Here is a 59,361-nt window from a genome sequence, read left to right on the forward strand (position 1 = left end):
GCCCGTAATTTACTTTTGTCCTCATTTAGATCGTAAGATGTTCGTTGAAGGGCTCACCATTTTAGTGGCCCGTGAATCTGACTCCCATTTTTGATTGTATGGATGTTTGTTATCGCCTTTTCTCGTATATCATCGTCGACTTAAATCGCGTTATCCAATAACGGAATTAAATAAGTCGAATAACGAGAATTGACTTGAGAATACATATATTTCGTACATGAAGCGAATGAAACATAGCAAAGCAAAAATGACACGTATGGAAGATGGCTGGGAAGCCAACTCCACTTCAAGCCGGGCATTACTCAATATTTATAGGCAGACAAAATAAACTACAGACATGTGATGAGTCATGGGACATGAAGTGTCCACACATATACGCTCATATGAAAACAGTCAAGGCTAATAAGCAAATAATTAACAAGGTCAAAACATGACTCAAGTAGAATGAATAGAATGGAATGTCCGGAAACTAGAATAAGATATATTATGGGCTAAAACTAATGGCTAACACTACAATAGTAACTCACTGATGACAATGAAGGATGTGTCGCTCAATTTCGTGGATTAGTTGAAATCAGACATTAACACCGTTGGATGACGGCTAGTTCAGTGTTTGAGTTGTTAATCGCTCGTGTGCGAAACTGATAGGTCCTGGGTTCGAATCACGCGACGTGGGATCATGAATGCGCACTGCTGAGGAGTCTCATACTAGAACGAAACAGCCTTCCAGTGATTACAGGTTTTCCATGATGGTCTAGCTTATACTGACTCATGATTTCAACTATTCAAATTACTAAAATCTCCACAAAACCCTTCTGATAAATATAAATAATCAATATTTATGATTTTTAGAACTTTTTTATATATAATAGTAGAAATCTATGCCAAATTTCATCTTTATAATTGCTGTAGAACATCCAAGCAACAAAAACGTACCATTAGAGTGAATATAGTTGGTTGGTATATAAATAATAATTATAACTTAATTTTTATATACGTTTGAAAGGTAATAATTGTTCATACCTTCATTCATAGAATGAACAAATTGACATATGTGAATTCTAATTACTTATACGACTAAAGACAAGCTCAATTAACTCTATTTACAATGATACTTTATATGAAACAAAATGATTATTTTGTTTATGTTCAAAGTCAGAAAGAGGGTTTTGGGGATATTATAGTAATTCCAATAGTTGAATTCATGAACTAATTGAAGCTAGACCATCATGGAAAACCTGGAAGCACTGGACGGCCGTTTCGTCCTATTGTGGAACTCCTCAGCAGCGCACATCCATGATCCCTCATAGTAAGAATCGAACCCAGGACCTATCAGTTTCGCGCGCGAACACTTAACCTCCAGACCACTGAGCCAGCATCTAACGATGTTCACCATTGTCCTCAGTAAGTAACTATCTCACAACAAACTTTGCTGAACTCCACTGGTCACGGCTTTTCACGAGAACTCTAGGTAATACCTCTTGGAGATCATCAGCATATGATGATTATGATCAGAAAAAAATTGTGGATATCGTAGTGATTTAATAGCCAAATTCTTGAGTCAATTGAAGCTAGATCATCATAAAAACCTGAAAGCACTGGACGGATGTTCAAAACGATATAATCAAAATACGCATGCGCACAGTATGCACATATGCCAATAACAGACTGATCAATTGCAGTCTTAAACCTCAATGGGAAGATACAAGCCAAACAATACCAAGGGACTTCAAACATGAATCTGTTTAGCTATTACAAGTTAAAAATAAAAAATAAACTTATCGATAAGTCTTTGTTTTTTTTCCTTTTTGTTAAATAATCATTTATTAATTCATTTTCCTTGTGTAACGTAGCCACATTTGTGTTTTAAAATGTTAACGATAATTGGATTATCACTAATGAGGCCAAAAATGTATTGCCGAACGTTGAAATTAGGTTTTTGCCACCACGTGTTAGTAAACGTTTATAAAACATTGACGATCGAACACAAAGAATCGTTGAAAATCTCCATCTCAGATGAACCAGGTTTCACAAACAAAGGGAAGGGTTGTTTTCACTCATGAGTGAAGTATAACTGTATTTTTGTTGGAAATAACACCTTCAAATGAGCTCGAACCAATGTCAGTGAATGCTACAGTTAGATGCTTCACAACTGAGCTACTGAGTACATTAGCTGCTTAATTTCATGTTACATAGTCCTCACTGATGTTAGGATAATATGAATCAATTTTAATCATACGACTACAGATACTTACTTACTTATCCCTCGTAGAGGAGCATAGGCTGCTCACCAGCACTACGCATCCAACTCTATCCTAGGCAATCCATTCCAGTTCTTTCCAGTTGCTATTCATCCTTTTAATATGTGCTTTCAATTCTCGACACAGTGTCTTGTTTGGCTGTCCTCTTTTTTCGTTTCCCTTCATGATTCCAAGTTAATACTTGCCTCATGATGCAGTTCAACGATTTGCGTGTGCAGCTTTTCTAAGGTTACTGCTGGTCCCAAGCCTAGATAAAGAAGAAGGGTTGAACGCAGAATTATCAGCTCCATTCCATAGAAAACAATCTTGCTAAAAAACGAGAAGATTCGCTAATCAGACTAGAGATACTAAGCAATAAAATATGTTTTTTAAAACTTCTTAATACACCATCTTTAAAAATTATAATTGACTACTTAACAATTTTCAAGTGAATATGTTATCTTCATTTCTCATCGAACTATAATTGAAAAACTATTCAATTGTAATTTATCATACAGAACAATTTAATTCAGTTATTATTTGATATTCATTTGTAAAAAAAAAAACGAATCATGATATGATTTTCAACTAAAAAGCTTATGATATTTATCATTTCAGATTGGTAACTTTGTATTAGCATATGAAGTTATTAATTTATGTTCTCTAACTGTTTATTCGCAGATTGTTAAAAGTAAGTAGTATAGAAAGAGTATAGCCCGTACTGTGATGTGAGCTACTTATATCCACATAAGTAGTATGTAATGATAGTTCAGTGGAGTGTTCTGGCGGGGTGGTGTTGGATGTAGCGGGTGCTGTCGACGGAGAAGAGCAGTGAGATGTGCTACTACTGGGCGGACATCGGATATAGATGGCTCAGCAGGTCATCGGAGCGCAGGCATTGAACGTCCCAACTACCGGATGGATATCGGGTGTTGATGCCCCGGCAGGTCGACGGAGCTACGGAGGTCAGCGCGTCTCAAACTCGACATTTTGATGGAGAGAGTGGTATAGACTGCAGAAAAGAGAAAAGTGGAATGGTGAGCAGAACCATGGCATGAACGCCTGCTTTAAAGGGGGGAATGAGTGTATTGTGAGCTACTTATATCGGCACAAGTAGTATTTTACGCTGGTAAGGAATAGAATGTATTTTAGTAAGAAGATCGAGAAGGAAAGAACGGAACAGAAGGCAATTGGTATGAAAATGCAGGAATAATGAAATCTGACACGATGGACTGATATTGGTAAAAGGAACAGTCAAGTTTGAGTTAATTGATTGACATTTTGCAAATGAAGTACTTACTGCATGACTCTTAGATTTTACTAAGAAATTTCGTAACTTCGTGTTCTCATTCATTCGAGTGCCCCCACTCATGTTCTTCTTTACTGCAGTAATAAGAAGCAAAGACCAGTTTTTCTTCTTGTTTGAGACTAGTTAGTTGGATGTACCTGAATCACAATGTAAATGTTTACACGGGGACTCAAAACCAGTACCTTACGTTTCCCATGACAATGCGTTAATCATTGAGGTATTGAGTTCAGATGGCCAAGCAATTATGAACATCAACATTTGGATGCCAATACATCCAGCTGACCAGTAATGAAGCGAACGAAATGAACATCCTAGATTTTAAAGTCAGATACAATCATTTTATCCTATGTAACTTGTATTGAAGCGATCCTCATAGTATGTTTATTTGCCAACAAACATAGATCAAAAAATTAACCATTGTGAATATTCGCAAAACCATGACTAGAGTTATATTATTTCTCCTTCTCTTAACGATAACCTGCTACACAGTGGTATATCTATAACAATTTGTATAAACAATAGGAGTTTGTTAATTACTAGAGTTCTTGTGAAGTCACAATTGATTGATCACTGGGTGGCGATCAATGTCATGTGTGTCAAGTCCTTATTTAGTGCAGATCGAATGCTATCGACCATGTTGGAATGTGGCCACTAGTCTAGGTGACTCGACACTGCGTGCACTATATATTGAGATTAGATGGTGGTTGGAGGTAGTCGACAGGAAAACCTTGACCCGGGTTATGCTATCGACCATAACTCAGTGGTAATATCTCTGACTGTGAAGCTGGTTGACACGGGATCGAATCCGTCAGGGAGCACCAGTTCCCTCAAGATTACAGGTACATCTTGCTGACGAGTGCCAAGTAGCACGAAACCTGGGTCCAGAGTTTCCTGTCGACTACCTCAAACCACCATCTAGTTATTGTGAAGTATTCATTTCAAAAATCAAATTACATGTATCATTTAAATCTATTTTAAATACATTTTATACGAGCTTCTTATGAATCTGAAATGAATATTTTCATACTAGTTAAATTCTTTGTTTAGAGAATCTAAAGCCAATCAGAAGTAGCCTAATGAGAATATCAAGAGATGACAATCAGAAGTGACCTAAAGGACAAGTTCATTTTATTGACTAAGAAATGGATCAATTTCTTAAGGATTAGAATAGTATATATATATGAATGAGTATTTGTCAGTTTTATTCAGTAGTTCAATACACTTTCTCAATCATTCTTGTGTTGTCGCTCAACCAGTCAGTTGTGCGGGGGGGGGAGAGGTTAGCGCATAACAAACCGTATAGCAGTATCAGATTTTGGACATAGTCGGTCACGACATTATACTTGTGAAAATCTCATTGAACTACAAGGTATCGATCTCCAGCCTGGTACAAGCTTGTTCACAGAAACACTGTGTACTAACCGAATGTTCAATCATGTTAAAATAATGAATTTAGAATTTGTTTAACTGTTAATATGAGTTATTTGATGTGAAATATAATGCACCTTGTTGTAATCGGATAAGATTTAAATGTGACAAAATCTATATAAAACGTTTTAGTTCTTATAAAGGAAAATGACAGCCGAACATCTACTTAAATAGACAAACAGAAATAATACCAGTAGATGAGGTGGAATACAATTAGCTGAACCATAGTAGTGATTCATTAATAACAAAACACTAATCTATTAATAGAATACCATGTTTTTTTGGACAACAATAACGTGCAGTTTCGATATGCTTGGAACAACCGAACTATTTATTCATAATAACACGAATATACATTTATTTATTTATTCCCATTCAATTTATGCTCTGGTAAGTTTGATTTCTGACTATCTATCTGATTCACTAATTTTATTTCCAACCATATCTTAGGTACATATATGGTCAATGGTTTTGTTCATACTACATCTACATACACATACATTGCTTCTCTTACTACGATATCGGTGAGACAATAATTTATGGACTACCTTTGAGCAACACGAAAATGACCTTCAGAATGTCCCCATAATTACTAGAACTAATGACAGTTATAAACCTGTGTGAAGAATAAAGATTATGATTTACAATTGATAGTTAAGTTTAGGAATTAGATTTAGAGTAAACATCACGAACTGACATGAGCAAAAATGTCAAAACGCTATTTAGCCAATTGGATAGATGAATTTCATATGATAATCTAAGACCTGTTTCTTCCATAAATTAATAGTCTTGTTACAATTTCTACTAAATTTTATACTAAATAAATCGAATTCGCTTTTTTTACAGATTCCAAATTTAACATTTTAATATGACTCAATAATTGACTAATACATGTTAGATAATTCTGATGCTTAATCATTATCGCAAGAGCGGCATATATACAACTGAAGAACATCTGAAATTCAAAACAACTGTCAACCAACACCAAGGTCAGGATTTTCATTACAAACATCAAGACAGTTCTATCGTATGGGGCGGAAACTTGGAGAACTACGAAAGCAATCATCTAGAAGATACAGGTGTTTATTAACAGTTGTCTACGCAAAATACTTCGGATCAGTTGGCCAGACACTACTAGCAACAACCTATTGTGGGAGAAAACAAACCAGATCCCAGCGGAGGAAGAAATCAGGAAGAAGCGCTGGAAGTGGATAGGACACACATTGAGGAAAGCACCCAACTGCGTCACAAGACAAGCCGTCACATGGAATCCTCAAGGCCAAAAGAGGAGAAGAGGAAGACCAAAGAACACATTACGCCGGGAAATGGAAATAGACATGAGAAAAATGAACAAGAATTGGATGGGACTAGAAAAGAAGGCCCAGGACAGAGTGGGTTGGAGAATGCTGGTCAGAGGCCTATGCTCCATTGGGAGTAACAGGCGTAAGTAAGTAAGTAAGTTAATCATTATCCTGAATAATATGAATCGGATAGAACAATAAACTTGAGCTATCAGTATAAAATCTTTTATTTTTAATTTGAAGTTTCATTTAGTAACCTAGACATTATTGATCTGTTTAGAACGATTAAACATCGCTTCATACTGTCTAATTGAAAGGTAATTTTTTTGGTTAGAAAATTAGTTTATAGTTGACTGGTCTATTCTTTCATCATCTATTTGGCTCAAGTATAAGTTTTCACTCATAACACTGTAATGATAATAATTCTTTGGAATTAAAAAAATAAAAACTTAAATGGTGGAGAAGATTTGTAGCTCAGGTGGATGATGTTGATGGAGTTTTGTTCTCTGAGATGGATGGTTTGGTCGTGAAGCTTTCATCGTTCTTCTGAACGACATCATCAGCACAAACTTCAGATAGAAGTGACGTGTTCGAATTTCTCCATACGCGTTTCACAGCTTGGTCTGTACATCTCGACGTTGATTGGTTCTTATTGACCTTAAATTTGTCATTGACAATGACAAAAAAAAACTTAAATCTTAGATTTGATTTGTACCGGCACTGTATTGTGAACTCATGAGAACAACTAAATGAGATAAACATTCTTGTATAAATACGAAGTATTCAGTAATTCATTAAGATTATTATCAGTCATTGACTGAAATGATTTAAATAACCAATTTATATATTTTGTTTGATTTAATATAGTTAAAGTTCGATTCTTATGGTTCACTAGTCAATAAGATGAACCACTTAATAAAACAAAAGAAATAAGCGTATGTTTAAATAAAAACTGCAAAACTAAAGCTACTTATCTAACTGCATAAATAGTATATTTAATGTAAACAAGAATAGAATATTTATTATTATGTAACAATATTTGAATAATGTAATAAGAAGACGAAAATTATCAGAGCTATATATCACAACACCAACGATCGAAGAAATCCGAATGGACATCAGACAAATCAAGAACGGGAAAGCACCAAAACCTGACAATATACCAGCTGAAGCACTGAAGTTAGACACCGAAGTAACTACAAACATGCTTCATCTTCAATTCAAGAAAACTTAGGAGGAGGAACAAATGTGGATGGACTGGAAAGAAGGACACCTCGTCAAGATTCCAAAGAAAGGAGATCTGAGCAAATGCGAAAACTACAGAGGCATCACACTACTGTCAATACCAGGGAAAGTCTTCAACGGAGTGTTGTTAAACCGGATGAAAGATGTAGTAGACGCCCAACTTCGAGATCAACAAGCTGGATTCCGTAAGGATCGGTCGTGCACAGACAAAATTGTGACACTACGGATCACCGTCGAGCAGTCAGTTGAGTGAAACTCGTCACTGTACATCAACTTCATTGATTATGAAAAGGCGTTTAACAGTGTAAATAGGAGAACATTATGGAAACATCTTCGACACTACGGAGTTCGTGAGGTGATTGTCAACAATATCCGGAACTCATACGACATATTACAGTGCAAAGTAGTGCATGGAGGACAGCTGACAGATGCATTCCAAGTAAGGACCGGAGTCAGACGTGGCTGTCTACTCTCCCCCTTTCTCCTTCTTCTGGTGGTCGACTGGATTATGAATACAATGGACAGCTCAGAACCAATTAGATGATTTAGACTTCGCAGATAACCTAGCCCTCCTATCCCATACACACCAACAAATGCGGATAAAGACAGTCAGTGAAGCAGCAGTCTCTGCATCAGTAGGCCTTAACATACACAAGGTGAAAACCAAGGTCCTCGAATACAACACGGAGAACAGCAATCCAATCACACTTGATGGCGAAACTCTGGAATATGTAGAATCCTTCACATACCTGGGAAGCATTATTGATGAACAAGAAGGATCAGATGCCGACGTAAAGGCGAGAATTGGCAAAGCAAGTGACGCATTCCTTCAATTGAAGGACATATGGAACTCAAAACAACAGTCAACCAATATCAGAGTCACAATCTTCAATGAGAACGTCAATACAGTACTACTGTATGGAGCTGAAACATCGAGAACAACTACAACCATCATGAAGAAGGTACAAGTGTTTATAAATAGCTGTCTATGCAAGATACTCAACATCCATCGGGCGGATACCATCAGCAACAGCCTACTGTTGGAAAGGACAAACCAGCTTCCAGCTAAGGGGGGACTTAGGAAAAGACGATGGAAATGGATAGGACATATATCACGCAAATCATGAAACTGCATCACGAGACAAGCCCTATCTTGTAATGCTGAAGGGAAGTGTAAAAGTGGAAGTCCAAAGAACACATTACGTCGAGAAATAGAAGTAGATATGGAAAGGATGAATAAGAACTGGAAAGAGTTGGAAATGATTGTCGAGGACAGGGTTGGATGGAGAATTCTGGTGAGCGGCGCATGCTCCTTCACGAGGAGTAACAGTCGTAAGTAAGTAAAAAGTATTTGAGGAGGAAGGAGTAATCGTGATTTACAAATTAGGATGACTAAACCTGTACATAAATGGTTACAAGAAACAAATAAAATCCAATGATCCATCAAGAGTAAGTGATAAGCATCTATCGAACTCTGTTCACATTATGTAGTTAACAAAAACTCAGGTGACGGGAACCAAATTAATGTTTAATGAAAAATTACAGAACGGCTTCATAAAATATGAGAACTATATATTAAATATATTGTTTAAACATCTTTCCATTGTCCTTTACATACCTCATGATTATTTTACTTTTGTTGTTATTACAATTACTCTCTTTTTACATTTCTTTTTCTATTCAATTCGATCTTCTCAGTCTTCTGCAGCTAGACATTCCACTTCTGATTGATGTTACTTACTACTAATACCTGTCAACATAAGTGGCGTACGCCACAATATTAGTTTATCATCCAGTGTGACGAAATTTACACTGTTTTACGTATTACATTTGTCTAGTTAACCTTTTATTCTTTCATATATAAATGTTCCCAACAAGTATATGTGTAATTTCATTGCCAATAGTTGAAACCATGAATTAATTGAAAATAGGTCGCCATAGAAAACCTGGAAGCACTGGACGGCTGTCTAGTCCTACTGTGGGACTCCTCAGCAATGCGCATCCATGATCCCACCTAGTGAGACTCGAACCCAGGACCTATCAGTCTCGCGCGCGAGCGCTTAACCATTCGACCACTGAACTAGCCGGCATCCAACGGTGTTAATGTCTAACTTCAACTAATCCAAGAAATTGCGCCACCACACACCATTGTTTAAAATATATTCAGCTAATATATCACATAGTTCTGAAAATCTTTGTATTCTTCTTCGAAATTCATCAAAGGGGACTACTATCACTTATATAACAATAATTTCTTTTCAAGAATATTCAATCAGCCAAAAAGTCATTCACATCAAAATAATAAATTAATTCGATGGAAGATAAATGTGATGTAAATACAATTATAATTAATAAACTACTGATATGGAAATACGTATATTAGAATGTGTGAGATGGCGGTCAAAGGTATGTATACTCTAAGTATATATATATTCCTATTCTCCAGAGAATTGAATTATGTAAATATCTAGGATAAATGTAGTCTGTTTTCAGTTGTTATTAGATCTTGATCAAGTCTGTAGGTTGTTCAAATAAGATAGAAAAGTCAAAATAGGCGAGATTCTAATTTATGGACGACCTTTGACCATGACGATTATTAGCCAATCAGAAGACAGTTAGTATAAACTAAAAATATATTATAAAAAACTAAAGAATTAAAGTGGATATTCTTCTTTTACATGATTCGAAAACTTATTAAGGTTTGATAGAGGTTCAGAGTTTCTGAAATCATAGTGCATACGATATAGAAACTTATCCATATGGCTCCGTAATATTCGACCTCTAAAGCCGTGATACGGTCTTAAAAACTCCTTCAGTCTGGACCACATGGCTCCAATATTATTAGTATGAACGTCGGTTGTGGCGCTTGTGCACTGCGACATGATGCACATACCCAAGTCTATGTAGGCATCTATACACTCTCCAATCATCTGTATATATCGCAGGCCCCGGCTTCACGTATTCCTTTTTAATTGGTATTATTGTACTTGCTTTCTGGTTTCTGACCCTCTGAAAATGTCCCTTTTGCGTTGATTGATCATAAATTCCAAGTACCTGACAGGTATATTTACGGAAGTGCTACTTATCCAGTCTTCCTTAATATTGCGTCTTCTGTTATATTTCCGCTTCCGTACTACTGTTTCATCTATTTCAACAATATTCCCAACTCTTCCGTACGACTCGTGTAAGCGTGTCATTTTAATTGCACATATATCCCAGCAATACTCATACCACTGCACAGCTGCAGTCTCAGTAACATCTTCAAATGTTGCAGCCAGTGTTACTGGTGCTTTTACTATCGAATTTACGATATTTATCATGATTTGTCTCAGTCTTAATCGCGATCGAGCGAAGAAAGTACCCGTTCGAGCAGACTTCTTTATCCAACATAAAGAACACCAAAAGACAATGTCGTCACGATAGTCTGAACACGGTACTGCAGTCGTTTGATTACCGCAGTCACAAATAAAGGAACTTCTTAGTAGTCCCATCTGTTGAGGTCGTTCAGTAGTCATGTCTTCTCTAAAATCCGCTGTAAACCAATCGTACGTGAGCATCAGGTACTGAAATTGACTCCGTGACCTTGAAATCCCTCAAACGCTTCTGATTCGTTCGTCCATAAATTAGAGTCTCACATGTTTCGCTGAAAAAAAAAGAAAAACTAATGCTCACTATCAATATTATGAATAATCAGATTCAGAAATAAAATTCAACTTATTTTAATGATAAAATTATCATTAGAATAATAAACTTAAATCTGTGACTGAGATTTGAACTTTCAGATCAGAATTTTGAGATCGTATTATGTTTTCAGGATTAGAATGAAGAGTTTATGAGTTCAGATTTGATATTGAACTTTATAATCAATCTATATTTACTCTATATATCTTAATTTTAAATCATAATAATCAACTTCTCCATTAGTTCTAGTATAATTAATCATTCAATTTATCATTATTCAACTACTAATCAATGATTGTAATCTCCATATAAGTATCTTTATTAATTCTAATGATGTATATCGTTATATTCTTTATTACTGTTAGCTATATCTGTCCCATTTTCACTTTCTAACTAACTTTGCTTATTACCAGTCCTTCACTACATGTCTTTTTTTGGCAAACACGAAAACGATGTTAATAATAAAGTGATGATAATAAAATGTTCAATAAACATCTAATTTTAGTACAACTGTTGATATTCTTGGATGATACAATGATAGACTGTGCTTTCTGAAAAATCATTTAATGTCGAAATGACTGCTACAGATACACAGTTCGAAAATCTATCTAATCAGACTGCTAATAAGTTTAACTTTATTTTTGAAAAAAATGTATGTATACATGATTCCAAGAAATTATTTGAGTATTTGAAATGTTGAGGTATCCAAAGAGTCGGAATTCTGATTACTTTCAAATATATTTTGAGTAATGGAAACGAGAATGAAACAATTGGTTTACCATGAATTTAGAGCATTTTAGAGATAGTAGAATTGATCTACTAAAATGTTACAAAACATAGTTTTATAACCTCATTTTAAGTAGTAATGGGAGACAGTGAGTAACGTTTAGTAGTAATATGCCCCCAAATGCCCTGGTACGGTCGAGGGTAGGGAGAATCAGCTTCCCCTTTCGAAATTATCTCACATGGCCATGCGTATACAGCCACTGTCAGAGCAGTCCTATTTACTGCCTTCTCGCAACAGTGGTGTTGTTTACGAAATCGAGGGGACAAAAGGCGAATTTCAGGAGCTCTGATTAGGTTGGTGGACACAGAGGATCCACCTAGGGAAGTTGGAAAACCCTCATCCCAATTCAGTGGTGCACATGGGCTCTAGGATCCAGGGGAAACAAATGACGTATGAACCAGTTATTGGTCACCGGCTACCATAGGACTGCATCTCCTAACGTTTCTCCACTGCTTTGTGGATTAGACCTTCAGGTCAAAAGCCCCGAGTGTGCCCCCCTAAGAAAACCACCTGCTTCGGTTTAGGCACAGGGCAGTATCAAAGCCGTCACACAAATCAATGATAACTGCCACTGGCCTCATTGTTATTTTGTGGCTCATATGTATTTGGTGCCCCCTTGTACCAATGTTTATGCGTTCAAATAAATAACGCAGTACTAACCATATGATTTGCAAGTAATAAATGTGCGAATTACATATTGCAGATTTCTGTACATCTGTAAGGGAAAGACATAACATAGCAACTTTGCATATTACTTAAAAATCAAATGTTATACAACTCTGGAAAATTGTTATTTACCCATCGATTTTCATTCTTTTAATGTATTACCAGTATGAATTATTATGCCACTAGTCACTGCTACGTTGATGATCAGATGTTATAGAGTATATAGTGACTGAGAATATTTATAATAATCAATACCTTCGTCAACAGTTAATCACATTTAATGTGTTAATTCACATATTACTAATATAGGGTTGTGGAGATTGTTGATTTTAGATTGATATCATGCATAGATGGATGTTGAACCATCATTGAACACCTGAAAGCACTGAATGGCCGTTTCGTCCTGACATGCGACTCCTTACCAGTGTGCATGTACACTCCCGCACACGGTACTCGAACCCAGGATCTTCAGTCTCGCCCGTGAATACTTAACCTGTAGACCACTGAGCCAGCATTCAACGATGTCAATGTCTTACTCCAGAGGTTAAGTGTTAATGGGCAGCAACAAAGGTCCTGGGTTCGAGTATCGTGTGTGGAATCGTGGATGCGCACTGGTAAGGAGTCCCATACTAAGACGAATCGGCCGTTCAGTGCTTCTAGTTTCTCAATGGTGATCTATCATTAATTCATTCGTAATATCAATCTAAATTCGCGTACTATTGAGTTATAAACCAATTATATGTAGAGCGAGTATTTTAATGAAATTTTAAGAAGATAAAGTGGCGTTATTTGAGACATTTTCATCCTCTGTTATCTTGAATCTTAAAAAATAAGAATCCAACTATATATTGATGAGAAGCTATACTTTCAAATGAAGTCCAGGATACCATTGCTAGCCACCATCCATCTTTGCTTATGATGCATGCGACTTTGTACAACATCGAGACAATCCGCATAAAATGCACGTATACTAGTAAGAAACTGATCAAATGCAGTACTAAACATCAATGGGAATATTTATACAACTAATGTAAAAATGAATTCCATTTAATTATAAAAATCAAATGGCTAGTTCAAAAGAGGTAGAAGTGAAAAGACATGATCAACTGAGTTCAAATATGTAGGAAGTAAAGCAGTCACCCATTAGTGTCATTTGAAGATTGTTGCATAATATGGCGAACTGATGAAACATACTACTGTGATATCTATTACTAGAACTGTGGTGTATGCTACTCATGTCGACAGATAAATTTGTAAATGAGGTAATCAATGTATGGTTTTCACATTTTACAAAAGGACTCTGTAATTTTGCATTAAACAATAAATTAGTTCTCCCTACGTGGGTTCGCCGCCATTATACTTGGTGTTACTGCCAACCGGGAGACAAAGAGGGCACAGTTCTGTGGACGCCTTTGCAAAGCCTGGAAAGTAGGTGCTAATCTGGTACGGGAAGGTAAAGTCAAGTGGAGTAATCTGGTAGAACAGCTCTAGCTCTAGCGGTTGCTGTCGACATACCGAAGCAATGAGACATGCGGCTGCTAGGCAGACATCGGATTTAGATGGTCCTGGGCGTCGATACTTCTACGGAGGTCAGTGCAACGATCAACCCGGGGAGCGTGCCACACACTGTGGTAAGGAATAAAGTGGCACGACGAACAGAATAACTGTAAGAACGACTATTTAAAGAGGAGACGAGTGTGTTGTATGCTACTTATGTCAAGAGACAATAAACTTGTTTCCCTATCTGGGCTATTTGACAAGAGTCACTTAGTGATTCTAACTGTTAAATTTTCTTCAATTTGAACATCTAAGTTACAACAATTCACACACACACACACACTCTCAATACAATAATCCAATTGTTCATGTTTATATTTCAAAAAAGAATTTTTAATCCAAACCAAATAATTCATTCGTTTACTTTAAAGAAATACAATTTAAGTTGAATTATATCAAGAAAAATGAAAAGAAAAAAAGAAAAAGAAGAAAAAACAAGTCAAAATGGTTGTTTATATTTCATAGTTTCTATGCCAAATGGATTAGATTTTTATACACTAGAGATGAATTTTCAATATTCTAACAGGTTATGAAGTTATTTTTCTAAAAAAAAAGAAAAAGAGAAAAAAAATAAAGTAGAAACAGATAAACAAACATTGGAAAGTTTTTTGTGAAGCAGATCTAATTTTTATCTAATAAATTAAAATGGTAACGTAGATTGAAGTAAATAAGTTGGAAATTCAAAACATCAAAATTAAATCTTATGATTATGTTATGAATAAATAAGGAAATAGATTAAGATTTTTTTAAAAAGTAGTGTGTGCCACTGATGTTGACTGATATAAGTAGTATGTTGAGATTAGATGGTGGTTGGAGGTAGTCGACAGGAAACTCTGAACCCGGCTTTCGTGCTACTTGGCAATCGTTAGCAAGGTGTACCTGTAATCTTGAGGGAACTGATGCTCCCTGACGGATTCGATCCAGTGTCAACCAGCTTCACAGTCAGAGACATTACCACTGAGCTATCAGGGCCGCGAATGACCTCTTGTAAGACTGAGATGTAATCACAATTGATTGATCACTGGGTGGTGATCAATGTCATGTGTGTCAAGTCCTTATTTAGTGCAGATCGAATGCTATCGACCATGTTGGAATGTGGCCACTAGTCTAGGTGATTCGACATTGCGGGTCCAGGGTTTCCTGTCGACTACCTCCAACCACCATCTAATCCCAATATATAGTGCCCGCAATGTCGAGTCACCTAGACTAGTGGCCACATTCCAACATGGTCGATAGCATTCGATCTGCACTAAATAAGGACTTGACACACATGACATTGATCATCACCCAGTGATCAATCAATTGTGATAAGTAGTATGTATCATGAATCAAAAGTAGAGTGTCGTGTTGGAAGAAGGTTAAGAAGATCAAAGGAAAGAGAGCGAGAACAGAGAGTAATGGATGTGATAACGAAGATATAATCAAGTCTGAGTCGACTGATTGAAATCTTGCAAATGACGTATTTACTGCATGGTTCTCAGATTTTACTAAGATGTTCTGTAATTGTGTGTTCAACACACATTTGATTGTCTCCACTTGTGTTCTCGTTCAGTAAATTTGGTGTCGCTGCTAACCAGGAGGGAGAAAGGGTGCTATTCTGCGGATGGCAATACATGTCTGTAATTGAGATGCTAGTTGATGTGATATGTGCTACTTTTAATGACATAAGTAATATATGACGCTAGTTTGAAATAGAATGTCTGACAGCAGAAGGTTAAGAAGATTTAGGAGGAACGAACGGGAACAGAAAGCAATTGGTATGGAAATGCAGGAACAATGGAGTGTGAGACGATTCACTGATATTTGCAAAAGGAACAGTAAAGTTTGTGACAATTGATTGACATTTTGCAAATTGAGTATTCACTGTACAGTTCTCAGATTTTGCTAAGGAATTCTGTAATACATTCGATTATGTCCACTTGTGTTCTCGTTCACTACGATTGTTGTGTATTTATACAGCATTCAATGATAATTCATGTATGGTTTAAACTAAACACTTGTAAACAGACTGAAAATCACTGGCATTTGTTTATTTTCCGTACTATAAAACAGTGTTTATTAAATAGAATATAGGTTTTTTTTGCTTTTAGTTATTTATAAGTAGTACGTATGTATTATTGCAAAAGTATCTAAATTGAAATTTACATCTTGGATAAGAAAATGACGTCATTACATGTTTAAGAATTGTTTTAGTTCATAGGAGATATTAACATTGATAATAAGCTTCCGAAGGAACTCGGCTTTCACCGTGAGGCGTCATATTTTTTCTCAATGAAGACCTTCTAACTCCCAAGGCAGAGTTTAAATAGTTCGAATTATTTTTTCTGGTTAGCGCTTTTTTAGCGAGTTAGATTTCTACGGGATTGGGTCCCTAACCTCATACCCAACCCTTCTCCTTTACCCAGGCTTGGGACCGGCAGTAACTCTAGAAGAGCTACAGGCGGAGTTGGTAAAACATTCCTAACAGATAATTCATTCATTGGATTCTTTTGAAAATCATTTCAGTTTGTAATAAGATCTTTTCTCAGTTCTGCATACTTTATGCATAGATCAGTTAAATTAATATGATGGAGAAGATTTGTATCTCAGGTGAATGATTTTGATGGAGTTTTACTCTCTGATCTGGTTATGTTGATCGTGGAGCTTTCATCGTCATCAGAAGAACAATGAAAGCTCCACGACTAAAACATCCAGCTCAGAGAACAAAACTTCATCAAAAATTGAATTAATATTTATCGAAAGAATAAATTACTGAAATTCTGATGACTGATAAACATAAAGTTACAAGTGGACTAATCAGCTACTTACTTAGTAGGAAGACGATCATTAAGTTGAAATGTAAACACTAAATTATCCAGAAAATCGATATGTTTCATATTCATTACATATTAATAATAATAACAATTATGTTCTTCCTAAAATAAATAACAATTATAGAAAGCCTATCAAACTATAGACAAGATTAGATTAGATTGATTAAATAATTATCTGAACATTGACAATAATCCACTTGGTATTGTTTTACTTGAATCTTCCCATTGATGTTTAGGGTTCAAGTCCCAGAGTGAACATCAACTCTGAGGTGCAGGCACATCCAGCTGACGAGTCCCAAATAGGACAAAACGCGCGTCCTGGATTCCACTGCTAGCCACTATCCATTTTTGCTTATTGATAATAATCTTTATAAAATTTCATAAAATACTATTCCATTACAGTTAGTTTTATTTTATTCTTTCCCAATCATCTATTCTATTCTGAATTTCTGTCGTAAAACAATGAAAACATTAAAATTCAATTGTATTTTTTTATACTTAATGAAGATAACGTGATGTTATTCGAAGCGAACATTACTGGGTTCGAGTTCCAGAGTGAACATCAACTCTGAAATACAAGCACATCTAGCTGACAAATCCCAAAATAGAACAAAACGTGCATTCTGGATTCCAATGCTAGCCATTATCCATCTTTGCTTATAATATGATACATAGTTGTGAGTAAATGTTGCAGAGAAAGTTTATTCATATTAATTGGCTTCTATAAGATAGTTATCTTGTTGTCGTTATAGGGATTTGTGGAGATTGTAGTATTTTAACAATTGAATTCACCAGTCGATCTACCATTGAAAACTTCAAAGCACAAAACGACCGTTTCGTCGTAGTACAGAACACCTTAGTAATACACATCCACAATCTTGTCTGTTAAACACTACATAAGTTGAAGTTTTGATATATTTTTTTTTCATTAACGCTGGAATTATTTAGTGTATTTTTGTTTTCAATGTTAAGCATCTACAAATAGTGAATCGTTTACTTTGAGATAACTTTCATGTATGCAAACTATTCTCAATTAATCCTTTTAGCACTAGTCAGTCATTTATGTATTGAAAGTTTGTTCAATTCCTAGAATAGAGAAAATAAATTTCAACATATCAAAAAAATACTCTCCTATACCTTGACTATATGAACATTGGATAATTAATTATAAAAGTAAGAAAACAAGTGTAACAGGAAACTTTTATATACGATTATATCTAACATCAAAGAGTTTGCAGTGTCGGTTATTATATACCTTATTCTAGGTTTCGGACAGACCATTTCATTCATTCTACTTGAGTCACATTCTAATCTTGTTATTTATTCGCTTATCAATCTTGACTGTTTTCATATGAGCGCGTAGGTGTGTGTACATTTCTTATCACATGTCTGTAAGCTATTTTTGTGTGACTATAAATATTGATTAACGCTTGGGAGTTAGCTTACCCGCGATCTCTAGTGCGCATCGTTTCTCTTCTCTCTATTCCATTCACTTTATATACAAAATATATGTATTCAAAAATCCATTCTCGCTATTTGACTTATCTAAATCCGTTATTGACTAACGTGATTTAAGTCGATGATTATAATACGAGGATATAAACGAGGATAGGCGACATATATATTTCAACAACAATCATCATTACAATCACCTTGGAGTCAGATCTCGGGCCAATAAAGTGGAGAGCCCTTTTGACAACATCGTTCGATCTAAATGACGACAAAATAAAGGGTCCCACAAGTTCACGAATAAATGTACGTAAATAATTGGATCACAACACAACAAATGTCAAAATAGGATATATAAAATACAATCACAATAAATTTTCAATCGAAGAAGAAATAATATTAGTTTACAGATTAGACAAAAAACCACATAGATGGAACCACTAGATCATACTAACATTATGGGCAAGACTATAATTTATGAATGAACCAATCAGATATAAGATAACAAGTTTTAGATTTTCACGTGAAATTCATTCACTTATTTGGTTAAATAGAGTTTTGTTATTATAACTAATGTCAGTTCGTGATGAAAACCTTAAATCTAATTCCTAACCTTAACCATCAAATGTAAATCATAATTCTAATTCATCACACTGGTTTATAACCCTCATTTTAGCCCTAGTTATTAGGTAAGTGCTCTCAAGGTCACCATAGTGTCACTCAAAGCTCATCTATAAATTACACTCTCACCACATTATGTTATGAATTATGCTATTTCATGTTCTAAAATGCATCATACATAAATTTTCATTTCTTACTTATTCTTCACTTTATAACATAACGATTCAATGCTAACTTAGTGATCCAAGAGTTAAAGGTTAATTTTCATTACAGACTATTCATCATGTATTAAATAGAATTAAATAACGTCTATTTTGAATAACAGTAAATGTCTAAATGAATGACAAGTTCATTATGAAAAACAAAACAATCAAAAGAAATCTCCTTTTACAAGACAATAGAACCAAATAAGAATGAAATAAGATGTTATGGATCGAGGTCTATAGGACAAGCTGTGAACCACATATGGAGAAATTCAAACACTTCACTTCTATCTGAAGTTTGTGCTGATGATGTCGTTCAGAAGAACGATGAAAGCTTCACGACCAAACCATCCAGCTCAGAGAACAAAACTCCATCAAAATCAGAAAGACAGTATATTAATGAAACTTTAAATAATACATTTTGTTACATCACATTAGTGTTCTTTGATTTAACTCCACTGGTCAATGTTATATTTGAAGAGATTACGAGTTCACCAAATCTGAGGACGGAACTAAAGTTGAGCAGAAATCATAATGAGTAGATCAATCTAATTTCGACATTTCATCCCGTTATATCACCTCCCCTTTCTTTTTGAAAACTCGAAGTTTAGATTCTAACTTTAAATTTTCTGACTTTCTCCTCCCCACTAAATAATATTGGGTCAGGCATCTTTGTTTATAGTCACCTTCAAACATCGATAGCGCGTACTGAACAGTGAGGAGCTATCTCAAACTTTTGGATCAATGACTGGACGGTGTCCAAGAATGAGCAGTCATGTAGGTATAGCGGCAGAATTAAGTTACAGTATCTATCTAGTTCACTTGGACCGAGCCCTCGAAGCAGCAAGCGGAACTTGCAAGTTTCATCTTGATTTGCAAAATCAAATTTGACTAAGTCTTCATAACGCCAAAACCACATATCATATGTTACAGTGGACTCAGGATCGTAATGAAACTCAGAGATACTAATCGCGATAACATCAACTGATGGTGCAGTAGTAGCAGAATTAAAAATGGTTGCTTGTGTGTTAGGCGAATCTGCTAACATTTGGATATGTTTCAGCTGCTGCTCGAGCAATAATTTCACTTTTGAGGGATCCATGTTTTCACCAGCCTCGTCACCAAATTTGTTACGTTTGAAAAGATTACGATTTCATCAAATCTAAGAACGGAACTAATGTTGAGCAAAAATCAATCTAATTTTGACTTTTCATCCCGTCATATCAGTCAATTAAAACAAACCTTTACTACTTCCAGGTACTAAGCGGTTTTTGTTGTAAATTAGAAAGCGTCAGTCAACACCAATCGTAATCCTCGTTATATATCTCCAGCCAATGTGTATTATTTGGTCTACAAACTAGTATTCTAATCTTTTACCAATGATATGCTTTAGGTAACAAGATGAACCTTGAGTTGAAGATGAGCTTCTCTAACTATATTTCAGAAATTTTGTATTTTTATCTCAACTATTCATTAGTTTATATACATAAACTATCAGACGCTAAATAAAACGTCATCCTTTAAAGACAATCATTATTTAAGTAGAGGAGAGTTAACCAAACCGTACTTAATTAGTTAGCAATAACTAAGGAATTGTAAAATGCATAACAATAGTTATTACGTCCATTGGAAACTTACTATAAGTGGAATATTGAAAGACAATAATACGTTTGTACAAAAAAAATATTAATAATAGTAATAATAATAACCTGTAATACAGTTTCAAAAGTTACAATAATATCAGAATTGTCTCCGTTCCAACAGCTTCTTATCAATTAATTGAGTTGATTCACTTATTGTCAACTACGTGTCTATACATTTGACTAATAACTTAGTAATTTCAATAGTTGAAATCATGAGTCAATTGAATCTAGATCATGATGGAAAACCTGGAAGCACTGGACAGCCGTTTCGTCCCAGTATGGGACTCTTCATCAGAGCTCATCCACGATCACAACTCGCGAGATTCGAACCCAACACCTATCAGCCTCGTGCGCGAATGCTTAACCTCTACACCACTGAACCGGCATCAAATGGTGTTTATGTCTAACACCGTCGGATACCGGCTCAGTGGTCTAATGGTTAAGTGCTCGCGTGCGAGACTGCTAGGTCCTGAGTTCGAATCTCTCAGGGGGCGGGATCGTGGATGCGCACTGCTGAGGAGTCTCGTACTAGAACGAAACGGCCGTCCAGTGCTTCTAGGTTTTCTATGGTGGTTTAGCTTCAAATGACTCGTGATTTCAACTGTTGAAATTATTAAAATCTCCACAAAACCCCTTCTGATAACTTAGTGTCTTAATTATAAAAAAGTTCATGTTCTTTTAAAATAACGATAAATTCATGATACTAGACAGATACTATTATGCAATATCTTGTATATAATATCTATATAATATAGTGAGCTTTTGGTAGATTCGAATTTTTCCCATGTTGTTTTCTAAAAATACCATATTAATTAGTCTAAGGTAACATTTCAATAAACATCTTTCATGAGACTATAATATATGAACGACCTTTGACCATGGAAATATCCATATACTTACTAGGGTGTGAAGAATAAGGATTATAATTTATAGTCGATGGTTAAGATTAGGAACTAGATTTAGAGTTTTCATCATAAACTGACATCAGTTGCAATGCCAAAATGCTATTTAGTCAAATAGATGAATGAATTTCACATCAAAATCCAAAATCTGTTATCTTAAATTCGTTTATCTCATTCATAAGTTATAGTCTCGCTACATTTTTTACTGTCAATATGGAATAATAGAGATTGTTGAATTTCAATGAAACACTTATTCGAGATGGTGGAGAAGATTTGTAGCTCAGGTGGATGATGTTGATGGAGTTTTGTTCTCTGAGCTGGATGGTTTGGTCGTGAAGCTTTCATCGTTCTTCTGAACGACATCATCAGCACAAACTTCAGATAGAAGTGAAGTGTTTGAATTTCTTCATATGTGTTTCACAGCTTGTTCTGTTCATTAACGTCAATTCGTTTAAGGCCCCAAATGTACTTTAGTACATTTCGTATAAGAAGATAGTCGTTTATAATTTCATCTTATTTGACCTAATTAATTTAAACCGGTAACCTGCCGGGGTTTTTTTCTTTTCATATTGTAGAAAGTGATTTGTATAATTCATAAAACAATAATAATCTCTCAATTAATTTCACCATGTAAATTATGAATTAGTGTCAAATGAAGCAAATTTATGAGAGATAATTATATCATTGACCAGAAAGTAATGATCATTCATTGAACCACAAAACAAAATTATAAGTTTTCACTTTAAAGTACAAATTATAGAATAATGATAAAGGTAAATTCAATCGTAACATATTACTCACTTACGCCTGTTACTCCCAATAGAGAATAGGCCACCGACCAGCATTCTACAACACACTATGTCCTGGCCATTCCTTTTCAGTTCTATTCAATTCTTGTTCATTCTCCTCATATCTGTCTACATTTCTCGGCGTAATGTATTCTTCGGTCTTCCTCTTCTCCTCCTTTGGACTTGAGGATTCTATGTGAGGACCTTCCTTGAGACGCAGTTAGGTGCTTTCCTCAATCTGTATCCCATCCTCTCCCAACGCTCCTTTCTGATTTCTTCCTCTTATGTTATCTGGTTTGTTCTCTCTCACAATAGCTTGTTGCTGATAGTATCTGGTCAACAAATTCGAATTATTTAACGTAGACAAGTGTCAATAAACAGTTGTATATTCTGGATGATTGTTTTCGTAGTTGTCCATGTTTCCACCGCATACAGTAGAAGTGTCCTGACATTTGTACTGAAAATCCTGACCTTGGTGTTGGTTGACAGTTGTTTTGAGTTCCAGATGTCCTTCAATTGTAGATATGCTGCTCTTGCTCATTCAATAATAAATACAATCAATTAAATTAGTTATGTAGTTAACGTTATCATAACCAATTATCAATAAAAATTTGTGAGAATAAAAAAATACACATAAGTATCTACCACCAGAGTTAAACGTCGCTTATTCTTGCTCTTTTGAGTATGCGCTACTGAAGTGTCCCTTTCTAGGACCATTCAGTTCTATATGATCATCATTAGTCTTTTGGTTAACAATAATCAGTGACTGAAACTAACTACCTATTATTAACATGTATTGAATCGATATTCTATTAAATGAAAAATGACTTATCAGTAAAATACATCGGTAGAATGTACATAATTTGAAGGAAAGCTTGATTACTGATCGACATCAATTCAAGAAATAGTGAGAAAATCTGAATATCTGTAAAATGGTGGTTTCCCTTGAATTAGCTTACTAAATACATCGTATAGTGTAGTGTATAAAAATGGAAACTACGGGATTCGACTCTTAAACTATTTGTTATTGATTTGTGAAATGTGAGCTTGTTGGTTCATGCTTGGATTTCTTCTATAAAGCAGTATTTTTAACCAAACTATACTACTTACATGACAATTAAAAATAATCAAAAGAATAAAAGTAAAATAATGACATTATGTTTTGAAGTAGTCCTATTCAATATGATACACAGGTCAATGAAAGAATTGAACATCATGTAATAGGCTAATACATCCTATTAAGGAATACTAATAAGAAAAATAAAGTAAGAACGAGTCAATGGAGATTGAGAAACATTTCTGTCTGCATGATTTTTTTTAAGTAAAGTTGGATAGTGACTAGAAAAGGAGACCTAAAACCCCATTTCATCCTTTTTCGCACTTGCCAGCTGGATATACCTGCATTCCAGTGTTCACATTGAGATGCAGGTATATCAAGCTGGCAAATCACAAATAAGGTTGTGGCTGATAGTCACTGTCCAACTTTACTCAAACTTTACTCAAATCAAGGCAAACCTAGTAGGAAATATGTATCCTAAAAAGAAACTATTCATTTGCAGTCCTTAACGAAGTTATGCAACAATCGGTAAACTAACAATCAATCTTGAAAAACCAATACACTGCCAACAATGCCCGACCTCTAATAGACTTTGTCACCTGTTTTACCAAATACTTTCATCATCGGCTGAAAGTTGGCTTCTAGTCCAAATACTGTACTTCTGCTTATATGCCGATGTAATAGTGAATAATCAACTTTAACAAAATAGTTCGGCTTACATAATATATGGTTTAAAGACATTCGATTGAGAGTAGATTAAGTAAAATACTATGTTAGACCACCTTTGAAAACCTAGAAGCACTGAACGACTGTTTCGCCCTATTATAAGACTCCTCACCAGTGCGCATCCACAATCTCGCACGCGAGACTTGAACCCAGGATTTTCAGTCTCGTGTGCGAACGCTTAACCTGTAAACCACTAAGCCAGCATCCAACGATCTTAATGTCTAACTTCAATAGATCCATGATCTTGCGCAACCATTCATCTATTGTCTGAGGTGAATAACTGTCCCATTGGTGTGAGACAGTTGTGTTACAGTTTCAATTTTTCATACGAACACAGATTTGGTGGAAGTTTTAATGAAAAAAACCCAACCTTGAAATTAGACTCATATCAAGTATGTTAGTTCAGCTGTATTTCATCGATGCAATAATTCACTGATAAATTGTAAACAAATTCTTAGAGGAAGAAAATTATGAAGTTTCAGTAAGTATTCATTAACGAAATAAGTTCTTTGTTTTCAATGAATACTCATTAAACAATCGTTTCATATCAAGTAGATAGATTGTGGCAAGCAGTAGAATGCAGAGTATGCATTTCGTCTTAGTTAATATACATCAGATGGATGCATATGGATCATAGTGTTGATGATTATAATAACATTGGAATCCAGTACCTTTTGCTATAAACACCAACACTTTATCTATTAAATTATCCAGTCTAATTGGCCATTTAATTGTTCAGTAAGTATGACATCATTATTAAGAAGGAACTGAATTGTAAATAACTTATGACAAAATATGTTTTTTTCAAAACAACCCCTATTGGATGTACATATGATCACAAAATTTGATCAAGATTTTATAAAGGAGGCAATACAAATTCCTCGTTAACAATGTTACAAACTGAGATTGGATGGTGGTTGGAGGTAGTCGACAGGAAACCTTGGACACGGGTTTCGTGCTACTTGACACTCTTCAGCAAGGTGTACCTGTAGCCTTGAGGGAACTGGTGCGCCCTGGAGGATCCGATCCCGTGTCAACCAGCTTCACAGTCAGAGATATTACCACTGAGCTATCCGAGCCGCGACTGACCTCCTGTAAGACTGAGATGTAATCACAATTGATTGATCACTGGGTGGTGATCAATGTCATGTATGTCAAGTCCTTATTTAGTGCAGATCGAATGCCATCGACCATGTTGCAGTGTCGAGTCACCTAGACTAGTGGCCACATTGCAACATGGTCGATGGCATTCGATCTGCACTAAATAAGGACTTGACACACATGACATTGATCACCACCCAGTGATCAGTCAATTGCGAATGTTACAAACATCATATTTTTTAACACAGTGGTTATCTGGTTTAACCTGGTTGGCGTTTTTTCCTAGCAACATTTTTTCTACAGGATGAGGTTGCCAATCTCATGCCCAACCCTCCTTTTTTACCTGGGCTTGGGACCAGCAGTAACTCTAAAAGTGCTACAGGCGAAACTTAAATGAGTTGACCAGTATAAGGTTGTTAGGAGAGTGTTGGTGGGTGATTTATGCACTTCCACGAAGAGTAACATGCGTACGTAAGTAAGGTAATCCGGTTATCTCAGTAGCATCCGAGGTCAAATTTACTGGGTTCCTGTTTTGTTTTATGATACTTTCATACAGTCCTGATTTTCACTTGTCTTTAGATCTATAAACTACTCTAGGCTGTTTTATCAATTCAAGAAAGAAAAATGTTCATTTATTTCAAGTGGTTTGTCTATATTTTTTGTAGAAATATTCTAATCAACGTATCCGCTGAGTTTCTTTTTTATTTATTTGATATTACAACTATGTTGTATATTGGGACAATGAGGCTTGCATTTGTGTTTCAGAAGTGAATTTCCTACTGTTAGAGACTTTAGAAGAAAGGTACCTTTGTGATTTATTTATTCATTGAAACATGAATGCAATGATTATACAACTAAATTCCTTGTTAATACCCTATAAGACCCAAAGTGTACTTTTTTTAAATAATGAATAGCATAGTCCTTACAAGTATTTCAAAGTGATTTCCGATTACCTTTTTCTTTATTCAAAGAATTGATACTAATATTCAACTAGATAGAACAATGATTGAATGATAACAGTTTAAAAATAAATGAAGACCATGTAGTTCAAGATAGATATTCCTTTCTTTTATTCATTTTATTTATTTGAACACATAAATTTTGGTACAAGAGGGCACCGAATACATATGCACCACACAAGTCACTTGATTTGTGTGTAGGCTATGATACTGCTCTGGTGCCAAAACTGAAGCAGGTCCTAGTTTGAAGATGAATCAGAAATATATACTGACGATCTCAGTTGAAGTGAAACTCATGCCATTTACGGTATGTAAGGCTGACGAGTAACATAGTTTAACTGTTATGAAACAGCTGTAAACTACAACCTTATTTTAGTGAATTTACAGACGAAGTCAATTAATGACGAACATTATCGTCAAATTGTGCCATCATCCATGAATTACACAACCATAATGGCTCAGTGGTCTAGAGGTTAAGTGTTCACACGCGAGACCTATAGGTCCTGGGTTAGAATCCTGCGTGGGGGATCCTGAATGTGCACTGCTGAGGAGTCCCATACTGGAACGAAAAGACCCTCTAGTGCTTGTGCAATGGGGTGAAGTTTGAACTTACTTAGTATTGTTTATTTGAATCATCCCATTGATGTTTAGGACTGAAATTGGTCAGTCTGTTATTGGCATATGTGCATCTTGTTCAGATTGTCTCGATATTACGAGTAAGTCACAAAGATTATAAGCAAAGTGTGATAGTGGCTATGTATGGAATATTGTGGTTCAATCAACATTAGTAAACTGATGAAACATAATATTAGTTAGTACTGAGCGATCAATATCTCAGTCTTACAGGAAGTCAGCTATAATCAGAATGACACACAAATTTACATACATGTCACTTGCAAATCATCTTGACCGAAATGATATGCCATTGACTTGTTCGGACCTGTTTTTTGATTGATTTTACCTCATATTCTTATGCTTTTGCTTTGTACTATTTAAACCTCAATCAATTTTTTATTGGTTATTTATTCTCTGAAGAAGCGGCTTACACTGAGTCACGAAACGTCAGAAAATCTAATTTTTCTACTCTTTGGGATATTACAAATGTAATATTATTATTATTTATATTGAACAATGGTCATTAATCAATAATAGGTGACAGCTAATTCTTATTTACCAATAAGCATTACAGAGTGTACTAGTTTTATTTTATCCATTTACTGATAGAATAATTGAACTCCGCCTGTAGCTCTTCTAGAGTGACTGCCGGTCCCAAGCCTGGGTAAAGGAAGATGGTTGGGCATTGAGTTAGTGACCCCATCCCGTAGAAAAATAGCTCGTTAAAAAAACGCTAACCAGATAGAATAATTTCCTATTTGATGATCAAGTTTTTAGATTATCCAAATTAGTCAACATTGAATCTTGGATTTTATATATCAGCATTATTTTACGTGAACTGATATTCCCTTTATGATTCTTACTCGCATCATTCAACCCTACAATTCTAAGATGTTATCACTGAACTATTCTGACTATAACTGACTTCCTATAAGACTGAGATATTGACCACTCAGTATTAACTAATATTATGTTTTGTCAGTTTACTAATGCTGATTGGACTACTTTATTCAATGGAGATAATTAAGCATCCGAGAAGAGTTCTATGAAAAATTTCAAATTACTTCTGTAATCAAATTCAAAATGTCTTCTAGCTTATATATACAAAGATGAATGGTACCTAGCAATGAAATTCAGGACACGCATTTCGTTATATTTCGGACTTGTCAGCTGGATATACTTGCATCTCAGAGTTGGTGTTCACTCCGGGACTTAAAACCAGTACCATTCGCTTCACCACATTGCACAATCTATTTGCTATCAGAACTCAGTAACAAAGTGTTTAAAGCGAACGGCACCGAGTTCGAGTCCCAGAGTAAACATTAACTCTTAGATGCAGATACATCTAGCTGACAAGTCTCAAAATGGGATGAGACACACATCCTAGATTCCACTACTAGCCACTATCTATCTTTGTCCATAATGTTTATGACTTAAGGTTATATCGAGGCAATTTATACAGAATTTTATTTTTATTTATTTTATATTGGTACAAGAGGGCACCAAATACATATGCGCCACACCATATTTGTGTGTGTGTGTGGGTTGTGATACTGCCAGGGTGCCCAGATCGAAGCAGGTGGTTTTCATAGGAGGCCACACCCGGAGCCTTCGACCTAAAGGTCTGATCCACAAGGTTGTGGAGCATCATAAGGAAATGCGGTGCCATGGTAGCCGGTGACCAATGATTGTTTCATACGCCATTTGTTACTTCAGGATACTGGAGCCCATGTACACCATTGGTTTGGAATCTGGGTAAAGCTCCGGACATTCGCTTTTCGTCCTCTCAATTTCGTATACAACACCGGTGCCACGAGAAGGCAGTGAGTAGGACTTCCCTGGCAGAGGCTGTATACGCGTAGCCGTGTGAGAGCATTTCGAGAGGGGGCGAGCCCACCCCACTCTCGGCCATACCAGGGCATTTGGGGGCATTCATACAGAATACACATATGTCACTAAGCGACTGATCAATGACAGTCCTAAACATCAATGAAAAGATTCAAACAAGCAATATCAAATGAATCTCCTTCTAGCTAGTTATTACATATAGAATAATAATAATGTGATGTATATTCAATTCTTGTTGTTATGTATAATTTACATTAAAATTACAGATGGATAAATTAATTAAAGTCAATAATCTAATTAATTCAGTCTATCTATTGCGTAATAGAAAAATGTTGATTTCTATTTACGATCAAAACAGGCTATATCCATATGTGTTTATTTATTTATACTTAGTAATTTAATTACTTGGTCATTTACATCAAATATCCCTAAAGGATGTTTTTGTTGCAACAAAATTATGTAAATGATGTAACTATGTGAAAGTAGTTAGTAAATAATAATAATCCAATGAACCACTTACTTACGCTTGTTACTCCTAATGGAGAATAGGCCACCGACCAGCATTCTACAACACACTATGTCCTGGCCATTCCTTTTCAGTTCTATTCAATTCTTGTTCATTCTCCTCATATCTGTCTACATTTCTCGGCGTAATGTATTCTTCGGTCTTTCTCTTCTCCTCCTTTGGCCTTGAGGATTCCATGTGAGGACTTTCCTTGAGACGCAGTTAGGTGCTTTCCTCAATCTGTATCCCATGCTCTTCCAACGCTCCTTTCTGATTTCTTCCTCTTATGTTATCTGGTTTGTTCTCTCTCACAATAGCTTGTTGCTGATAGTATCTGGTCAACAAATCCGAATTATTTAACGTAGACAAGTGTCAATAAACAGTTGTATATTCTGGATGATTGTTTTCGTAGTTGTCCATGTTTCCGCCGCATACAGTAGAAGTGTCTTGACATTTGTATTGAAAATTCTTACTTTGTTGTTGATTGACAGTTGTTTTGAGTTTCACATCTTCTTCAGTTGAGAACCAATAAATCAGTGTAAATTTATATCTTTCCAGTTTATTGTCCAGTAGTGTCTATTTACAATGACCATGATTTCTAATAACTAAATTAAAGATAAATTCTTGAGTTTCTAGTGAGAAGCCGAGATTAATGAAGTTCTATCATTAGTAGCATTATCAGGAGATAACTGAACTAGAAAACGTGAACAATCGTATATCACCTGAAAGTCAAATACTCAGTATTAGTCTTGAGTATTCCAAATCCGATCTTTAACGAGGTCATACTTTATCGCTACTTTATGCCTATTAAGACAAATTGGCTGTTTAGTGTTTTCTTTACTTATCTCCCATGCAAAACAAAACGAACATTTCTAGCAATAATATAAAAACATTCGAAATAAAGTGACAAATTTATTTAGCTCTGATTAAAACAACATCATTTAGATTAACAAACATCATTATTAAGCTCATTATTATGTTAATCTATGACTATTTCCATGTCTCTTACCTTCATTACCAAACAAACAACCAGTTAAGTTGTATTTTAAACATCCACCATTGTGACTTCATCTGACCTTGATGTAACCTGTGTAATGTAATCGTAAATGTGAATTGATTTCACTTTAGATATACAACTGAATTGGTTACAAAAAAATCCAAGAAGTCATTGAACATAAGCTCCTATTTCCATTTGTCGATGTAAAGATAACCGCTTAGTGAATAATTCATCATCATCATAACTGATTATTTCGATGTGTTTTTCAACTGTTTATACAATCATCTCTTCAAAAATCGTCAATGAAAAGTCGTTCAACATTGAAAGTACTATTAGCTGACCAACACTTGTCAAGCGGAATAAATTCACTCTGAAATAATATTATCTAGTAGGACTATTATTCATTATAAGAAGTAGGTCAATAACTTGAAAAAAATAGATACTGAAATAGTATTCAATAAAAATTATAAAATTACGTATTACGAAGTGTTCTAAAAGAGGATATTGGAGTGTGTATTTGAGAAAAACGAAACAAAAGGATTCATGAAAAATAAGAAAAGATGGATAGTGACTATCAGAGGAATCGAAGATGCGCATTTCGTCTTGTTTTGGGACTCATCAGATAGATGTAACTGTATCTCATAATTAATGTTTACTCTGGGCCTCGAACCCAGTACCGTTCGCTTCATGCGCCATCGCGTTCTCTACTTAGCTATTGAGTCCTGATAGCCACTTGTTTGTACAATGAGGTGAAGTTTAAATTCACTTGGTGTTGTTTTACTTGTATCTTTCCATTGTTATTTATGAATGCGATTGATCAGTCTTATGTTGGCTATATCGAGGCAATCCATACAGGATGCACACTACGTCGAGAAATGGTAGCAGATATAAAAAGGATGAATGGAAAATGGGAAGAACTGGGAATAATGCCCTGGACAGGGTTGGATAGGGAGTGCTGGTGGTCGGCCTATGCTCCTTTGAGAGGAGTAACAGGCGTAAGTACTAAGCAGAAAGTATATCCTTATCAATCATATTTATAATCTAAGAAGCATCCATTTCTAGTAATAAATTTGAGAGAAACTATTTTTCTGTTCCAAAAATTATTAAAACGCTTTACTAAAACCTCTTACATATAATGTAAGTGATATTCTTTTACAGTTACTAAGCATGAAACATTTTGAACACTCGCGAACTATTGTTGATCAGGAGTAATCACTATTCAAGAATCAAGTTAATAAATCAACAGATAACTAGTTGAGTATATGGAGGCTTGATTTACGACCTTTTGAAAGCGGATAACAGTTGAAAATTTTATTCAACTATCGATCAGTATGATGATCGACGAAGCCGGTCGTAAATATTTAATTCAATATTTTGCTTACTAATAAAGATATTTAAGTAGTTTAAATATTTTAACAAAATAGGTGTCATTATCAAGGTTTGATTTGATTTTAACAAAATGTTTATTTGGAAGGATTAGCTATATAATTTCTTTTATAATTGTTATTAGAATCCATAGTCGTTCTAAAGCTCAGATGATATTGTCACATTGGTCTAACCCATAGTGCTAGGTATATTTTATTGATCAAATAGAATCGTGACCATTACATTAAGTGACTCAATATCGTGTAACCTATATTTTCATGTTAACTGGCTGGTCATAGTTATCAGAAATCCCTTAACCTACGTTTTTCACTAGTTGACGCTCGTCAGCAAAGTATGCCAACAATTTTGAGGGAACGGGTACGCCTTGGTGGCTTCGAATTCAAATGCTTGCTGAATATTTTAAATATCGTTTTGAACGCTAACCAACCAAACTGTAATTATATGATCTATTAATAAGTGAACTAAAATAGAAAGTTTTATCATTTATAGACATAACAAGCCGTTAAATCCTCATCACATGGTTAGGCTGCTCTTGTTAATATCAATATTCAGCTACTTATCGATAGAAGTTACGATCTCTTCGTAAGTCAGTGGTCTTTCAAATTAAAATGCCATAACCTGACCACGCATACATCAATCACTGTCGATAAGTTAATGACACGATTCTAAATCATCCCCACAGATCACTCGCTCAACTGATCAAATTTAGACTTCTGAGGTTTGTTTTCAAAATACGAAAAGGGTGATATTGAGACGATAAAAAGTGGAACGATAAGACAGATCTCCACTTCTCAGAGTTTTCTTGGATATTCTGAATCACAGGAATGGAGATGGGACAATACACAATGGTACAAATGAGGAGTATTTTGGAAAGAATAAAATTGATATGAACTAGATTTGCAATATTGCGTTGCTATGACGTCAATTTACGTATTTGTCGGACAGATTATGTAATTTCTAAACACGATTATATCTGTTTAATGTATATTCTTATATACGCTCGACGTTTCAAATAAAATAGTGGCCATAGTTTGTTCATGCTTCATTTCTTAAAAGCTGATATTCACAAGCATAAAAATTGTTAAACGTCTCAACTGGTTCCAATCACTATTCATTTCTGATATTCCCCATCATCAAGATAAGTTGTTAAGCTTCTAGCTTGTAAACAAGCGCTTCATCATCACATTTAAATAATTACAAGGGGAGCAAGTAATGTTCAGCTTAAGAATCGTAGGATTTGAATGTGTTAAAGGTGTCTAACTCAATTAAATAGAATCAATCATTGAAAATTGATTTGCAATGTACAGTGAAGAAAATAAAAATTTAATCCAGTCATTGGAACGTTTTAGTTTAAAAGCCAAAAACCCGTATAAAAATCACAAATGACTTTCTTGTAATAAGTGTGATGTAAAGGTTAGACACATAAATCAATTACAATGTGTATCGCATTGCTAATTAACAGTCATCTTCATGTACACTACATAATCTACCTGGAATGCAGATGCTAACAGAATTGACTCAGTTAATCTTCATTAAAGGTAACTAAACCAGATCCTTTTTGATGATGAGCACCATAGTTCAGAAGATCATGAGACTTGAGTTTGACCAGGAATTTGTATTAATTAAATGACAATAATAAATAAACTGATCACCCGTAGAATAAATGATGGAATATTGGAACCAATACAAATTCACTAACAACTTCAATTATTATTTTGTATAACATTAACCTAACAATCACGATTACAAGATTATCTGAGATATAACTTGACCTATCTTAAACAAAGCATTCAATGAAGATGAATTGAGAGATATTAAACAAATTATTGAACATTTTCAATGATGAGTATCAAATGAATTTCTCATTGAATAACTCAACAGTCATGTAAGTACGTAAATTGGTTCATACAATGAAGTTTAACGCTATTATTCTAAATGTCTGCCCCCAAATGCCTTGGTACGGCCGAGAGTGGGGAGAGTCCGCTCTCCCTCTTGAAATACTCTCACATGGCCACGTGTATATAGCATCTGCCAGGGAAGTACTACTCATTGCCTTCTCGTCGCACTGGTGTTGTTTACGAAATTGAGAGGACGAAAAGCGAATATCCGGCACTTCATCCAGGTTGGTGGACATGGAGAGTTCACCTAGGGGATTCGGAAAACCCTGATTGCAAACCAATGGTGCACATGGGCTCCAGTATCCTGAAGGAACAAATGGCGTATGAACCAATCGTTGATCACCGGCTATCATGGGACTGCATCTCCTTACGATGCTCCACTGCCTTGTGGGTCAGACCCTCAGGTCGAAGGCTCCAGGTGTGGCCCCCTAAGAGCACCACCTGCTTCGGTTTGGGCACCCGGGCAGTATGACAGCCCTCACACATATCAAATGAGATTTGTGTGGCGTATATGTATCTGGTGCCTTCTTGTACCAATATCTATGTGTTAAAATAAATATAAATAAGACTGTTATCAACACAATCTTACAGACTGACGTCTGGATGGATAAGGATACATTTAAAAAATGACTTACTATATAGATGAAAATTATAAGCAACAGTATGAGTTGATAACCAAGTAATAATTGGTTTACTCAACTTTGAACTATACATTTTTATAACTAAAGTATTCACGAGTAACTGCTTTTGTTGATTACATAACTTCTGCTTTATATTTCATTGTTTAATCTTATACTAACTGTTCTCTTATTGGTTGATACACATCTAATCTGTCAAGTTATGATGAATTAGTTATTTTACTGCTTACCTGTTTTGAGAACCAACTGTTGTTTTCCAGTTCGTTAACTCAAATGTGACTTTTTAACCCAGGTTATTCAATATTTATTGTAAGACCATTTATTATATATGTTGATATTCATATATCAATCGAAAGTAAGACAGTATTTTGGCTTTAGTCAATCACGAGTGTTTTACTCCAGAGAAACTAAGAGAATAGCAATACTTTTCCTAACAGAAGTGATTAACACAATGAACAGTTCAATCTAGTAAGTAGAATGTAAGTCCTCTAAGTCAGGACCAACGTAGAACCTGATATATATTTCTATTGGTTGCCACACGAAATGAGCACAATGAGAGAACGCTAACGAGACGAGTATCAATGTACAAGAAAAACTATTACTATTATTATCACTATTAATGGTAATAGCAAATACTAAAGATAAAATATGTGATTCAGGAAGAGTGAATTTGCAGAGGAAAAAACAGGGTGATCTTAAAACTGAATATAAGGGACGACAAAGAATAAATGGATTTGTATCACAACTGTTAGATCCAAGTGAAGATTAAATTACGAGTAACTTCTGAGACATATTAATGGAATAATATGATATATACATTCTTATTGTATAACTGTTCAGTAACTAGATTGTGTATATCTATATTTATCATATTATAAGCTTCATTTTGACCTATAACTTATTATTATACGATTTACTGTTCTTAAATTATACTCGGTTTATTAATTACTGTCTCCCACGTTCACAGTCACTTTTGGCTTTATTTGGCTGGTATATGAACCAAGTATGTCTGAAATAAGTGATTCGCATAGTGGAAGCTGTTGTTTGTGTTCTGGACTCAAATGGACGGGCTAGGCGAGCAAAAGACCAATAAGCACGCTAGGCTGATCAGACCAGTCGAACGTCATTGGTTTAGTACAGCACAAGAGTGAATAAGTCGTATTTCGATTTGCAAAAAAATACGTGATAACTAACCGGACTTAAAGTCACAACAACGACCACCGATTCTAACCCATGTATTCTATCGTCTCCAATCATTTATCGTAATGATCACACCAACACCGATCAGGCAGTTTAAATCTCCCTCTAAATGCAAGTTGTTGCTTCAGGACTGGTCTGCGTCAATACCTGAACTGAGGATAGGAAGTGAAGTAGTCGAACGCGTTGACAACTTCATTTATCCTGGAAGTCTGATCAGCACTAATGGGTCGGTGTCTGACAAAATCTCAGCACGGATTCGAAAAGCTCGTTTGGCTTTTGCCAACTTACGTCACCTATGGAGAAGGCGAGATATTCGTCTATCAATAAAAGGACGAGTATACTGCGTGGCAGTTCGTTCTATTTTAATTTACGGCAGCGAAACATGGCCATTAAGAGTAGAAGACACTCGTAAGCTACTAGTATTTGACCACAGATGCCTTAGAAACATTGCTGGCGTCTGTTGGGATCACCGGGTAAGTAATAGTGAGGTTAGACGCAGGGTATTAGGGAATGATGGTAAATCAGTTGATGAGGTTGTGAGTCTTCATCGACTGAGATGGTTGAGCCACGTGTTGCGTATGCCTGAACACCCATTACTACGACGTGCAATGCTAACCGGTGTTGGGGATGGTTGGAAGAAAGTTAGGGGTGGCCAAACCAGAACGTGGCATCAGTGCTTGAAGTCACTAACTTGTAGTCTGAGCCATGTTGGTAGATGCAGACTACTTGGTTGGGGTCCGCGCGACTATCGTAACCAATGGCGTGAGACTCTGTGTGACATGGCTCAGAATCGATCACAATGGCGTAGGTGTATACACTCTCTGTCTTCCCTTAAACTAAGAGATTACAATCGCTTCATATCTTTCTTCCTACGTGCGAAATCTTTCTTCCTGTACTATATCCTTATATACAATCTTTCTTTTATATATTATCACCATTGACTTAACTACTTTTATGAATCCGGTGTTCATCTTGCTGTGCTAATGCGGTATGGCAACTTGGACTGATGCATATATGTGCCTGGTCCTATGTTGTAACTGACTGACTGACAATACATAGTGAGACTAGATGGTGGTTGGAGGTAGTCGACAGGAAACTCTGGACACGGGTTTCGTGCTACTTGGCACTCGTCAGCAAGGTGTACCTGTAGTCTTGAGGGAACTGGTGCTTCCTGACGAATTCGATCCCGTGTCACCCAGCTTCACAGTCAGAGACGTCACCACTGAACTATCCGAGCCGCGACCGACCTCCTGTAGGACTGAGATGTAATCACAATTGATTGATCACTGGGTGGTGATCAATGTCATGCGTGGGTTTCCTGTCGACTACCTCCAACCACCATCTAATCTCAATATATAGTGCGCGCAGTGTCGAGTCACCTAGACTGGTGGCTACATTGCAACATGATCGATAGCAATCGATCTGCACTAATAAGGACTAGACACGCATGATATTGATCGCCACCCAGTGACCAATCAATTGTTACAATACATAGTTCAATAGTTATTGACTTCATAGATTGATGTCACATCTTCGTTTGATTGTCCCGCTTTAACCTTTACATACATACATATACAAACATTCACTTTTTTTTCTCTCTAAAATTCTATCATTATTACCAAGTGAAAAGAGTTGAAATAAATGATCATAACTTCCTTCATAATTACAACAGACATACTATTATTGTTAATCATCATTTCATTTCATTTTAAACGAGAATGTATCATTTGGATCATGTATCAAGGCACACACTTTAAAATAGATGATAACAACAACAACAACCAAAAAAAGAGATAGATAGAAAGAAAGAAATGTAATCATTGTAATAAATTGATGTAAACATACACATAATCAAATATAAGAATAAAGAGTTATGTGTGAAAAGGTTAACAAACCAATATAAACAGTAAATAGGAAACAATGTGATTCGATTCTAATAATCACTTTCATAAATACATTCATAGTATAAAATGAACTATGAGATGGTTATGAGAAGGGGGTGGAAAGGGACAAAAGAAAACAGTTTAAAAGATAAAAGCTAATAAAGAAAGAAATTAAAAATTGTGTATAATACATGACTTTATCATTTAAATATAACTACTAATGCTTGTATTCCATGGCAGTAATAATAATGTGTCATTTGTTCAGACGGTAGTTTTCTCACACACACACACACCCTCTCTCTCTCTTCATCAATCAAACAAACAAACTGATTATTAAGGATACAATTCATGTCAATTAGTAAATATATATATATATATATATATATATATATATATATATATATATATATATATATATATGGCTAACAGTTTACAAAATATGGAATAATTAAAAAATAAACAAACCAATATAAAATTAATTAATGTCATGCAGGCAACAAAACTTGTAATCATCACAATTAAAAAAGAATGGTAATTATAATAATGATAACGATTATTATCCATAACAGGAATTAGTGGGGAAAATTGTTTTAACAAAAAAAAAAAAAGAAAACCAGCCGAACTCATCATCATAAACAGCGTGTACACACCACGGCCTCACTTAATACGCATAACCAGTATACGGTGTATATCATACAGAGGGGGAGTGTATGTAAGTAGGCCTGTGCTCCTCCACAAGGAGTAACAGGTATAAGTATGTTTGTGTGGCAGATACGTACAGATATACACAAGCATGTAGATTGATAAATTGTATATTTGTTGACCAACTGTCAGCTGTCTTGACTCTCTCTCTCACTCTTAACACATAACATAAATAATACGATATACACAAAAAGAAAACTGATTGGGTTATAATAGTAGAAATTGTCTTTTGACGTTAATTTTCACAATTTACATTATCGTCAATACTGTTTGTATTATTGACTAAAGTAGAAGATTGTGATTTTAGTAACGAATTATTATCATTATTATCCTTAACGGTATTTTCGATAGGAGTAGTAGTCAAATCATTGACAATACTAAGCGACGACAAAGACTGATCATCAATATTACAATGGTTGGTTAGTTCAGATGGTGATGATGACGATGATGAATCGACAGTTTCAATTTCGTCGAATCCAGTCGCCGTCACTGTTGTTGTTGATGATGGCAGTAGTTCAGTTTGAATATAAGCTGGATTATTATCATTACTATTATTATTCTGTTTAACTTTAATATAATAACATTGAAACGGTTTACTCCTTGTTGTTATCTTCAATGTATCCATAGCTTCATAGGCATAGAATTTCACATCAGTATCAGAATCTTCAGCTAAACGAGTTAAACAAGATTTAATTTCATTTTCAATATTTTTCTCTTCTAATTGTGAACCTAAATTGCTAAGTGCTTGAGCGACCTATCAATTATAATAAATAAAGTAATAATAATAATAATAATAATAATAATAATAATAATAATAATAATGAGTAACAATAATAATAACAATGACGATAAGCAATTTGAATCTTATTATTTTCGCATTGACTCAATCGTCACTCTTGGTTATAAGTCACCTTAGAATCTAAATATGAAGGTTAATAAAATTACCACTTAGTTGTTTACATGATGATGGATTCAATGGAACCCTCTAACTACTGTGCCACAGCTCCGAAAACCAAATTAAATTGGTTAGGATTTTAGGATTTTTGTGTCATGTCAAACTATCGTCAACTATTGGTTGGGAAAATTACGCGGACTTCAAGCGGATAGTATGCACGCGCACACACAGCTCAGTCCAAAAATCGATAATTTAGTGGACTAATGTCATGTCTAGGTTCGATCTCCTTTTAGTATACTTTCAACTTACTCCAACACCAAGTATCCCGCGTCAGTTTGGGCACCCGAGCAGTATCACAGCCCACACACACACACAAATATAGTATGGCGCATATATATTTGGTGCCCTCTTGTACAGATATTTATGTGTTGAAATAAATAAATAAAATCCCGCGTCGAGGTAGGCGGTGGTTGGGTATACATAATGTGTCCCAATCACCTCAGTCGATGAAGATTAACTACCTTATCAACGGATTTTTTTATCTTTACCAAGTATCATGTGTCTAATTTCAGCGTTGCCTATTTAGTGGTCCGAACATACCCACTCAATACTTCCAGAGCATCTACAGTCAGACACTAATAACCTACGATAATAACCTGTTTTTAAAAACCACATTTCACGGCCATTAATACAGTTAGTACACTTGAACAATACTAATAACAATATCAACTAGTGGACATTTTCGACATCTCCACATCTACTTAAAAGCTACCACATATGAAGACTGTTGAATGAAAACAGGAAACCTTATAATTATTGACGTTTTAGGTTCGAATACCGGCTCCAACTAATTCGGTTTGGATAGTTGCCTAGAGCTAAGTTCAAGTGTGGTTTAAAGTCAAGCAATCGGGTTCGTACTTCGTTGAGTTACACAACTTAGTCATATTATTTTTTCACAAAGGAAAGAAGCACCTGCAGAAATGAAATTGTAATTACTTGTCGTAGTAGTGTAACGATCTTATACACAAACGCCTTTAATTGGAGTGTAGTGAATAAGGATATTTTTCATAGCGATTTAAATTCATTACTGGAAGGATAATGAATGAGACTTACTCCCTGAGTGTAAATAAATAATTAATACAGACATTTTCGATTATTGTTGCTTTTGAATAAAAATTTTGAGCAGGCTCCTCTGTGCGCAATCCAAACATTTGTCGTTCAGAAGTGATTAGACGTGAACAGTTCAATTACCGAGATATTTTCATTAATCTCAATTCATAGACTAGTCTACCTACAATTGAAGCTAGCAGTATCTCATCTAAATCAGGTTAGATTAATCCGAATTATCGCCAACCTATTAAGTATTGATAGCTTAATTATAACTGAACATAACATCAAACAGTAAACTGATTAATATATCTGTGAAACTTCAGTGACTGAGGTAACTTACATATGTGATAGGTAAGACCACAAATCGATTACCCTAATAAGTAATGCTTCGTTAGCATAGGAGAGGATAGAAATGTTTAAACTGAAATACGGATACCACTAATGATTACTGGTCCAGTTACTGAATGAAATCGCAAGCTTTGTTATTATGTTCGATAAGATCTTATGTGACTATTCAAAATTGATTGAATAGTAGTCCAGATTCATTTGTATCCTCCTGTTAATTTCGAATTTCAATTCATATATTTATTTCATTTGCTTTCTCTGAATTATATTTAATGTCTCTATTAAAGTTGGACAGTGACTAACAGTAGAACTCAGGACGCCCATTTTGTTCCATTTTAAAATCATCATCCAGATAAACCTGTATATCGGCGTTGATTTTCATGTTGAGACTTGAACATAATATACTTTTGGCTCCAAACGCCAATACACTATCCATGAAAACATATAGTCCAGATAACCACCGGTTTGTGTAACGAGTAAAAAATTTTATTAATAAGTTTACGTATCTTCCCGTTGTTAAAGTCTCAGTGTAAACATTAACATCAGTATGCAGATACATGTAGATAACGGGCCCCTCAATAGTGGGGTGGGAAATACATCCAGAGCTCCACTAACTATCTTCACTAAATGACAATATCGAGCTAATCCGCTCAGAATCTGATCAATTGTAATCATTAAATCCAACAACAACAAAAGTATAAGGTTTGACAAATATATATTCCTTATACCTAAATTTCTTTCTTATTACATTTATAATACAATTTACTTTGAATCATTTTGATTTCTACATTCTTGTCAATTGACTTGCTTCATTATATTCATACATGTGACGATGGTGTTATACAAATATGAACTGAAACATACACTGTTTTTAATGATAAATTTTACAGGTTGATTAAAATTACTATTTTACCCTATTATAGTAATAATAATTGAATAGAGTACCTCATGAACTATTCTTATCAACCATTAACATAAAACACTAATGTGATAATGATATAGATAATATGAATTTACTTACTTTAAACCGAACATTAGGTACATTATCTGTATGCATTGATAAAACAGTAGGTAATAAATACTGACAACAAATTGTTGGATTGACAACTTTACACAAACTTATAATACTTTGTAAACAAATCATACGATAAAGATAATTTTCATCACGTGACAAGTGGATAATCTATAAATTGTTAATTGTAAAATAAAAAGCAAAAATAATGATATATATGCATATGGGCTGTAGTAATCATCGATAAGTATTTATTGAGATTATAAACCGATCAATGTTAGGCCAGTATTGAAAACCTAGAAGTATTGAACTAGTTTCGACAGTTAATTCTTGGAGTTCTAGTGAGAAAACCGTGACCAGTGGAATTCAACCATATCAAGTATGAGGCAGTTACCCACAGAAGACAATAGAAGATGGTTGAGTAATTTTGTGGATGGGTTGAGGTTATACACTAACACTGTTGGATGATGGCTCAGTGCTCGTGTGAGTGACTGAAGGTTTCGGGTTCGAATCCTACGTGCGGAATCGTGAATTTGTACTGTTAATCATTGTGTAATGTAGCAGTTTAAAAATTTAAATTATTTGCTGATGAATCACTTGTTCAATAGCTTATCATTGTGCACTTACTTTTACAAGGGGATAGCGAAATTGGGAAGTAGAAAAAAGGTATTAGTTTCAGAATAAATACTCGATTGAAGACTGTTTGTTCAGGAAAAACAATCTTCACTTTACACATGAAACGGATAACCAGTAGAAATCGATAAGTCTACATTATTCAGTACCTTTGACTTCATTTATCAATTTACGTGTCATGTGATAGACATAAATTAGAACAGAGACACGAGTACATTTTTATATTGCTGAGTACATTCTAAAGAGTTAGAGACTACATATTGCCACGAAAGTACACAGTTCAATACCTCGATATTTCATTGACAGTGGGGATATTACAGAGGTTTATCAACTATTCGAAATCACTAACGAATAAAAAAGCAACTTCTTTACGCTTCTCTGAAGTGATAGCAAATTAAAAATCCACATTAAATGTAAGTACTCAAAAAGAGACAGTTGTTAATTTATCACTGTCATGGTAAATTCATAATTTTGATTAAATCATTTCCAATTATCACTATTATTTGCCTTTTGCTATGCAACCTTCACTTAGTTACTGAGAAGTCGGGTCGAGTGTGAGGAACGTGTAAACCGAGAACAATGGAAGATGGTCACGAAATATCGTGGATTGATTGAAGTTAGACTTGTACACCATTGGATTCCAGCTCAGTAGTCCACAGGTCAAGCATTCACGTATGGATACGGAGGTTTTGGTCCCCGATGACGGTCGTGGGTGAGTAGCGGTGGGGAGTCCCATATTAATCATTGTTTTTTCTTCAGTCGAATTCGTAAAGAGAGCTAACTGTATTTTTTATTATCTCTCTTATTACAACCTAGTCACTATTAATGCTTCGTATTTTTCGAACACTTTATTGTCGCTGAAAAATTTTCAAATCAAAACATGATTGAACAGGGACGTAATTATGTTCCAAATAAATATGATAAAATGAGTTTACTATATTATTTATTTGAACACATAGATATTGGTACAAGGAGGCACCAAATACATATTCGCCACACCAATCTCATTTGATTTTTGCGAGGGCTGTGATACTGCTCGGGTGCCCAAACCGAAGCAGGTGGTTTTCTTAGGGGGCCACACCCGGAGCCTTTGAACGAGAGTAAGAATTTTAATGTGAAAAACGTTAGTATATTTATAATTTCACAAGACAAAACTTCACAGTCTTCTCCAATAATCCGCTAGAGCTAATTAGCTAAGATATGGCTAGTCAGCCTGTCCCAACACAACTCTACACGGAACATGCTTTAACCCAATCCATATTCCGTCAACAGTATTAACAAAGAGAGGAAATTTCGTATTTACGTTTTGTTGCGAATTCTTGTCAACTAGGGAACTTGATATAAACCAAACATTACTGAACAACGGCTTAATTCTAAAATAATAAGCTTTATATTAACATAAATCCACGACCCCACCATAAATAGAATGCAGAATTTCCACGTCCTTCAGAAGGCGGGTTATCTTCAAACTGCTGAAGTTAGAGATGTGAACCGCCCCCAAATGCCCTGGTATGGCCGAGAGTGGGGAGAGTCCACTCTCCCTCTTGAAATGCTCTCACATGGTCACGTGTATATAGCCTCTGCCAGCGAAGTACTACTCATTGCCTTCTCGTCGCACCGGTGTTGTTTACGAAATTGAGAGGACGAAAAGCGAATATCCGGCACTTCATCCAGGTTGGTGGACATGGAGAGTTCACCTAGGGCATTCGGAAAACCCTGATTGCAAACCAATGGTGCACATGGGCTCCAGTATCCTGAAGGAACAAATGGCGTATGAACCAATCGTTGATCACCGGTTATCATGGGACTGCATCTCCTTACGATGCTCCACTGCCTTGTGGGTCAGACCTTCAGGTCGAAGGCTCCAGGTGTGGCCCCCTAAGAGCACCACCTGCTCCGGTTTGGGCACCCGGGCAGTATGACAGCCCTCACACATATCAAATGAGATTTGTATGGCGCATATGTATTGGCGCTTCCTTGTACCAGTATCTATGTGTAAACACATACACATAGATGTGAACCAATGAACTCTATCATGAAAAAGGTGTTTTTCTCTGAAACTGGAAAGTCCAAGTGGGGTGTAGATATGTTCAGACTGTTCTATGATTTCATTGGTTTGCTTTAAATAGTAGTTTACCGGTTTAAATTAAGAGACTTTATTCTAAAGTTATCCATACGTTTGATTCCACACAGTTAATCTCATTCATACTATTAAATATAATAAGAACGAAATCAAGAATAATTTTCTGATATTATTAATTTTATTGTGAAAAAAAACCAGGTGAACGATATTAGATTACGTAGTAAAATGAGTGATTCAAATTATTTGCTGCTTGTTAAGGCAAACATCAAAGAAATAATTAAGCCTAAATACTTAATTAACTCTTCCTTACCTTCACAGATTATGTTATTAATACAGAAAACTGATCATTTCAGTAATATCTCATTAATTTAAAAATAACTAAGTGATGAGCGCCGCATAAAATAAAATGTGTGAAGGAGGAGCGAGATATTGTCTGGTCTTCATTAACCGATTATCTTAATCTCACACGATTACATAATGTTGGCTGTTATCCGATCGCTTTGATTGTTAACCGTAAAAGTACACCTTCAGAATATATATATATAACATTATATTATGTGCTTGCTAAATTATTGGCTCGCTCTTTTTTGTTCTTCCCTACTCCAGATTCTTGCGATCATACTGCTCTAAACACTCCCACTCCCCCAGCACACAGTATACTTCATTTGGGTTAGACACACAATTACCATAAGTTTAACGTTTCACCTGTATTACCAATTTATTTTATAGTTATTAATAACTGGTTATATCATTTGGTCTTCATTACTGGGTAGAGATGGTTAAAAATTAGTTCCTCATTATCAAATGGAACAATCAGATAGTATCATTAGCCCAATGTAAACGTATGGTCTATAACCGAGTATATGGTCACCTATATTGTTACAAATAATTAACAAGTCTAAAAAAATTGTATTGACGTTACGAAGTTAAAATTATAGAAGCTACCTCCGATCGAATGAAAATTAAACAACTGAACAGTATTATTGATCTTCAAATAGTGAGTATACCTTATAAATAGATATAATATCCATGAGATTCTAACTGATTTATTCTTATGAATTACGGCTATTTGATGAGATATTTTAAGAGTAAATACAGAACCGTACATGATTTAGCATAACAAATAGTGTATTAGATTGTACAAAATCTTCAGTAAGATATGTGACAGATCCAATTAAGTGACACTAAAATTGAGTTTCAACTCAAGAAAATAATTTAAATGCATCGTCCTAACTAAGAGACCCAAAGCTTATGGACTCAATCTCTGATAGTGTCTCAGATGTGCAGTTTTGAGGAGTCCTATAACACAATAAAACAGCTGTCCAATTATGTTTCTAGTTTATAGAACAAGTTTGAAACAACCACAGAAAACCAAGAATCACTAGAAAGCCCTTTCACCCTAGTATAAAACTTCTCAACAGTGTGTATCCCCGGCCACACCGAGGATCGGGATCAGATCCAGGACCCTTATGTTTTGAAACAAGTGTTTAACTCTTAAACAATTGAGTTATTATCCGATAATTTACTTTAATCAGTTCGTATTGTTATAAAACCATTTGCCAAACCAAATACTGAGTAACTACCTCACACTTAACAAGTCACAGTTTCTTACTAAGAACTCCCAGAATTACCAATGATCTTTGATTTTTTTCATTTTATTATCAATATTCCCATATAGCAAACTAAATTCCAATGAAACAATCTTCATCAAAAAAAGTTTTTTTTTAACTATTTATCTATGATAAAACAATATATTACATAATAAAAGAGTGTAATTATGAAGAATATATACCCCTTATTACTTACTTTTGGTATAAAGTATTGACTAGCCCATTCTGATCCAAATTTTTTACATAAATTTACAAGATTTTCAACAGCTGCTTCTCTAATTGCATAAACTTGATCAATAAGCCATGATAAACATAATTCAATTAGTTGATTATTAAAAAATTCTAAACCTAATTGTTCCGCTAATAATGGCATATATTCAATAATAGCTAAACGAACACGCCATTTTGGATCTTCAGCTAATTGTATAATAGCTGGTAATAAATTAATAGTTAAATGATCAATTCCAATAATTGAATTAACTTGTTCTAAATTTGAAATTACATTTAAACGAACTTCTGGATTATCATCATTTAATTGAGCAAGAAATATAGGTAATAAATGTTCAATTGTTAAATTTTTACCAATTAATGGAGCTAAACCAAGTATAGCATTAGCTAATGAAGATTTTACATGAGTATTTGATTCATTTGTAAGACTTTTAATTGCTGGTAATAATTGTAACATAATTATATCATCTTTTGATGCTAAACCATTATTATTATTATTATTATCATTGAGATTATTGACTGAATCAAATTTCTCATCAATTTCCATCATTTTATTATCTAATGTTATTGTTGTAGAAGAATTTTTACAATCTTTTGTATCAGAATTAGTAGTTTTATTAGTAGTATTTATATCAGCATCAATTGGTAAACCTAGTAGACATTTGGCAAATGCTTTTACTTTTCCAGCAGCAAATGCTCGTACTTCAGCTTCTTCATCATGAAGTAGTTTCATGAAGAAAGGCTAGATATTTAGAATAATTTTTAAAAAAAAAAAGTAACGGAATGAATATGATTGAAAAGTTCAGGTTGAAATAAGAGATATTTTTGTGCAAAAAATTAAGCAAATAGATATAATTTATAGCAAACTATACGAGATACATGTCAACAATGGACCATTCTATAACAACAACTCATGTATTTCAATGTACAAAGTATGTACTTGACCAATCTTACAATATTACATTTTTATTCTTAATACTGTTCGGATAAAGAATTAGTACAGAAGTGATTAAACACTTCATATTCTTAGGAATGATTGTATCTTAAACTGGGAATCCAGTTGTAACAAATCTACAGTTGACCTTTTGTGAAACCAGAGATTTAAACTAAATTTAATCTATTTTATGGGTTAGAGTTATGATGTTTGAAGTCTCGAATCACATTATGATACAATCTTTTCTATCCTTCTATATATTTACCATACAACTATAAATATGAATGTACAGCTTAAGTAAACGATTTTACATAACTATTATTCAATTATTATTGTGACTTTTATGTTTTTCGTTTTTCTTCATGTCTGTCTAGCGGACAATTATTTTCTATAATTCTGATACGTAAATTATTTTCATCCTTCTATTTTTCTCAAACTCCCTGATTATTACACAACCTCATTTGAGATTTGGAATCTCGAATCACTTTATGATGTAGTCTTTTCTGATTTTTATTCTTTAAAATACTTAATAAACTATTTTGTTATCCGGCTGATACAATCGAATATACTAAAAGGCCTAGTAATAGAATCCGTAACTCTTTATCATTAGTGAAACGATCTCATTCAAAATCTTCTCTATATGAATTACTTGACCAGTACATTTTCGAGACTCGAATAATTCACCGCAATTTGCTCGTGAACTAAGAACTCTCTCATCATTTGTTAGGTGTACTGATGCTAATCTTTCCTGTGAAACTTCCTCAAATATGCTTACAACTTTAAATATTTTCTATTCGACTAGTGAAATCATAGTAAAATCACGGTGTAACCATTATTATTACTGAACTCACTTTCCAACCGTTGCTACTAACTTAACGTGGTCGGACTTGCCTATTGTGCCTATCGGGTTATACTTGCTGGAACAATCAATTCTCAAGGTCCTACAATGCCAGATAAATCAGTTTAAGAACGGTAAGACTAAAAGCAACAAACGCAAGTTCTGAGGGTGAAGTTATACTGCTGACTGTACAGAGATGTGACGGCAGTAAAGTGTTTCCCTTCAGACAACCAGTATGAGAGATGTGCCATTCCACAAAGTAAGGTTAGGGTTAGAAAAAGTCAACTCTAAAAACGCACACCTTGTCTTATCCCACGGATATCCGTTTCCGGTGGTAAGGTCTCATAAAGTACGGAGCTAACACGAAAATTACGCACAAAAATGTCGTGTGTGACCGACCTTAAGCAGTCGTCCCTTGGGCACTGCGGTCACGCTCTCAGGTCACTAAGACCATCCCTGGTCCAATTTCCTTTTCAGGTACCTCCAGAAGAACCGTTCCACGGTGTGGGCAACTGGGAAGTGACAACAGCGCTCATACCTCTAACAGCACTCAAGACCATTGAGGATGTTCCGACCATTTTCGTCTCCGAAGGATTGCTGAAATTCAGTGGCAACACCATGTTAGCAATGCAGAGGTTCGGAAACATGTGTCTGGGAACAGTGATGATAATTTAATTGGTGTCATCATCTTGAAACACCTGCTCCAGTGACTTAGACATGAGCTACGAATGTCTTTTCCCTAGCGACTTTTACATTATGCTCTACTTGCTGACGCTCGGACTAACTGGATAAGGTGGTGGTTGGTTTATGACACGGTCTTGAGGTATGAAAGAAATGTGTACAGGACTGGCTTTTGTTAGTTAAGACCATCTGTTTGTGATCTTAGGAATGATGCAACACAGTGGGTTGAGACGTTATTGAAAATGGATCAGAATAGAAGCCAGTGGGCATTCTGATGTAACTTTCTTCTACTTTTTTCATAAAAGTGAGAGTAACCCCTCTAACTGAAAGATTCCTTTCTGGTTATATTTCTCCCAACTGAACCGCTTCACCCATCATTATTATTATTTCGCTCTCACATACTAATTCCCATTTATTTTCGTTGTTCTTTTTTATTATACCCACTTTCTTTTCTCTATCTCTTCACAATCTCATTTCCAATAAATCTATTCTTGTTACACCTCAATGAGTAGGAAAATTGTATTTCTGACGTTTCGTAACTTTATATAAGCCACTTCTTCAGAGTAAATAAATAATATTCTAATAATATTATCTAAACTTTTGTTAATTTAGCTCGATCATTTAATTACTCTGAAGAAGTGGCTTACATTAAGTCATTAAACGTCAGAAATACAATTTTGCTACTTATTGAGATATAAAAAAAGATATTTATCATAAACTCTCTACCTAATGTTCAATTTATTTGAAATTATCAAGTCTAACCTTAGTACTGATACCTATAAACTCATTAATAATCGAATTAAATTATCCAAGTGCAAATGTAACTGGTACAATCATCGAATATTTAACAAACGTTGTATAGACAAAATCGTTTCTATTTTGTGGCACGTATATATTCTGGTACCCCCTTGTGCCAATGTTTATCTGTTCAAATAAGTAATAAAAGCTAGTACTTATAAGGCAAAGCTGCAATTACAGACCCAACATCTCTGACTGTGACATAATAAGCTGAATTCCATGGAGGGCAACAGCACCCTGCAGATTGTAGAAGGGTATTAATGTTGGTCTCAGCGACCTGGTAGCGTGACCGCAGAGCCCAAGGGACAACTACCTGAGGCCGGCCGCGCACGACCTTTTTGTGGGAGATTTTTGACGTGTTAGCTCCGTTCTTTAAAGGGCCTTATCGCTGGAGACGGAGATCCGTGAGGTAAGGTGAGGCGTGATATTTTCATAGCCGACCTTTCTAATCCCTTCCTTCCTTGTGAGAAGGCAGCATCTCTGCAGATGCTGGTTGTCCGAGGGAAACACCCTGCTGCTATCACACCCATCTATAGTCAGCAGTACGACTTCGCCCTTAGACCTTGAGTTGTTGCTTTTAGTTTTACCATTCTCCAATCGACCTCCCTGGTATGGTAGAACCTACAGGAACATATGTTCCGGCCAATATAGCTCGGTTGGGTCATCACGATAGGCAAGCCCGACCACCACGTCAAGGTAGAAGCTACGGTCGGGCTAGATAAGTCTTGTTGAAAAGTAAAATTTTCAGTAAAAGCTTTGAATCTAAGGTCTAGTGTCAATTAACTTCAAACATGTGGGAAACCATGAAACTAAGACGAAATCAGAAACAATCAACAGTTATTATATTACCAAACTATACGAATGTATTATAGGACAAAAGTTAGAATCGTAACCAGATTGCTGAGTAAATTAGTTGAGAACGAAAATAACAATATGTTGATAATTATTGTGTTGTAATCTATTTAAAGTTTTAAAAAAAATTAAGGCACTTGAAAACTCCCCAGTGCTAAAAATAGAAATCATTAGTCACACTTCATGAATGATAGGTAACTTTCGCATTGGGAATAGACTATACGCCAACATGGAATACCAGATATCAGACCACAGGATTTACAGCATAATGCTCCATGCATATAATCCGAAGATTATACAATACAATGGGGAATTCAAAATGACAGCCATTAATCACAACGATTGATGCCTAACCAACCAACTCGATTGTACTTTAACCTTTAATGTATGATAAATGAATGATTTGAGATTTCGCATATCAACTATACTAGTGATCAGATAAGCTAAGAATTTTATCAGAACAGCTGGCTTGAATTAGCAAACAATATGAATACGAAAAAAGCTATTTGACCTAAATGAAAGATTTATGCAATGTGTGTGGGTTAAACTGATGGTGTCAGTAGTTGAAAGATGTAAAAAGTACATGAACACAGTGAATCTGTATTTCTGGATTTAATTGGCCAACTTAGAAAATAGAGTAAAATACAGCTCTCACTAGTTAGGAGTGTTCACAATCAACACATTCATCACACTAACATAAAATTCATTATCAAAGACATGTAAATGTAGTTGTATATGTGGATTGCGTGATATTATGTTTGTACAGATAGAATGGATAATTTAGCGACGCTATCATTTCTATAAAATACACGAACAACCATTACCTTCAGTTTTAATTATCATTTGACCCCAGTTATAAATTTTTTTTAAATTTGAAATGGTAGATAGAATATTAAAAGTATATCCGAAAAGTCTACCTTACATTGAAGATAGCTGATAACATAGAAGATTACTAACTTACTACCAATCGTTCACGTGAAACTCGTAAACCCATAGCTGTCTGAATTTCTGTAAATTTATCGGCTACAACACATCGAACACGCCAAGATCTATCAGTTGTAGCTTGTTGGATGAGATCAATTAAATAACCTTCAGATTCTTCAGGTCCCAATGCTTGTGCCAATTGAACAATCGATTCGACTGCCATAAGGCGTACAGACTCTTGTTCATCATCAACTAGTCGAACAAATAAGGGAATAATTATAGTAATAATATAACTGCGTTCTTTCTCAGGGTCTAGAGTAAAGTCATCAGATTGAAGAGGATTTGCAAGAGTCGACGATTTTTCAGCTACGCTATCATTAGTCAAACGTTCATCAGCAGCAACTCCACAACTAAAATGACCACTGTTCAAACTAACCACTTCATTTGTTAATATTTTTGATTCAGTGATAGAAGTGGTCATATTACTTGAATTATGCTCAGATATCTGACTTGATTTTTCTCCATCAGCACTAGGTTTCTCGGAAGATTGACCTACTGACATGGCTAGTGCTAGTTCACCTAGTCGAGCAGCGACTGCTCTTCTGACCATCGGTGTTTCATCCCTATATAAATTCATAAAAATGTGTAATTTAACAAGTATCAATAGTCAGTAAAACCGGAAACACAAAATAAATTGAAGTGATATTAAATGGCATGCAATGTAATATATCGTAAAGCCAGCCCAGAATAATGTGCACGCCTTTGAGAACCCAATAAATATAGGTTGGTGGATTTAGTGAATATCTCGCTTAGCATATTTTCCTTAGACATTAACTTGTATGCTTTACAGTTTACTGCATGAGAGGAGGGAGTGGCCCCCTAAGAAAACTACCTGCTTCGGTCTGGGCGCCCGGGAAGTGTTTCAGTCCTTACACAGATCGAATGACGAAATGAGGCGCATATACACTTGGTGCCTCCTTATACCAATGTTCGTGTTTAAATAAATAAACAAATAAATGAGTCTGTATGCAGTCATTGGGTTGTGTTTATCCTTCTACATAATTTCGCGTTTCTGGTCAGTTACACCAGTCACTCACAAATACGATACAGAATGTGAATCTGAAAACAAATAACCAAAAAATATCGTACAGAAGATGCATGGTTTGCAAAAAACGAGAGCTACAATAGTCTGTTTCGCTCATTCGTGGCGGTGGATCAGCGGTTAATGCGTCCGATTTCCAGCCACTAAGTCACAAACTCGAACCAAGTTTCCCCTACTTTGACTTCGTAAACCAGATAGTATTCCTATCGCACACATCTAGTGTGACTTAAGGCCAAGCAAACAAATACGTACCTGGTTTGTTAGTTAATAATAATAATAATAATAATAATAATAATAATAATAATAATAATAAAATTTGTAATGGTAATATTCAGACACAATTCTACAATTCAGTAGTTTATTAAAAATACATTATACTTGTAGTGTAAGCGAGAAGTATATCCACCAAACAAGGGCACGTATATTGTGCAGTACCTAACTCTGGATTACTTTATGATTGTGAAACGTGGACTCTGAAAATAGAAGACAAGTGTAGGCTACAGGTTTTCATCACTTATGTCTTCGAAACATTGCATGAGCTTCGTGGAAATGACAGATTGAACAACTTTAGGTTTATACATGGGAAATAGGAAGAGGTGGTAAACGGATAATGAGTTTGTCATTCTTCATCGACTGAGGTGGTTGAGACATGTTTTACGCTTACTTAACCACCGTCTACTTCGACGGCAGATGCTCCATGATATAGAAGTAGACTGGAAAGAAGCTAGGGCCACCTAATCCAAAATCTGGCATCAGTTCATCTAGTCACAAAATGTTGGGCTAAGCGATATAGTTAGAAGCAGACTACCTAGCTGGGCATCATACAACAACTGTGGCCAGTGGCTGAAGACTTTGAGTCATACGGATAGAAATCATTCACGATGGCGCAAACGTACTCGCTTTGTATCTTGAATTCCAATATTCCCACAAAAATACCTTCCACTTTGCAATTTGGAACCATATTGCTGATGTTCAATCTTTCTTATTTTCATTATTACTACATTATTTTGACCGCTTTGCAAGTCTTGTTATGTTTATCCCCTAGTATGAATATGGTATGGCAACTTGACTCAAAGCACATATGTGCCAGACTACGTCGATGATGACTGATACGTCCCAACAAAGTTAAACGAAATATCTATCTTTGAAAAAACAACTACGAAATTACTAATGTGCTAACTAGTCCTGCTGAAAGGTTAACAGAGAGGATGAGGCATATTTCAAAAATAAACATCTTTGCTTTTACGAATCACGTATTTAACTAATATTTTACGAACGAACGCTTATTAATACCATAAGCATCATGTATTTTCTATCTAAAACTGGCATTCATGTTATAAATCATGAACCGAATCCGATACATGGTCAGGACAAAGAACATTACGAAATATTGTTTCAAGTCAAGATGTAAGAGAACATCAAAAGGAAAAAGATATTAAAAATCAAAGTGAAAAACAAACAAATAACTGGAAAACTCTTATCCTGATTGTACCATGACAAAATCCAGACAGGTCCCAAAAGACTGATTTATCGTAATAGCTTATGTTCGATTGTCAAGATAACTAAGATTACAAACATGGATTTCAAAGTTTGTCCGTTAAGAACTCGTCTTCAAACCACTAAGTCTTATGCAAAAAATGAGGCTCCAGTTATTCCGGTATGAACTAACAAATGGTATATTTTAAGTCTTTACAACGTGTGCTTTAAGACCTGGTGCAAAATAGGAGTAAAATAGCACAAGATGACCAGATACAAAGTAAGATGAAGAATCTGTCACTAAAATTATTTGATACACTGCATTTTTACAATAGTTATGAATGTAGTTAGGTATTACTCCATAATCACTAATCATACAATTAAAAATGTTAATTGATAAAAATAACATTACCAGACATAAAATACAAATTTCAGGGCTAATATTAACTTACTTGGCTAGTCTCCTAAGAAAATCAAGTAATTCCCATCGTTTTGAGCTCCTTACTCTAGGATATACTACACTAAAGAGAGCGCATGCAGATGTTCGGCTTGTGAACCAATCACCAGTAGCTAGGCGATGTAACAATGGGTTGAAATATTTTTCCATTGCTTCTGTAGTATGGTCTGGTGCAAGTTTCCTGAGTGCCTCTACAGCCCTGTCACGTACAACCGTTTCTTCAACCTTTTTTCGAAAATGAAACAAAATAAACACAAAATTGCTTATCGATTCGGCTCAACTAAGCATTTTGATTTATTTCAGCTTATTTATTTTATTTATTTATTTGAACACATGAATATTGGTACAAGAGAGCGCCAATATATATGCGCCACATAAAACAATGAGAATTCGAAGAGTAGAAAAAAAAACTAAGGAGCGCAAAAGAAAAAGAGAACAATGACGAAGAGATTGGAGTAAGGTAGTGTGGTAGTAACGACGGAACGAAAAGGTACAATCAGAAGAAATCTTTCAGGTAAAGGAGACACAATCACTTTTTATGAAGAAAGTAAAAGAAGGTTACAGAAGGATCGCCACTGGCTTCTATTCTGAGCCATATCTGATAACGTCTCTAGCCACTGTGTAGCACCATCTCTCAGACCCCAACCAGGGAGTCGTGAAGGACCAACAGAAGCCAGTCCTTTGCAGCTTTCTTCCATTTCAGCTTAAAAGCACAGCATTCATACAAACTAGTTACCATAGTGAATCGGTATTTGAACGGGTCGTTTTTAAAGCATATGTCAGAAAACTAGTAGATTTTCATGCAACTAGATTTCAGTTGCACTAGCTTATGAAGACTAATAGGACTTAACGTTCTCCCAAACTGAAATGTTTGAAATGGAGTTCGAAACCATAACACAATGGCTAAATGTTAAGTACTTCAATTGCTAAGCCATAAGTAGAAGTAGAACCTAAGCAACAAGAAAAATTATTTTTCCGAGAAACTACACTCATAAATATACAATGCCGTCCACTTTTCAACCTAGTCATATAACATGGTAAGTTAGCGGTTACACTAGACGAGACCAGATGATCACCCACGATCAAACTATTGGATAGTAAAAAGGAACTCCCCTGCCAGTCTGGCATGTAAAGCCTAGAGGAGATAACCAGTATAGAATTACTAGTCAATTTTACCTTCTCAGTAACAATAGGTAGTGTTCGTAATTAGTAGTCTACCGTCATGAAAATCAGTAAAAATCAGGTTCACAGAGATGGAATTTTAAGCTTCGATTTCTTCTTACTTTCTGAGGATGTCCTGCCAAGGAGAATCAATTACTTATTTTAATGTCTATTGAAGATGTTAATGTGTGGAGGAAACCAAACGCGATTATCACCAGGCTGATTTAAACGAGTGGACTAACTGATAGTCATTAGAAATAATCATACTTGTTATAACATTAATCAAGAAGACTGGTACCATTACTTGACTGTCCAAATTTCTACACCAAAGTTTAGATTTCATAGATGGTGGGGATTTCACATTAACTCTCCGTATGCTAGGCAGGGACGTGTTAATTTCTTTTTGCGTACTGAGAACTAGACTATTACATGTTTAACACTTAATACTGAAAAATGCCCATACTGTAATAAAGCCTCCCTACAAATTATGACTACAATAATTCTACTCCACGTCAAGTAATGAGTGATAGGTGTAGTCAGACATAATCAGCGTAAACCTGACACACATGCGTTACCCCAGGTAAAATTGAAAAGATGAGTAGCAAGGAAGTCAAAACCATCGTCGTAGCAATGATGAGGATAAACCTTTAGAATATGACCCCAGAAGTTAGTGAAAAGGTATGTACGACGGTATACTCGAATTCAAAATTGGAAGATAGGAAGGAGACAATGAAAAACTTTTGAATGAATTTTGACCCTCGAACATTACAAGTAACTTACTGCTGCAAGACTCTCAAGTGGAGGAAGAAGTGAGTGGGCATACTCAGGACCGCCTACATATGGAACTAGAGTTCCGATTTGTTCTGCTAAAGTGAGCAGTACTTCATCTTCATCATATATTGTTTCTGTCAGAAACGGTATTAGTTGAGATCTGGTCTTTTCCGGGCCAAGAGCTAAGGCAATAGTAGAGATTTTGCGAATGCTATGAAGACGGACGTGTAAGTCTTCGCCACGAAGTTCTTCGATAAGTACACCGATAGGATAATCCTCATCCCTCTCACTTTCCATCAGTATCTAAACAAACAAAATTGGAGTAAATTGATCAGTTTGTGGACCATGTTAGATTACAACTTAAATAATAAAGTATACATGTATCTACTTCTAAAATTGTTTTTTTAATAGATAATGCTCTCGACCTTGGCACGACTATTAAGATTCATCATATTTCACGTCTGTTATTTCTAACGGATGTAATGCGTAGTGGGTTAAACAATCTTCCTCCAGTTTTAGTTTTAACATTGTCTTAATCTGTAAATTGTGTTGTTGCTGGTTACTACTTATTGCTTTACTTACAAAACGTGTGTTGTATGCGTTTGTTGGGTCCTCGACTTACCTTTTCTTGTTCTCTTAGCCCTCTTTACTCACGCTACTCTGTATGCTTCTGTAATACACACAGTAGCCTCTAGTTGGACGCGAACCGATACAACAGGTTTTGTCGTCAATTTCAAGTGCATTCTGTGCTCAAAAGTTGTTGGGTTAGGCTTTTGTTAATTATCTCTAAACCTTTAAAATAACTGTAGAGTTTTACATAAAGCACAAACGTACTACCGGTCAACAGTTTTAAACATTTGATAAGAACTGATACGGCATAGTGTACATCCCAGTATTGGTTGAGAATGTGGATATAAAACAAAACAAGTAAACTGGCTTGGATGCAAGGTGGGAAACATCTAGCTAATAAAAGCCTAGCCAAATGGAAAAAGGCTACAGCTGATATTTGTCAGCTTGATATTCAGTATTCACGAGTTTCTACTAAAATACTGTCATGCTTAAAGGAGATTGAGTGACAAGTTAGGTTCAATTCAGCTAAAAACCCTGTATTTTAGATTGATTCCAACAAAAAACACTACCTATGTATGAGTTTGTAAGTTCGTCTAACATAAAACCTGGAGAACGGAATTTGGCGCTATTTTGACGGACAAACTAAAACTCCACAATGCGAAAACAATCTAAGCCAATTCTGTTTTCGTATGGTCTTGAAAAATTAAGAGATAATAAAGTCAAAATCAGATACGCAGCCTTCTTCAACCCAGTACTAATAAACATGTCATGTGAATTACAATCGTTTTGGCGCCTTTTAAAAACTTACTTCATACATACGCGGGGTGGAAATATATGTAACGTTGTCAGGTCAACTTAATGTATCGTGGGCCGTTATAACAGTTACGGGTTTGTCATACTGTAATATAAATTTGACTTTTGAAAAAAATTACATTATGCTGTGAATTTTGCTATGGCAATAATTTTTTAATCACGTTGAACTGCGTTATGCTGGACATGCATTGCAGGCTGGAATTATATCCTAAGTCACAGAAATCTCAATAAAACTCGTGAACGTTTCGAAGTAAACTGCCAGTGAATAACGTTGCTGGGGAAATTAATGTTGTTCTGCAAACTATGTTTTCATGCCTAAGTTACTATTGTCCCCGATCTCTAAGCAATATTGTTTGTCCTCTGCTACTTACTTACTTACTTACGCCTGTTACCCCTCCATCTAACCTTAACCTGGGCAATCCTTTACAACTCCTCCCAGTTGCCATTCATCCTTTTCATATCTGCTTCTATTTCCTGACGTAATACTTTTTTCCGTCTCCCTCTTTTCCGCTTCCCTACAGGATCCCAGGTTAAGGCTTGCCTCGTGATGCAGTTTGACGATTTCCGTAATGTATGTCCCATCCATTTCCATTGTCTTTTCCCAACTTCCTCTTCAAGTGGAAGCTGGTTTGTTCTCTCCCACAAAACGCTGTTGCTGATGGTATCCGCCCGATGGATGTAGCGTGTATATATATATACATATATATATATATATATATATATATACTTGTACCTTCTTAATAATGGTTGTAGCAGTTCTCGAAGCTTCATCTCCGTGCAGAAGAACTATCTTGAAGTTCGTATTGAAGAGTGTAACTTTGATATTGGTTGAAAGTTGTTTTGAGTTCCATATGTTCTTCAATTGTAGGAATGCGGCCCTTGCTTAGTCACTCCTTGCCTTCACGTCTGCATGTGAACTTCCTTGTTCATCGATGATGCTTCACAGGTATGTGAAGGATTCTACATCTTCCAGAGTTTCGCCATCAAGAGTGATTGGATTGCTGTTCTCCGTGTTGTGTTTGAGGACATTGATTTTCCCCTTGTGTGTGTTGAGGCCTACTGATGCAGACTGCTGTGACACTAGTTTTCTTCATCTGCATTTGTTCGTGTGTATGCGATGGGAAGGCTAGGCGATCTGCGAAGTCCAAATCTTCTAATTGGTTCTGAGCCGTCCATTGTATTCCGTGTTTTCCTTCAGATGTCGAGGTCTTCATAATCCAGTCGACCACCAGATGAAAGAGGAAGGGGGAGAGTAATCAGCCTTGTCTGACTCCGGTCCTTACTTGGAATGCATCTGTCAGCTGTCCTCCATACACTACTCTGCACTGTAGTCCGTCGTATGAGTTCCGGATAATATTGACAATCTTCTCAGAAACTCCATAATGTCGAAGATGTTTCCATAATTTTCTCCTTTCTACACTATCAAATGCCTTTTCATAATCAGTGAATTTGATGTATAGTGACGAGTTCCACTCAACTGATTGTTCGACGATGATCCGTAGTGTTGCAATTTGGTCTGTGCACGACCGATCTTTACGGAATCCAGCTTGTTGATCTCGAAGTTGGGCGTCTACTGCATCCTTCATCCGGTTCAGCAACACTCTGTTGAAGACTGTGCCTGATATTGACAGTAGTGTGATGCCTCTGTAGTTTTCACATTTACTCAGATCTCCTTTCTTTGGAATCTTGATGAGATGTCCTTTCCAGTCCATCGGCACTTGTTCCTCCTTCTAGATCTTCTTGAATAGAAGGTGAAACATGTTTGTAGTTACTTTGATGTGTGGCATCAGTGTTTCAGCTGGTATGTTGTCGGGTCCTCATGCTTTCCCTCTCTTGACTTGTCTGATGGCTATTCTGACTTCTTCGGTCGTTAGTGTTGTGACATCTATAAGAAAGTCTGTGTGTACTGCTTCGATGTCC

At 35.4% G+C, this 59,361-nt stretch overlaps 1 protein-coding gene across 1 annotated transcript; it reads right to left on the reverse strand.

Annotated features, from left to right (window-relative positions):
- Positions 1–37,855: 37,855 nt before the first annotated feature.
- On the reverse strand, positions 37,856–57,316 carry MS3_00009205 (uncharacterized protein). Its single transcript, XM_051217544.1, has 7 exons — positions 57,198–57,316; positions 56,068–56,361; positions 54,122–54,351; positions 51,129–51,714; positions 46,033–46,806; positions 41,520–41,681; positions 37,856–38,902 (listed from the first exon to the last, which is right to left on the reverse strand). The coding sequence occupies exons 2-7, from the start codon at positions 56,353–56,355 to the stop codon at positions 38,384–38,386; spliced, it is 2,559 nt and encodes an 852-aa protein (XP_051064957.1). The 5' UTR covers positions 56,356–56,361; positions 57,198–57,316; the 3' UTR covers positions 37,856–38,383.
- Positions 57,317–59,361: the final 2,045 nt, after the last annotated feature.

Source organism: Schistosoma haematobium, chromosome 5, assembly GCF_000699445.3.
Source record: "Schistosoma haematobium chromosome 5, whole genome shotgun sequence".
In the NCBI taxonomy this organism is placed as follows: Eukaryota; Metazoa; Platyhelminthes; class Trematoda; order Strigeidida; family Schistosomatidae; genus Schistosoma; species Schistosoma haematobium.

Excerpts from the sequence above, each read along its gene's own strand:
- MS3_00009205 (XM_051217544.1), bottom strand. The coding sequence starts at position 56,355 with ATGGAAAGTGAGAGGGATGAGGATTATCCTATCGGTGTACTTATCGAA. Across the intron at positions 54,352-56,067 it reads CACTTGAGAGTCTTGCAGCA|GTTGAAGAAACGGTTGTACG; the intron begins GTAAGTTACTTG and ends TTTCGAAAAAAG. Across the intron at positions 38,903-41,519 it reads TACCTAATGTTCGGTTTAAA|GTCGCTCAAGCACTTAGCAA; the intron begins GTAAGTAAATTC and ends TATAATTGATAG.